We start from the raw sequence: 72,089 nt of genomic DNA on the forward strand, positions 1-72,089 counted from the left end.
TGGTAGATATCTTCCACCTTACGAACATGTTAATTCATGAAGATTTTTCTAAACGCCTTCCAAAAATATTAAGTACATTTGGAGAAAAATGAACAAATCTTGTGATATTCATTGATTTTGAAAGATGCAATTTTGTCCTCTATTATAGAAAGTACAACTTACAGATCAAATACTAACCATTCCTCAAATTGGTGTTTGGGATAATGGTAGTAAACACTGAAGCTATGTTGTACAATGATGTAATACTATAATTGCTTTATAACTGATTCTTAAATGTTATATGGTAAACTCCAAGTGTCTGCATTAAAGTGTTTACACCTATGGGATCTTGTATCATAATTATGTATCAGCTCTGTGGAACTATGGAAGACAACAGAAATTACACCTCTCAAAGGAAGTTGATGCATAAGGTTCCAAAGAACCAAGCTCTGTTGGCTTGCTGCATCTGTTTTATTTGAAAATAAAATGTATCAGTCTTCTCCAGTGTTTTATAAATGTGTTGTCTTCTTTCTCCCAGATGTTCAAAGTAGACATACTTCATGACTCAAAAAACTGGAGATTTATTGAGCACATTTCTGACAGCTCTCCATGTGGCTGATGGAGTGATACATTGTTACTCAGCACCTGTCTACAATGCAGCAGCATATGGTACCTCGGATTTGCCAATTAGTTCCTATAAAACAAAATCATCTGGCTCATGAATGTTCTGGAGGGAATGAAATCTGCCAAACCTACCTGGTGTGGCATACACATGACTCCAGACCCACAGCAACGCAGCTAATTCTTAATTCTTAAAAGTATTCTGAAAATGGCCCAGCAAGCATTACATTGTATCAATACCATGAGAAAGTCTCAAAGGAGTGAAACCAAGTAGACAACTCAGCATCACCCTTGGCATTGGAAATGACAAAGGCAAATGCAGCTCAGTCAAGCCTGCAAAGTACTTTTCCCCAATATCTGTAACCTACTGCCAAAACTGAGGGAGCTGATTCATAGAGTAATCAACCAACAGCCTGACATAATCATACTCATGAAATCCTACCTTACAGATGATGTTCCAGGCACAACCATCACATCCTGGATATGTATTGTCCCACTAGCAGGACAGACTTAGCAGAGGTAGCAGCATTCCCAGGGAATTACTCTGGGAATCCTCAACATTGACTCAGGAAAATCTCATAGCATCAGTTAAACATAGAGAAAGAAATATTTAGATACAAAATGCAACTAATCTGCGTGAATGTTTTATCCTTAGTCCTGTCAGATCTTCAAAGACTGGTGAAGAGTTTTATTGACATGAATGTCATTGTTAATTAGCAACTCATCATGCTACTGCAAATAATAAGTAAATAATATGCATCATCCTTTAAAATTAGATGTTCTAATTGCATGATTAATGGATATTTTCTGTTCAATGTTTTGATTAAAAAGACTTGAATATAACACATTTCATAACATAGGGCATTCTAAAATGGTTTATAGCCAATGAATTACTTTAAAATTGTAGTCACTGATGTAATGTAAAAAATATTGCACATAGCAAGTTTCTCCAAATAACAATTCACCAAGCAACCAAATCTGGACATTAATTGAGGGATGAATATTTGGTGCATTCTCCTCAGAGAGCAAACAATATAACACTTTAAACTACATGAGGCAGATATTCTTTATACCACCACCATAAAGTCCATAAACATGAAGGGAAATTGATTTTAAACTAGGAAACACAGAATTATTGCATAGAATTAAATCTGTGGTTCGCATATTGTCTGGCTCTTCCACTCTCCACAATGCCTCTTTCTGACAAAGACACACTTTAATTCGGAAAGTGTCTGCTTGACTACTTCAGCTCCCCTGTTCAGTGCCAGTCTTCACCATTACCACCTGCTGCTGGAGGTCTCCTTACAGTATCATATATGCTTCCATCTCATTTGTGGTCACATATACATATTTTTCTTTTCTCATTGAAACCTGTGGTTGATGAATAGTTTTAACTTAACACTTGCTGAAGCTAACATGCTTCCTTTATTTAATGGCTTCATCACTCCTAATATGTCTGTTTGATTGGCTTCCAGAATCATAGAGTTATACAGCGCAGAAACAGACCCTTAGGTGCCACTTGTCTGTGCCAACTGGGTATCCTAAACTGATCATTCCATTTGCCAGCACTTGGCCCATATCCCTGTAAACCCTTCCTATTCATGTACCCGTCCGGATGCCTTTCAAATGTTGTAATTGTAGCTGCCCCCACCCTCTTCTGGTAGCACATTACATACACGCACCACTTTCTGCATGAAGACGTTGTCCCTCAGATCCCTTGTAAATCTTTCTCCTTTTCACTTAAACATATGCCCTCGAGTTTTGGATTCTCTTACTTCAGGAAAAGGCTATTCACCTTATTCATACCCCTCATGATTTTATAAACCTCTATAAGGTCAGCCCTCAGCCCTCAATGCTTCAGGGAAAATGACCCCGGTCCATTCAACCTTTCCTTTTAGCTCAAATTCTCCAATACATCCTTATCAATCTTTTCTGAGCCCTTTCAAGTTTAAAACAGCTTTCCTATAGTGACATGCAGCAGCACATCATAACCTCATTTCTTATCAAAATTTTCAATCTACATTTCATCTAATGTGCTTCTGTGGCTACATTTACACCATTAAAGCTTTTGAAGCCAATTTTTATTTATGTTGAAATATTCATGTGGGAAATTGAGTTATATACCATCAAGCTTTTCTTAATATTTCAAAAAATAAATATGGGATATTTGTGTTAAATGTGCTTAGATAAGAAAGACTTTATTTGATCACATAAAGGAACATAGGAACAGGAATAGGCCATTCAATGAAATTATGGTGATCTGCGGCCTAACTCCATATACTTGCCTTTGGCCCATACCCCTTAATACCCCTAATTTATCGATCTCAGATTTGAAATTAAAAACTGACCCAGCATCGCTGCTGTTTGTGGAAGAAAAGTTTCAAATCTCTGCCACCCTTTATGTATAGAAGGCTTCCCAATATCTCTTCTGAATGATCTGGCCCTAATTCTCAGACTACTTCTGAGTTCTAGAATCCCTATCCAGTGGAAATAGTTTATCATTATCTACCCTGTCTTCTCCTGTTAGTACTTTTCACACCCTCAGGATATTTCATAATTATTTGCAACAAATGAAGAGCATACAAATGTAGGAAATAGGAGCTGAGTAAGCAAATTGGCCCTTCAAACCTACTCTACCATCAATATGATTATGGATGATCTTCTATCTGAATTTACTTAACTAATATGGCTTTAAGAGATGTATTTTGTCCTGTTTTTTATGAATAAAGGTTGAAATAGAGGTGAAGAGCAGTCTCCTCAAAGCCAATAAAGTAAACAGCTTGTGAGAACTTGGGTTATTCATGATTATTCATGAATCGTGTTCTCTTAAGAGGCTAAACTTGGGTTATTTATGATCTTGGGTTATTCAAAAATTGAAACAATAGCAGCAGCCTGAATGAGTGGGGTCAAGCTCCCACAAAACCAGGATTTTTAGTTTAGGCTTTCTGCAGGTGCTGGGTTCTTGAAGCTGGATGTGGAAGCTCTTATTCCTTTCTCTATTACAGTTAAAAGCTGGGGTTGTCTTCCTGCTGCTAGAATTGCATGTGAGATAATCTATTTTCCTGGATTTACCTCTGCCAAGAGTGTGTTACTATATTTGAACAGTTAATTAGTAGTTAATATTTTATGGTTTTGCTAAGTATCTCAATAAAGTTACTTATAAGCCAATTCTTTTATTTTTATTTTGTCTGTATTTTGACTGTCATGTAAAAATATAGTTTGTTTTGCTTGAAGTTGAGTGGTTTGACCAATCAAATTGCATCTGGAATGCAACACCTTATACATACCTTTAAAATAAGAAAAGGTTAAGGTCAAGACTATCTTCTTTATATCTATAACACTGTTCTTTATCCATGTCACTCGACTACATAAGACATGAAAAATCTGTAAATTTCTAGCATGAATACATTCAGCAATGAGGCTCACAACTCTCTGGGCAGACAACTCCAAAGTTCCATTTCAGTCCTGAATGGGTGACACCTAATGCTAAGGTTGTGACAATCTGTTCTATATTCCCTGGCCTCAAGAATTAATAGATTCAACCTCATTTATCCTTTTCAGAACCTTATCCATTTCAATCGGCCATCTTTTGGTCTTCTAAATTCCCATAGACCAACTTGAAAATGTTCTTCTTTCCCCTAATCTGCTATCTATTCAGTTTCTACAAACTTTCACAACCTAGCAATTTGATCAAGATAAAAAATTATTCTGATGCTAGAGTAAAGCTATTCTCCTGGATGGAAAACCTTATCCTTCTGCGAGAATAAGTTTCCAACTTAATTCTTCTAAACTACTAGTATCCACCTGACTGCTTGTTTTTGTTCATGCTGTGAACTCAGCATTGTAAATACTTCATCAATTAAATCACATGTATCTGGCAAATTACTAACTTACTATGCTTTGTTGGAAATAATATATATACAACTTTTCCATTTTCTATTGAAATGATCCCCAGATTTCTTCTTTTGACCACTGTCCTAATGACATCTGACAGTAGTAAACATTGAGTACAGATATGGGATCAAACTTGGCTGTGATGTTTCAACGATGAAATCAAAGTTGAGTAGAGTGCTGAACCCGTGCATTTCGTGACTAAATAAGTTAATTTTAAGCATTAGTCTCTTTCATAAAATCTAGTATCACTTGCTTGCAATTAATATTTAATTTAAATTGGCCATTTTAAGTCTCTCCCAGTTTTGGGCAGGGACAAACAAATTTCTGTCAATGAACACCATAGATTAATCATTTAACTATCTGGCCTAAACTGGTTCTCTAGCTGCCAGATAGTAAGCTCATTAGAAGTTCAGTGGCATAAATAAGAGAGGTTGAATACATTGACGCAGAGCACAGTGGAACAGAGTGTAAATCTGAGAGTGAATAAGTTGAATAAGGGAATTTGTTGAGGAAAGAAGGAAGATGCTCCTTTGTTTTCCATTTTCTACCTGTGTCAGCCTTGAAGAGAACGCAATTTGAAAAGCTTTATGAACTGGAGTAAATGCTAGATTTGAGGTGAATCCACTTCATCCCTTTGTAGAAAGAATGCTTTAGTTTCTTAAAGCAGCATGTTCTGGAACAAAAAGTAACAGGTTATATTCAACTTGATATTATGTAATGATGCAGGTTAATTAATGACTTCAAAATAAAGGGGCATTTAGACAGAAGTGGACACAATATGATTGAATTTTACATTTAATTTGAAAGGAAGAATATTGACATATGACTATATTTTTAAACTTAAATAACTTTAAAACACATTTGAAATGCTGTAACATTCGAGGATATGGACCAAGTGCAGGAAAGTGGGATTAGTATAGATAGGTTGACAGTCTCAATTGGCCAAATGGCATCTTCTGTACTGAGTGACTCCATGATTCAATGCACAACTATGTGGGCATGAAAGCTGAGTTAATTCAAGTGAACCTGGAAATTGACTAGAAGTAGTGGCAGATGTTTATGGAAGTATTTCAGAATACTCAGAACAGGTAATTTCCTATTGTAAAGAAACATTCCAAGGAGAGGACCCAACTGTGGTTAACTAAAGAAGTAAAAGCAAGTAGCAAAAGTAAAGAGGAAAATAATTATATATTTCTGCAGAGCTAAGTGGCATGTCAGATGATTGGTCAAAATATAAAGGATGATTAAGATTGACTAAAAGAGTAAGCAGGAGAAAAGACAATAGTGTATGAGAGGAAGGTAGCTGTAAAGGTAAAAGTGAATAGTAGATTTTCTCCAGGTATCTGAAAAGGAAATGAATAAATGAAGTAAGTTTTGGTCTTCTTGGAAGTGAGAATGGGCAGTTAAGAGTTGATAAAGGGGTCCATTGATATATTATACTTGGATTTCCAAAAAACATTCGACAAGGTGCCACATGAAAGGTTATTGTGATTGATAGAAGCTCGTGGTGTTGAGGTAACATACTAGCATGAATAGAAGATTGACAGGCTGGCATAAAACATAGTTTGCATAAATGGGTCATTTTCTGATTAATAGAATGTGACAAGTAGGATCTCACAAAGGTCTGTACTGTGGTCTCAATTTATTACAATTTGTATCAAAATCATAGTGATGGGAGCAGTCTATGGTAGTTAAATTTACAGATGACGCAGAAGAATATGAAGGTCTGTTATGAAAAGGACGTAATGAGGTTGCAATCAATATAGAAATGTTACATAAAGTGGGCAAAAATCTGGAGTTTGAGTATGATGTGCAAATTGTGAAGTCGATCACTTTGACAAGAGGAATTAAAAATCAGGTTATTACTTAAATGAAGAACTACTACAATGGGTTTATGTATTCCGATACATAAATCACAAAATGTTAGTTGTCGGTACAGCAAGCAGTTAAGAAAATTAATTGAATGCTGTGTTTTATTATGAGAACAATTGTGTATTAAAATAAAGATGTTAAACTTCAGCTATACAGAGTGTAGTGGAGATCACACCTTGAATACTGTGCGCAACTTTGGTCTCCTTCTTTAAGGGACTTTGTACACACATTGGAAATGGTTTAGAGGAGGTTTATGAGGTTGATTCCTGAAATGAGTGAGTTGCTTTATAATGAAAGATTGCATTGGATCTGCTTGTTTTCACTGGAGTTTGGAAGAATGAATGGTAGCTTGCTTGAAGTGTATAAGATCTTGAAAAGTCTTTACTAGGGATATCTGGAAAGGATGTTTTCTATTGTGGGTGAGTCCAGAACCATGAGACACTGTTTCAAAATTAGGCATCACTCTTTTAGGACAGAGATGAGAAAAATCTTTTTTCTGACAATGTTCTGTGACTTTGGAACTCTTTGCCTTACAAGGTAGGTAAAGGCAGGGGTCATTAAATATTTTCAGTCAATGATAGATCGATTCTCTTGCCAAACAAGACTCTTCACGCAGTCTCAAATATGTCCACACATTCCCGATGTGAAGCTTGGAAATGCAACATTGTATGATCTGTGCATCCCACTGCTGGAAGAAGGAGATTTACATCTTCAGAGAATTTTTGAATCATTTTCGTGGGCCCCCCTTTTCTGTTTACCAATGGTCCTCTGCACAATTTTGGATAAATGACTTTCATCTTTCTGGACAATATGACCAACTCAATGCTGTTAGCTTTTCAGCAATAAAACACTAGTAGTTTTGAGGACTTCAGTGTTTGTGATGCAGTCCTCCCAGCAGATCATGAGGATGCTACAGAGGCACCATTGTTGGAACCCGAGGGCATACCAAACAGTGGTATATGATTCATGACTCCATGCCATACAGAAGGCCAATGAGAAGTGCAATTTTGTACATTTTGAGTTTGAGTCCAAGATTATGGTTGAATAACCTGCTACAAACTAAATAATTGTTACTTGGTAAGGAACTGGAGGCCATCCATGATTTTTGGCAGAGGGGGATAAATTGTAACATCATGACGTACACAACTGGGGATTAATTTAAGTAAATTTTCATGAGGAGTGTTTAGTCAAGTGTTATACTTTATCCAACATTTGGTTAAAAAGCCCTTTCATACATTTCTACCACTTGCTTGGAAAAATGCAGACTTTTCAGAAATGTAGATTTTCAATACAGGGGTTGCATCAATGTTTTGTTTGAAACACTATGCTCAAATATTTTGTGTGCAGCAGAGATTTCTTTGCTGCCACATAACAAGGAGTACACATTTTCTTCAATCATTTATTTTATAAAATATTGAATGAGTATCCAGTTCTTTATTAATGTCTTTCATGGCAAAACATACTGATGTTTATATTCTGTCACTTTAGGTATAGGGCCTTACAGGGGTCAGAAGGACACTGAGTGTGCTGGCTACATCTACCATTTTAAATCCAGATAAATGCATATTACAGAAAAAGTGCAATTTTTTTTTAAAAGTGTATTTTTGCTAATATTACATTTTTAAAATCAATTTTAGATCTCTAACTTATGTTTAGTGAATGATTAAATCTTAAAATGTTGATCTATGCAAGATCAAAACCTAAACACAGTGATTAAAAATATCTTGAATCTTTATCGCAGAGGACTGAGGATATTTTAATTATAAAGATTAAATTGTTACTTTTGTGCAGATCTGAAATGCTTTATGAAGATTGCATAGGCATGTCTACAACTTCAGTTGTGGATTTGAGCTCTGCCAGCAGCTAGAAATGTAATTCACACCCAACATTATTTACATAATACCGGCAGTCAAAGTTAGTGGAATGGCTGACAACTAGTGCAATATCTATCATACAAAGTAACTAATCTATTTGGCACAACAGTTAATTACTAATTTCAATCAAGCACAGTAATGCTATTTCATATCATAATAAAGTAGCGCATGAAAATAGAATTTTGACTGTTAGCTATGCATTTAAGATAGCAGAATTTTATGTATTGTATTAATTGGATATCTGTTTAGAAGGACCACTTTTGTATTTATTTTAACCAAGGCTTATTTATTATCAGTGTGGTTTTTCCCATTGGTGTGTTTTTCATAGCACAGTACAGTTCAAAACTGATTACAGCCTAAAAAAGATTATCTACATAATTGCCCTTCACTGAGAACAGTCACATTATATAAGTAGCCACAGAAGGCAATAGCACACAATGAACGTATTAATGTAAGTAGATCATTGCTGGGTCTCTGGTGTTCAATTTTGAAGCAGGTTTAGTGCATCATGATATAAAGTTTTAGTGATAAATGTGCTTATAAGATTTACTGAGAACCTTAAATACAGAGACATTTGCAAACAATGTAATTATTGTCCTTTTATCTTTAAAAGTCACTATTAATTAATGTAGCATGATTCAACCTGAACCCACAGGCACAAAGGCAAATATTTATATTTGCATGTTAACAACATTTAATGAAATGGAAGTGATTTCACTATATTTTCTATACATGTTTGAAATCATGAGATTTGATTTTTACAATATATTACAGGCACGAGTGTTTGACTTAGTTAACCCACTTGTGACAAATCCCTATTTTAATGGACAGATTTAGAACATGGCGTCTGAGAACAGTTAAGTCACTCAAAGACAGTGTGTGAAGTTATCTCTTGTCAGTATATACACTTGTGTTTTATTTACAATGAAACTTAATTGATTCATCTCTTTTATACACCAAAGGACTTTCAACCACACTTCTATAACAACTTTTCTCTAACAATAAATCATTCTTAATACTTCAAAAACAAGGACTTTTAGGTTGTCCAACAATAAATACTATTGACCAGAAAAACACTGATAATTAATACAAGCAATTTCTGCATTTTGTTTATGTTGAATAAACAATTACTTATTGCTTGATACATAATTTAAAATATTATCCTTTGCTTTATGATGTAAACACCTGTGTTGCTCAAATGTGGAACAAACGTTTGATGCCACACACCACATGATCAAAATATAACACATATAGCTAAAATTGAGTATCTGTATAAAACATTTACTGTATGTGAAACAAAGAATGTCTATGAGCGCTCCATTATATACATCCATTGATTTTGCATGTACCTATGTTGAGTTGTTACATTGTTTTATACATCTGGAAATAGGGTTATCAGTTAATATAGTGCACTTTCTCCTATGCTCTCGAACCATTTCAATGAACAAAGCAAGTACCACAACCTTAAATTTCTTCTGAAATACAAGTTACATGCCTCTACACTGAAATATTAGGGTGTCCTCAACATCATTCAGTTTTTGGGACCAGAACAATATATTTTTGGATTCAGAAATTTATTCCAATTCTCAACCATTGGTTGATGAATGAGGAAGGGTGGGTGAGGTAAATGGTGGATCTTCCATATTACTGAAATTAAATGTTTTTTTTTAGATAACTTGCATTCCTGCTTTGGTGCTTGATATTACTTTATATAAAAAAAAATTAATCAAATGTTAGTCATACAATATTCCGACTTATGCTTTTAATCACTCAGTATTGCTAAGTGTTAATTCGATGTTACAGGAGACATTGACTTACTTCCCTTCAACACTGTTGTTGTGTGCATAAGACCTCTTCAGGATTGTTTTGTCTGGCATCTATCTTGGAAATATTAAAGCTCTCAATGTAGCAAAAAGTTACTATACTTAACAAAGTGTAATGTTCTAATCAGTAGTCCCACAAACATTTTATTTGATGTACCTCACCATAAATCTTATTAGCAACACTTCAAAATAGTTATTAAAGAAATATCATGGTAACTACCCAGAAGAACTGAGGAAACCAATTTCTTTCATTCGGGGATAGCTGTAAGAATGCAGGTGTCAGCATGAAGAAATCCTTCAATGCTCATTACTCCACATTCATACCTCTTCACGTTTACAGTATGAATTTATGGTAAGAACAAAATGGAAAGAGAAAATTGGCACAACATGGGGAAATTTATGATGAACTGTATACATATTACTGATTATTCTGTTTGTCCAACAAAAAGCTTGCAACTTTCTGAAGAATATGGACCACATAACGCAGAGAAACATCCACCAGATGGAACTCTTCACATTTGTTTAACGCTAATAACCAATTTCAATTTCATTCAGATAAATAGTGGGTGGAGTGGGCAATGAAGAATAAATCAAATATATGTCATTATATAAAGTTTTATCATTAAAATGTACAGTCAGGTTTGGTATTTTTAAATATTGCTTGAAACAATGTCCAACTTCAACAAATACAAACATTCATGTATGTCAGATCAATGGAGAATTCTTTGAATTAGCTGTTTTCAGTCCATTCAGGCACTATGCCCACTCCAGGTACTGAATGGTATTGATGTGGTGAGAGGGTTCTTGACATACCATGTGGATACAAGTAGTCAGCAGGTTGAAGGTTGCTTGCAGACTGGATCCCAGCTTGAGGGGCACATGGCCGAACTATGGGCTGATGCGAGCTCTGATGTTGAAACATGTTGTGAGTGTCCCCTATCTGTGGAGACGTATGGTTGGCAACTCCAGAGATGCGAGGCATTAATGGACCTGAGGTGAAATGCGCTGAAAAGTGTTGGTATGGCAGTCTGTCCATGGGTTGCATTGTCGTAACTGTGCAGCTGCTGTATGAGGGAACAGTAGCCCAAGCATTACAATGAATGTCTTCAAGGCTGGAGCCGGGGTCTGTGTCTGCTGTTGAGCCAGCATACATGCATGCTTGTCGCTGTGCTGAGTCAGTCCTATAAGAGGGAGCAAGGCTTTGCTGTTGGGAATAACTTGAGGACCTGTAGAATGGGTCATCCTCTGGAGGAGAGGTTTCGATATATGACTTCTTGTATGGGTGTTCTGTCGAGTTGCAATCTTCATCCACTGCTTTCAAAAATAAGTCAGTACAGAATAAGATTTCAATTAATGAGCAATCATCGTATAAAACAGCATGAATATTATTTACTTATGAGAAACATTGCCTTTGTTCAATCAATGAATTTGTAAAAGTATATGAATTAGGAGCAGGAGTAGGCCACTTAGCCCCTTGAGCTGGCTCCACCATTCAGTAAAACTATGGATGATCTGATTCTCCACATTCAACCTCTTGCTTATCAAGAATCAATGGACTGTTCCCTTAAAAATATCTGAGGACTTCCATTGCCTTTTGAGGAAGAGAGATTCAAAGATTCACAACCTTCTGACAAAATAATTCTCCTTATCTCTGTCTTTAAAAAGGAGCCTTTATTTTTAGCAGTGACCCCTAGCTATAGATTCTTCCACAAGAGCAGACATCTCTCTCACAGCCACCCTGTCAAGATTCCACAGGATCTTATATGTTTCAATCAAGTCACCAGTTATTGTTGTAAACTGCAGTAGCCTAGCCTGTCCCACACTTTCGCCATAAAACCGTGCACCCATTCCAGACATTAGTTTAGTAAATCTTCTTTGAACTACTTTTAATGCATTGACATCCTTCCTTAACGAAAGAGACCAAAATATACATTGTACTTCAGAAATTGTCTCACAATGTATTTTATAACTAAAGCACAATTTCCTTGCTTTTGTATTAAATTTCCCTTGTGATTAATAATTACATTCTATTAAATCTTCCTCATTAATTACTATACCTGCATGTTAACCTTTAGTAGTCGATGCAAGTGTCCTTATAAACTGTTTAACAGTAATGTTATGGGTGGACATTGCAAGGTCACATAAGACTTAATGACCCATTTCCCTTTAGGCATTTCTGAGTTAGAAGATAATGGGTTCAAGTCCACTCCACAGATCTGATCATAAACTACAGTATCTTTGCAGGACAGGGTAAAACAATTTGAAGCAAATGGAGTCAACAGCAAACTAAATGACTTTCTTCTGCTCTATACACATATAAATGAATAGCCACAAAAAATTATTCTAGTCCTTCCTCCTTAAAGGATATGTTACATGTTTAAAATTCAATGCAATTTATTTTTCATTTATTCATAAATCTAATGTACACACTGGTTTGCTTTAGCTAAGAAGATAGCTAATTTCTTGACTCAAAAATTCAGAACTTGAGAAAGGACTTTAACTCATCTTGACCCAAAACTGAAAAACTTTCTTTCACCAGGACTGATTTTATCATTGATCTAAAACTGAATTTTCTCCTCTCTCAGGCATAACTGGTTGACTCTGAGTCGAATCAGAATTAGTTTCAGGTACAACTTGTTTAAGAGTTACTTATTCAAATACAAATGCAGCAAGACCAGAACAATATCCAGGCTTGAGCTGACAAGTGGCAAAGAATATTCATATCATACAAGTGCCTGACAAGAACCATCTCCACAAGAGATGATATAACCATCATTCTTATATTTAATGACATTATTGTCACTGTCAAAATCCTATGGGTTACTATTAACCTGAAATTAACTGGTCTAGCCATAAAAGTACTGTGTATAAAAGAACAGGTCAGAACCTTGGAATCTTGCAGGATGTAATTCACCTCCTGACCTATAAGGCACAACTCAGGAGTTTGAAGGAATCCTCCTAATTACCTGGATGAGTGCAGCTCCAACAACACCCAAGAAACTTGAAACCACCTTGGATAAAGCAACCTGCTGGATTAGCACCACGTCAGCACTATTTGTTCCATTCACCACGAACACTCAGTAGCAGCAGTGTGCACCATCTACAGATTACACCAAGAACCTTTAGACAGCACCTTCCAAACCCACAACCACTACAATCTAGAGGAACAAAAGAAGCAGATATATTGGAACACCATGATCTGCCAGTTTCCCTGCAAGCCAATCACCAGCCTTTGATGCGTATTGCCATTCTTCAGTGTTACGAGGTCAAAATCCTTGAACACCCTCCCTATTGCCATTGTGAGTTTACCCTACATCAAACTGCAACAATTCAATGGCAGCTTATCATCACCTTCTCAAGGGCAACAAGGGATGGGAAATAAATGCTGACCCAGCCAGCTATGCCCAGTTTAAAAAGTAAGAATTGGTAGTCATGTTCTGACTATCCAATCCATCAGTCTCAATTTATTCTTCCCAGTTCCCTTCATCATGAATCTCTTTAGGTAAAACTTAATCTACATGTAGAAACTAAACCAAGAATTTTGGTCTTTTTTTAAAAACCAAGTATATACCAGAATAAAATAGTTCACTGTTCACTCTCATTGTGCTGCATATTGTTTTAGTCTGTCCTGTAAAGATATTATAAAAGTCTACACTGACAGTCCCGCATAATATGGAGTTTGTGCTGCACTCACATTTCCCACAATCTTTAAAAATGAGCTGTTAAACCATCAGGTGGATAGAATGGATACCACAGCACTTTTCAAAGAAAGGCTGGGAGGTTCATCCCAATGAAAACAGATAGGGCTAGATACACTCAACAGGTCTGGCAGTATCTGTGGAGAGAGAGTTGACACTTTGAATCTGACTCTTGAACAATGAAAGTTCTGAAGAAGAGTCATATCAGATTTGAAATATTAATTATTTCTTTCTTCACAAATGCCATCCGACCAGTTGAGTTTCCCAAGGATTTTCTGTTTTTGTTTCAGATTTCCATTTTTATTTGACTTCTCTCCAGTGCCTAAAAGAATGTTTACCCCTCAACACTAATATCATTGAAAAAATAAAATGAACATGAGAATAAGAGTAGGCCATTCAGCCTTCGAGCCTCTTCCACTATTCATTGAGATCATAGCTAATCTGTGGCCTAACTCCATATACCTGCTTTTGGCCCATATCCCTTAATAGTTCTGCTCATTAAAACTTTATCTGTCTCAGATTTAAAATTACCAACTGACCCAGCATCCACTGCTGTGACATGACTCCAGAATAGTCTGACCCAAATTCTCAGTCTATGCCCCTAGTTCTAGAATCCCCAACCAGTGGAAATAATATCTTTGTCTACCCTGTCTGGTGAATATTACCACTGCTTTATTAGTTCCTGCATTTTCTATCATCTAGCTGTGACTAAAGGTTTAAAATTTCTTCATCATTTGCAAGATATTTTGTAGCATCCTGAAGTTCTGAAGTGTGCCATCTAAAGACACATGTTCCTTTTACTGATGTAAATAGGATCATCTATGATCCTATTGAATGTCAGACCAGACTTGAGGGATCAAACAGCCTTCTCCTGTTCCTACTTCTTATGAGATGATGCTGCCTGACCTGCTGCGCTTTTCCAGCAACACATGGGATCAAACAGCCTTCTCCTGTTCCCTAGATGCTGCCTGACCTGCTGCGCTTTTCCAGCAACACATTTCCATCTCTGATCTCCAGCATCTGCAGACCTCACTTTCTCCTACTTCTTATGGTCTAGCCTATTGCTTCCACCTCACCCTGCTCCCCTGACACCTATCTCTACCACATGTGCTGGTACTGATATTTCATCAGCTCCAGATTAGCAATCAATGTAGCTCTCCAATTTTTTTTACCATTTTGAATGTGCATTTGTTTTACCAACCTTGTACAGTTGGCAAATACACCACATGTGCAGAATGGCTTTGTATCTTTGTTAGGGAATTCTGGGTCTTTTCCTGAAACCTACTCCTACCACAGAATCCCTACAGTGTGGAACCTGGCCATTTAGCCTAGCACGTCCACACCGACGCTCCAAAGAGCATCCCACCCAACCCATCTCCCTACCCTTTCCCTGTAACCCTGCATTTCCCATGGCTAAAGCACCTAATCTACACATCCCTGAATACTATGGGATGCCCCGTAGGGCACTATGGGAACACAATTTAGCATGGCCAATCCACCTAACCTGCACATTTTTGGACTGTGGGAGGAAACCTGAGCACCCGGAGGAAGCCCATGTAGACACTGGGAGAATGTGTAAACAGTTGCCCGAGGATGGAATCGAACTGTGTCCCTGGAGCTGTGAGGCAGCAGTGCTAACCCTGTGCCGCCCCAGTAGACGTCACAGAAACTTCCAGCCTCCATGCAATGAATTATCACTAAAATGCACCTCAGAGGTAAAACGAAACATTGACAAGGCCAGCCTGTGTGAGGTGAAACTAGAGCTGGGAAGATCACATGCCTTTCTCACGTCACAGCATTCCAACTTGCCAGTGAACCCCCGAGAATTGTTTATTTGTTTGACACGCGAGAGGATCAGATAACTGGTTACTGAGAGAAACCACCCACAGAAGAGACGGTTTAGATCTCCCAGTGGGAAGTCTTGAGGCAGAAGACAACCTGTCAGTTTATTCTTTAAATCTGTTGTTTCCTCCTGTAATGAGATGTTGGTGCTTATTACGGTCACCAGAACCAGAAAGTCGTTTCTGATGCTCTTGATGATGCAACATTTGTGGGTGACACGGAGAGGAAATTGACATTGAAAGTAACAGAAAGTTTGAAGGAAGTTCCGCACAATACAGTATCTCACCTTTCCTCTTGGTGCAGTGGTAAAGAGGGCCCTGCTCCTGGCAGACTGAGTACGGGTTGGGAGGCAACAGCTCCTGTGTCGAACTGGAAACCCCGTTCTCGCATTGATATTGTGAGTTCAGGCTGTTGGACACAGGCAGCACACGCACTTCTCCACTGAAGTGATTCGCTGTCGAGCCCACGCGTTGTCTGACCGTGCTCCTGGGAACCACAGGGTATTCTTTACTGTAACCAGATTACAAAATATAAAGACGTTGAAAACCAAGTGGAAAGAAACATAATACGTCTGCTGGTACTTCCTAAGCATTGCATACGCTGCTTCGAAAGATTCTCTGAAAAATCACAATGAATCTTTGGGATTTTTTTTGTTTAAATAATTCTGCCTGTTCTAAATTAGAGAAAAAATAATTTTGAATATTTTATGTCACATGAAAATAAAATACTTTTTGTCGGAAAGCGAGTACATCCTCCGTACGTTCCCAAGTATTATAGGAAAAAAAGGAGAGGGTGTGGAATCAATTGGAAAACTCATTCACGGAACTAGAACTTGTATAATCGGCCGAATGGACTCCTCTGCGTTCCAGGATTCTTACAATTTCAAATAAAGATCCTGTCATTTTCAGCGCATGCAATAAACTGCATCTAAACTCTATTTGGGCACGGGCTCACATACAAAGACATCGGACGTCCGATCTGTATATTTGAATGACAGTAGACAGGACTTGGGTCGGGACTCGGCTTCCGAGAGCGTGGCCTCCATAGTGCAGACGGAAGGCCAAGTTTGGCTACCGTTAATTGTCTGCAATAGTATTTTCACGCATTGGAAAGAGCATTTGACCTTCCAAGATTTTGACTTGACTGTTAATTTCTAACAGGATACGATTAAAAGGTCGGTGAGCGGTTCAAAGGAAATCACATCTTAATCTTTACTTAAATCGCCACATTGCAATAGTGACCACTTTTCATTGTTTGAAGTTAAAAATCATACAACACCAGGTTATAGTCCAACAGGTTTAATTGGAAGCACACTAGCTTTCAGAGCGACGCTCCTTCATGCGTTTCGGGATATTTAGAGCTCGTAAAAGGTGCTACATAAATGCAAGTCTCTATTTTTCATTCCTTGCAAGGTTAGCGCCTATCTAATCACATTTACACAGTCGCAATGTGACAATGAACCTTATCCTGCATCTAATTGATCCAACAATTGCACCTCCCCCCCCCCGCCCCCATTTATCTTTCCACCCTGGAGGCTCCCTGCCTCCATTCCTGATGAAGGGCTTTTGCCTGAAACATCGATTTTCCTGCTCCTCGGATGTTGCCTGACCTGCTGTGCTTTTCCAGCACCACTCTAATCTAAGTTGTGTCTGTGTCTGTATACAAAACGCCAATCCTCACAGCGCCTAATGCAGCAAGTGTGTGCAGCATTGTCATGAAAGTGATGGGATTAACGAAATTGATGCAAATTCGTTTATATCTCATCCCAGGCAAAATGGTTTCAGCTCGACTTCTCTCCATCGCTTCACTCGTGTTTATGTGTGTCTCACCTTTGCATGCGGGACATTCTGTGCAGCTCCATGTCATCACTTCCTCGAAATCCCTTTGCAAAAGGGTTATTCTCGATTTTGAGCTGCGTAATCTAAATTAGAGAAAAAATAATTTTGAATATTTTATGCCACATGAAAAGAAAATACTTTTTGTCGGAAAGCGAGTACATCCTCCGTACGTTCTTAATATTGAACCAGATGCCAGCTGAAACAGGATTTCAAAGTGCAGTCAGCCTCGTCTGATTCGGTTTAAAGAGGTGTAAAAACCGACAGAACTGCGAATGCTGGAAATCAGAAACACTAACAGAAATTGCTGAAAAAGCTCAACAGGTTTGGCAGCATCTGTGGAGAGAAATCAGAGTTAATGTTTCCGGTCCAGTGACCCTTTCTCAGAAAATGAAGAGCTGTGTAAGGCAAGAGTGGAATCCAAGCCTTGTAACCGTGTTTGTGCACGTAGGATGTGGTTTGCTGTGTGCTCCGATGGAGCTAGGAGAGCGTGGCTTCGCTAGGTCTGACTTCAGCAAGGCAGAGAAGCCAGATTACCAATAGGAAATTGGAGCTCGACTTTTGAGCAATATTGTTATCAGCTTAGCTCAAAGATCTATTACAAAGCTGGATAGAACGAATGATTTGGAGATGCCGGTGTTGGACTGGGGTGGACAAAGTTAAAAATCACACAACACCAGGTTATAGTCCAAGAGGTTTAATTGCAAGCACTAGCTTTCGGAGCACTGCTCCTTCATCAGGTGGTTGTGGATAGAACGAACACATACACACAAACCTATATATATATATATACACACACACTCGTTCATATTAAAATCAGTGTCGGAGAAGCTCGTCAGATCTGATAGCACCTGTGGAGAGGAAACCAGGTAACGTTTCCAGTCCGTTATGTTTTTTCTTGCTTGAACAAGTCCCATACTGGACTCGAAATGGTAACTATGTTCCTCTTTCCACTAAAACTGCCAAAGCTGCTGAGTTTCTGGAGCACTATCTGTTCTTATTTTCGATCTCCAACTTCCGCAGTATTTGCTTTTAGATATACTTTATATTTGCTTCTCCCACGTGCTCTACAAGCTGAAATGCTCAAAGGTCCTTTGTTTGAATTGTTTGAAAGTTGGCCTGAATAGGCAGCATTGGCTCTATCAAGTGATGGGGTCAAACACCAAACACACGTCTGAACGAGGTATTGCCAATATAACTTCCGCCCTAGTCAGCACTTAACTCAATTCTCATTCCTGATGAAAGGCTTTTGCCCAAAATGTCGACTCTCCTGCTCCTCGGATGCTGCCTGACCTGCTGTGCTTTTCCAGCACCACACTCTCGACTCTCATCTCCAGCATCTGCAGGCCTCACTTTCGCCTACTTAACTCAATTAGTCCTTTCCCATTGAAATTTAATATAGAACCTGATTTGGAGATGCCGGTGTTGGACTGGTGTGTACAAAGTTAAAAATCACACAACACCATGTTATAGTCCAACAGGTTTAACAGGAAGCACTAGCTTCCGGAGCGCTGCTCCTTCATCAGGTTGTGACAACCACCTATGAAGGAGCAGCACTCCGAAAGCTAGTGCTTCCAATTAAACCTGTTGGACTATAACCTGGTGCTGTGTGATTTTTAACAATATAGAACCTGGCGTTTAGCACCCTGTACAAGTAGCATATCTATGGCAAATTAATAAAACCGCAACGACGCAAGGTGTAATGCTTGTGGATAGTCATTATTTAAGTTGACAAACTGCTAGGTAAAGTCTAAAGGCAGTATTTCACGCAACTGAAATGCACGGAATGAGTGAATTGACACGCCTAATGAAGACGCGCATGTTTAATTCTACCATTAAATCTTCCCTTATTTAAGGCATACACCACATGCAAATTTCGTGGAGGTTTCTACAACGTCGGCTGTTTTATTCGTTTCTAACCGGATCGAATGTTGGCTAACATTTTCCGTATCAACAGATTCTCCATATGCAATATGCATTTTCGTCCTCCCTACTTCCAAACCTCTAAACTTTCTGCTTGAAGTGAATTTAAATTAACAAGAAATTAACAAGACACACCTCGAGGACTCGGCGTTTAGAGAAATGTGGTCAACTGAAGGAAATTCAACTGAGATGACATTATGATCCTAAAAGCCATCCTACATTGCGTTAAAAAAAGACAATACGTTCCAAACTTATAGTTAATAGTGAGCGATCAGTTCGGATTTCATGTTCTAAATAAAATACGCTATTTGTGTTTTAAAAAATTGTATGTTGGAAAAGGCGCCGTCTGGAACAACATGAATAAAATATTTATCATGGCTGTTTTCTTGCTAATTTCACCGACCGCCTTTTATTCAACACTTCAAAGTATTAAAGAAACACAACTGGAGCCAAAACTTAACGTTATACATTTGAAACATGAATAGTTTATAATTTTAACATGGTTAACAAATTACAAATGTAATATGCTCAATGTTTGAACATTTTCGAAACAATTGTAAGGGTGAGCGATGAGTTGCAATGTTTGGGGCCGACAGTGTCACATAAAGACGAAGGTTTATTGGTTCAGTTTGACTCATTTTCTCGGGAAACTGGGCGAACAGGAATCCATGAAAGATTAAAACTGATTTGGGTTACAAACGGTTTGCTTTTGAGAGCTTCTTTGTTAAAGTTAATTCCGTTCTGTAATTATCCTAACATTCCCCGGGGCGCTAGAGTTTCTATCTCGTTTCCAGATCGTTGTGAGCGTGTACTTGAAGAAACGAATACAGTTAATCTGCAATAGTACTTCACCCAAAACTTCACCCAAAACTTTGGGACTTCAGAATCGCATAATTTATGTTATTTTTCTCATTAAGTTTGTACTTCGTAGTTCCGTTTCACCTTTAAGTTCGACTGTTAAGGGAAACAGTCTTTACCTTAACCGGTACCGAGCCTCTGGCCGATTTCTTTTACCGGAGGAAGCGCTTGCTAACCACCGACAGATTCTCACTTGCAATTGAACAGGGGTCTTTGACGGAAACGGCTAGGATCCCTCAAATGACATAAACCTTTAAGTGATGGTTGATCAAGGAAACTGTAACTCTCAGCTAATTCTGACGTTATTACAATGGAGGCGGAAATTAACATTTCGGCTGGACATTTCACATAAGAGGAATGATAAACGTATCCCCTTAAAGCGCCCCATTCCAAACACAAGGAGGGGCGTGAAATATATAGATAGACCAAATAAAGAGCAAAGGCTGAACGTTGTGAAACAAAAACATACGTAACAGAGCCACTGGCATCAGAGAAGAGGCGAGACTGTTGAACTTATGGGACTAGTTAATTATGAGGCTGAACCCTTTTTTTTTGTTCTTTGCAGGCTTTCTATCCCGGTGTCAGTCTATTTTATTTTTTCCAGATGCTGCCGGCTATATTGCTTTATACTGTGCAGTAAAATGCAAACGTGATCTTTAAACCATCGACTAGGTGGATGATCCCGAGTCAAATTAACGGTTCAAGTTCAGTGCTGAAGCTACACGTTAAAGTTTACATTGAGGCCCAAATATACCTGCAGGTTGCTCATGAGAGGCAGCCACTGTCGTTATTTTAAACGAAGTCCCTGATAGCCCTGTTCTTAGCAAGGACAGCATTTCAAACAGCAGAGCTGTGACTGGGCCAGTGCAGGTCGAGCTGGCTCTGTAAAAGTGTAAACCAAAAGAGAAAATGCTGGAAAATCTCAGCAGGTCTGGCAGCATCTGTAAGGCGAGAAAAGAGCTGACGTTTCGAGTCGAACTGACCCTTTGTCAAAGCTGCTTTTATCTGTAAAAGCTTACCTTGTGGTTCTGGTAGGACGTGACCGCAATAAAGGAGGTTTCCGGGAAAGCGTGCGTACAGAAAGCGGTGTTCTTGGAACCGAACCCGTTATTTTCGTCAGCTTTTACAATGTGCAGCCTGGGCTGGTATTTGTGCATCGAGTTTAGAATAATCTACGAACGAAAGTGGAAACAAATGCAGTCTGTTTTAAAAAAAAATCAGCCACCACATCAAACTGGCTCACATTGGTGTTAGTGGTTTAGCCAACACTATAATGGGGGGTGGGGGGGAGTATTCGCTGGAACGGTGTTTCAAAGCTCATTGAGAGCGAGGAGGAGGGGGTCATGCACAGGCTTGAAGAAAGGACATGAGGTCTTTACAATGGCCCAACCGATACTCCACTTGAAAGCCAAAAAGATATTGAACAGGTGCCTTCTCTGTCACTCCCTCCCCTGCCCCATGCTGTTCTTCAACTGAACGGTAACAAATCTCTGTCACCATCGACAGATCTTGATAGCAGGTATCTCCCTGGTGTTCTAGTGGTTAGAATTCGGCGCTCTCGCCGCCGCAGCCCGGGTTCGATTCCCAGTCAGCAAAGTAATTTTACAACATTTAAAAGGATGGTGTTTATGAATAGAAAGGTTTTGGAGGGATATGGGCGGGTGCTGGCAGGTGGGACTAGATCGGGTTGGGATATCTGGTCGGCATGGACGGGTTGGACCGAAGGGTCTGTTTCCATGCTGTACATCTCTAGGACTCTATGCTTACAGATTTCTTCAAGGTGTCGGTGACGTGTTTATTTTAGTACTCGGTGGGAGAACTGAGGGGGAGGGTGTACAATTCTAGTTGCAAGATTGTGATGATATCAAAGTGGTGTTCTGAAGACTTTCTTCCTCCAATTATTCCAAGATCGTACAGATTGTTGGTGAAGGGAGGTAGGGGGGCGGTTAGAATTTGGGAGGGAATCTGGCGACACAAAGACGCTGCCTGTCCCGCCATTGCAGACCCTGCAAGTCATCTCCACTCGGAGTCGCTCTCATCCCCCAGGCTTAGTTAAATTGCTCTGACAGCCCCATAAGCCCTAGACATCAGTGGTGAACGATCTAATGATTTTTAATTTCATTACATCCCGCTTAATTGAGAGGCTACCAGTGCTGGTTTCATCTCGCAATTTGTTGAATGAATTTCTCATTGTTTCCCCCTCCATCCATTTGTTTAGAGATTTTTGAGTGTGTGTTCGCCGCCTTTTCACAGTAGGGAAGGCTGGCCTTCACAGAGCTTCCATTTTTGCAAGGCAGTTTCCAAGGCTACCGTTGTCAAACGCAGTGCATCTTGTCTCGCACGGCTCCCTATTATGAACGTTAACTCGTCAACGTCGACCTGAATCCTACTGGCGCAATGCTTCGGATTTAGAACCGCACTCTTAGCTCTAAATAACCTAGGCAGTTTATACCCTCCCGTCGCCTTTGCTGACCCAGCTAACAATATGTGCTCTACCTTGGTTTTGCAGTTAGGTGGTTCAGTGGTTAGCACTGCTACCTCACAGTGCCAGGGACCCGAGTTCGGTTCCACCCAAGGGCGACTGTCCGTGTGGAGTTTGCGCATTCTCCCTTTATCTGCTTCGGTTTCCTCCCAGGGTCCAAAGATGTGGAGGTGAGGTGGACTGGCCATGCTAAGCTGCCCATTGTGTCCAGGGATGTGCATGCTAAGTGCGTTAGCCGTGGGAATTGCAGGTGTGGGCCTAGGTGGGATGCTCTGCAGAGGATCGTGGTGGACTCGATGGGCCGAATGGCCTACTTCCACACAGTAGGGTCAAATGGAGGAATTGAGCGCATTTTTGTAACACCAAAGTACTGGAATTCTGTCAGATTTCAGTCAGCTGCCAAGATTGAAAATGCAGAAGAGTGCTTGGGTGTCTGTAATGCAATGACACTCGCACAGTATGTTGTGCAGCATCCCAAGACTAGCTAAACCAATCGACCTTCTCCAATAACGCTCTTATTGTTTAGGTGATGGCAATCCTCCACATCCCACAGTGCACAGCATCACATTGAGGCAGGAAGCCGTCAATTTCAGGTGTGGAGAAAGAGTCGATTCTCAGAAGCGATTTGCTAACCCTCGTTTGCGTGAAAGGGTCTCGGACCCCCTCCCCCACCCCCGACCTTTCACCGCTGCAACTGAAATCGAACCTCCGCCAATGTCCATTCTTTCCAAGTGACCCAACATCAACCACTAGTCACGTTAGGCTACAGCGTTCATGCAAAGCATAACGACCTGTTCACACCATCTCTCTAATGAACCCTTAGTAGACCATCACGCCGTTACATTAATCACTGGAAAAAGCAGACGCAGTAGTTCATTTCAAATAACTAGGGATGTTTTTAAATTTAGGACCAGCAAGTTTCAATCCTACTTTGTATCATTATGTTTTCCTAAGACTGCCTGATTTAAACGCTCTGCAGGCTACTGAAGGTTTTAGACATTTGATGGAAAGAAAGAGAATTTAAAACACAAGTAATGACGCACTTACGTGCCCGAAGGGGTCGAGGTGGTTATTGGTAAGCTTGAGTTTTTGGAAGGAGACTAATTGTCTCATCCAGTGGGCTCCGGTAGCGGGCGAATCTGGGTGAACGTACAACCTGCCTGGCATTGCAGGCTCTGCTTTCCCAGTCACAGACCTTGGGAAAAAAAAAGTAATGGAAACGAGTCAGATTTCTCAAAGTAACACTTTGGCCATCACTCTAGAACACAGATTCAGAGCTGCCTTCGCGAATCAGTTTAGTAAATTGCAATACCATTGACAGAACAGGTCTTTCTGCACTTTACGCAAACTGAAATCAAACTCGGAATCTATTTTATACAATACTCGCTATAAATGGAATGCTTCAGATATTTCACATAGCATAATTAACTGCGTTAAAAAAAAGCTTGGCGTACTCTAAAACTTCAGTTTTCATCTCTCTTGGAAACAAACTTTTGTACAACATAGTATTGAAAAATACAATCAACGCATGCTGTGTAGGAGCGGCCATTCACTGTGCAACACAAAGTCCCTTTTACACATCCAGAACATCCACCTCCATATTTCACCGATTAAGCATCCAAATCGCAGCAAAGGCTGAAAGCCTAATACTATGACAATTTGAACCAATTCAGGCCAACTGCCATGCACTGTTTCCTATTTGTCCTGAAAGTGACGAACCAGACGCAAATAAGGCAGACCGCCTACCATTTGTTATCAGCGAACTTGTAACGGTGGTCGTCTGCTGGCACAATGTCCATTAGCAGGATGTATTTTGTCTTCGGATTTAACCCGGTCACCTTCACTTTGTAACTAGGAAACATGCGCCTGAAGAGAGAGAGGGGGAGACTAATCCAGTTTTGTGTACATGAATAACAAGTTGGCAAAATGTTCATTCTGAAAAGTATCAATATCGCGCACTTGCAAAAGACAATGGTTCCAGAGAAAAGCTGACTCGCTGTACATGGTATGGTTTTGTTTTAAATACACCCGGTAACGTTGGGAAGACAAATTAAGTAACAGGAATTATTCAATCAGAAGGAGACATAAGACGACCTGAAATGCATTTGTAGAGTAAACACGAATTGTAACAGGCGGCGTTAATGCATCGAGGTAACACACAAACATGGCTTCGATCATGGCCTAATTTGTAACATGCGTACAAAACCTAATGTTTCGCCTCCTCGCATCTACAATTGACTAGTGGTTCCAAATGCTAGACGTGTTTACAAAATATTTAAGGCAAATAGTCTGAATGCGATTTAAATCGGTGAGAAGTCGCACTAGGAGTGAACTAAAGAGCTTTTTAAATGGAAACGCTGTACTTATTGTCTCGTTGAATTATCAAAGAACAGCTTGAATATATGTAGATCTTTATAAATATTTATCACCCGTTCAGCGTAAATGGGATGAAAATGAAAGCCCACGAGGGAACATATCTGCTTGCGAAACTAAATCTTATAACATAGAATGAAAGTAGATAGAAGTCTCATAAGAAATGTCACAATGTAGTCATTTCAATCAATAAGTAAAGACCTGTTTGAATATTAAATGCTCTTAAATAGTATAAACACAAATAATAGGACATTTGTCATATTTATGATATCGAATTAAATACAGACATAATGGCTATGTGCAGATGGTTTCATGTAAATAATATATTTTCTTATTTCAAGAATCTGTGTACATTAAAGACATGTTTGTGCAATGTTGTAAACTGTTTCCTGATAACCCTTTGCATCATCGTTACCACAATGTAAAGAGTCACTGTTAGGTCAAAATTTGCGTTTTCGATGCAATTTCTGGAAGCTGCTATTTACATTTAGTAAAGTGCCTGGCTATTCCATCATGGCTGACAGCCTTTGCTCTTACCAGTCACTTTAAATATTTCTTATTAAAAATTGATCACTCTGAATCTGTTTAATGTTGAACAGCCCTGTTATTATCTATTATTTTCCCCTCTTTAGAAACACTTAGAAATTTCCCTTTGGGACTAGGCAATTTTTGAATGGACTAAGGTAGTTATATCCGATGAGGTCTAGACAGAGCAAAATTTATAAGTCGGTTTTAGACCAAGGTTGTGCGGTGAAAGCGATCGCGATCATTGTAAACAGTACCGACTATGACGAGATCCTCGCGTTCTGATATATTGATAGGCCCTTACCTTCCTGCTTTAGTAATTATCATTTCGGTTCCGACTTCGTGAAATTTCAACCATAACTCGCGTTCATGCAAATACACCTTGATTCCTTCCATGCCCTATAATAAGTGGAGATATCAGTTAATATGTAACTATTGTTAAGTCATACATTACTGCCAAATAATGCAATCTAATGTGCTGAAGCAAGATTTGTAATGGTCCATGTATGTGCCCAGAGATATCGGAAATAATAGGCCATAATTCTGCAACAAGCAACAACATCAACTAATCAGATCCCTGCGTACACCAGCAGTAATAAAGGTGTCGGAGATACATTCCTAGACATTTATATGGAACATCTAGTTGTTATTCATGTTAAGCAATAACATGCACTTAGTGTGCTCTACTGCATATGCACAGGGGTGTCTAAGACCAACCTGTTGAGTATATGTAGCTTGTTGTGAGGGGGGAGATTTGCTGGCGGCTCCAAGTTGGCTGTCCTGCTTACTTTCAGATGAATGCTCATTGGGCTCAGACTCGCTATGAGGTGCTGCTGGCAGTCCGAAGCCTTCCTCCGTCTCCGCCATATCGCCACACAATCCTTGCAATAGAGGCACCGCAACCCAAGCACTGTGAGCTAAATTTGTCAACGTATAGCGAGCATCACACAGCAGAGCTCCCTCCTGACAAATAGAAAAAATAAAACTCTCTTAGAGAACTCCAGAAGAAAAGAGAGGGCTGAAACGCTCTCTGCAAGAACACGTTTCCCAACCACAACTACTAATCGAGAATGCAGGCCTTTTATATTAAGTTATGGAAAATTGAAGGAGGATAAAAAGAGATAGTGTCAATCTTAGCTGACTCCAAAAGATAAATGAGGTATTCACGAAATTCGTCTGGACTTCTGGAAAGAGTAATAAAGATAAGATTCCAGGCAGCTTTTGAGCAACCGTTTGATTGGAGTGTAAGCAGCAATTACATTTCCTCTACCATATAGACTCGTGTTTTGTGCGGTATACCAATTTCTTCCATTAGTTTTATTGCCTTGTTAAAGTGTCGGTAGTTTCGACATTAGCCCGAGCTTGAGGCCGTGCTATTACAATGCTTGTTGTTTCCTTGGCAAGGCTGAGTACGTTGAACCATTCACGGTGCATACACTCAGGGTGAGCAAACAACCGAGTGTGTGACTGTCCTCATAAAACAAGCAGTTTGCAGAAGCGTGGCTGATCCACTGAAAATCAAAATACTCAAGAGTGTGCTTTTCGAAATAGCATGCAGTTTTAAGAATAGCCAAACGTAGCTCAATTTAACGACACCACCAAATGTAAAGTTGCACCAATATTTTCTTTTTCCACCTTAATTTAATCCTTGCTCTGGTGTGCAATTTAGATTCAATTCTTGTATGAGTTAAACACTGTCAGCTACTTTAATTTGGGGCTTTTAACTGATTTGCTCTTTCTCAGCACCTCTTTGTCCCATTTGCTTTAGTCAAAAGATTAATCACTATAACAATAATACAATAGTACAACAATAATAATTGGGTAATAGCACAAATGAAACGCAACACAGACAATTTGATCTCGTTTATTTCCTCAAAGTTGCTATAAAGGTGTTCCAATAAACTATCAGTTACACGAAACAATTTAGATATACACTAACGTGTAATGCTCACAGATCAGCGCCAAATAAACTAGGCCTCGGTGAAAATACATGCGAATAATCAGTGATGTGGAGGATTGTAATGTGAAGTTATATGGGTCGGATTTACCCTGGATATGATAAATCTATTGTGTTCAGAACAGTGGAGTTAATTAAAATTATATGCCAATGGCTCATAGCGGCTATTTAATGAATAATTGTTTAGATAGAGATTAAGTATCTGAAACATATTGAACGTAGACTCGTTTTACACAACTCTAAGTGTTTTGAACGTTCCTTAGTTGATAAATTATAAATGACGCCTCATTTTGAATGTTAAACTTTTGTTTTATGTTTAAATAAGAAGGGCCATAATGCTGAGGAGTCTTCAAACTGAGCACTTAGTCATGCATGTGAAGCATTGGAAATACTGTTATAAATAATTCACAGTAATCATGAAACAAGGCGTTCGTATCTCTAATCGACAGCATTAACTTGTAAAATGTAACCATACTGAAAGGGAAGTGCTATTGATGCATGGCATGTTTGAAAAAAAAACAATGCAATAGGTATTTGAGAATGTACGTATTTCTTTTTTTAAAGTTGAACTTTCTTTTGGTAAATTTCCTTTCTAATTAAGCTTATAATTTAGTCTGTGTATCTTAAAGTGCTTTTTAAAACAAATACAAAAAACAATGATAAGCGACACTGCTCTGTAGGAAAGATGACACTGAGCTGTCACACGATTCTGTAGTTTCGCTAAGTTAAATTTATGGTTGAGAAGATATTATAAATTGTCCCGATATCTAATGAACACTAATCACTAGTCAATGCTTTAGTTCGCGTTCCAGAAGAATCAGTTACTGAATCCGGGAAATAATAGGTTACAAAGTCTCTCAGCTGGAAGGGGGAAGTATTTCTGAAAATATTAATCTGACATTTAAATACGAAAGTAATTAGGAATTTTCAGTGCCGATTACAGGTTTACTTGAAAAGGTTGAAATTTCATGTTTAACGTTCACAATGTTATTTGCATTAGTAACACTGAATTCAGGGATAAAACAGAGATACAATCTCAGCAATGAGCTTTCTGTGTGAATCAGTATCTCTCTGTATAGATAGGCCGCAACACCGTGTTTGTAAATATACACTGCTCGCTGGTCAGTGCCCAGCGTTAGCATTCGAGTTTATTTTTCTGCACATGCTGAACTTTCTTGCGATAAATCAATAAATGACAAGCTCTTTACATTTCGAGAAGTCTCGCCTACTGTCATTTGCAGCAACACGAAATGCGCCCTTTTGTTTTCTTTTCCACGTAGGCCCCGTTATTCGCTGATCAACACCGATCAGCCCTGCCTCGCAGACAACATAGAATTGAATCACACGCACGAAAACAAAACACAAATGCAAAACGCAAAGGACCTAAGCTTAACCGGAATAGAGAGTAGCAATATACCTTCCGGTCTCTCCACAGTGCAAAAGGGGATTTACAGAGCCCTTCCTAATCGTTGTTTTCTCTGGTTAGACACAGAACACATCGCAGGCTGAACAATCCATAGTTCTCCAAATGCAGCCCGCTTCTCCAAACACTTCCAGGTTGCCAGACGCGCAAGAGAGATCCTGAGAAAAAAAGATAAGGCCTTATCGCGCTGTTTGGGGGCATTTATAGCCTCGGGGAAAAAAAACCCAGAACTTGCCGTTCAGAGTGCTAGTGAGGAAGGAGTTCCCTCCCTCGGAAGGTGGATTTGGTGGGTGCTGAGTGTGTGGATTATAGGAAAGGCGTGCACTTCCACAGAAGCGCGCTGACTTGCAGTGACGTGCTGGGGAGCCTCTCGTGCTCTCGAAGTGCTGAGCGTTTGTCCAACCAGCGCTCATCCTCAACAGAGTGCCTCATCCGAGACCCCCCAGCAGCTCAAACACAGCACAAAGACACTGTGAGACTCAGCAGCACCCCACCATCCATCTTGGCCCAATCTGCTAACCAAAAGGTGACCCCACCCCCACCCGCAACCACTATTCAAACCCCTCAACAACGAGGAAAAATAACCTTGCAGAACAGGAGATCACTTCAAATAAAACTTCACGGACACCAGTGCAATACTAATACGACTCCCCTTTCAGGCTACAGATAAGTTTAGCATGGCATTATCCAGATGGGGAAGACAGAAATCAACAAAGTAGCAAGGCTGAGTGAAGGAGCGAGTATTGAGATACAGTACCGACTGCTTGTGTGCGTTCGCGGGTGTGTGTTTGTATTTGTCAGGGGAAGAATTGTATACAGTAAAGAGGTTATTTCTTGCGATTTGAATATCAAGAGACAATGCTCGATGTTAGCGGATTCTGGACGAGATTACCCGCGGCGCTCCGATTGAAATACTTGCACACGACTTTGATTAAAACAAGCCAACGCCACTCGAGTCTGCACTATTATTTTCGCTTTATTTTTAAAAGATCATGTTTAGAGTGTCGTCGAGAGTCTGCTAAACGGCGCGCTGTCGAATTCTGCACTCTGAAGCGAACCAGATTAGGCATTGCATTTTGATAAGGCACACTGTCCTTTCAGTGAAGGCTGATCATTCCCAATCCCTACCAAATCGATTTCACTTCTAAATATCTTACACAGACCTCGGTGGCATTTGGAAATACATTTGTTTTGAGTCGTAGTCATTCATATCTCTGTAAAATGTACGGAATGATGCACTTTTAATTTCTAAACCTTAATCCTGATCAGTGATCCTCATCAGTAATCCTCATCAGATCAAAACACACATCACTCTAGGACAGAATCATTGTTGTATGCATTACACATTATGTCATATTGCTGTGAAGTTGATAGCAGTTGACTACCAGTAAAAATGCCGAACATCCCCTCTAATAATTAAAACTCGCCTCTTTGAATGCAAGCAGAGCAAATGGAAACTACCCCACGTTTTGTTCAGGCAGACTTGGTATAAGTAAAATATGCATAAATAATGATCAATAATTGTCATTATTCAAACAGTGCTATTTAAGTTGCCTTTTCTTATCCCGAGTTTTTATCTCATTAGTACCTTTAACGTTGAGGCAATCAAGGTATTATTCTAGCCGAAGGCAGAAATTCTGCCTATTCACCAAACATTGTATGGTTTAGGGTAGTTATGGTTCAAATATATCAGTATAGGATAGGTATGATATCCAATTTCAGCAGGTCTAACTAAATGCCAATGCTTCTTTTTTTACAGTGAAAACAAGTAGGTATTCATAGCAGATGGATTTTAAACTGGACCTGAAAATCCTGGAGTATAACAAATGAAAACCCATGTTTAAAATTCGTTAAACCGATTTTAAAATTCCTGATTACATCAGTAACGAAGTAATTAAGATCTGTTGTACCTACCGACAAGGTGCAGGGTTTCTGAATGGTATGAAATAAAGCAACCGAATTTCCTCCTGTTGGACTCAAGCTTGTAGATCTCTTTTTTAAAAGGGTTAATTTAATTTCGAGGAAATCTCGGCCCAGTTGTACCGACGACGCCAAGTAACTCTCCTATTGAACCGGTTCAACGTCTTCAACGAACCCACAGACAGAGTTGATGACTGGTCACACGCCAATACCGCAGATAAAGAATACCGCGAGAATATCCGCGTTATCCATCAGCTATTCACCTATAGTACTCGCCAACGTCACCGTCACGCAACTCGGCTCCTTGGGTTGACCGCAACCGAAGTGGAAGATGAACCTGAATCCAGTTCATTCCTGCTAATGTGAATGAAATACCTACAAAACTGCTGGGGTTCAACCGTTGTATTTTAGAGCAAGTTTTCCAATCCCAGAATGCTTAGAGTGCCTCCAGAATTGTAACAATTCAAGGTTAGCCACAGTTAAAGTGACCAATCTGCATTTTGTATTTAATCGCCTGTTAGATTTCTGCTCTTAGTCGAAATCTTGTCAAATGAATGTCCAGACACTTCGGTGACAAGCATTAGTTATACTTTAGGAATTGATAACCTTTTGGTTCACTGGCATCAAACGGTAAAGGCGAGGGACCAATTATTGCGAGTGATAACAACAATCTAATCCTCTCCAACACAACCCAATTCTTGAGTCAAATTGTTTTTAAAAAAGTTAAGACGTTTTCTAATGACGTCGTGCTCCTGGCACATATAACAATAATACTATAATACAAACGCAAAGCAAGTGTGTAGATTACAGAGAGGATGATAAAGAGCATGAGAGGCCTAAAGGTTCCACATTTAAGGAAATAATATTGTCGTGTTTGGCAAGTATTTGAGGTGAGTGAAGCCGAACTGGTGTGTAATGCTTATGTTTCCAAACAAAATGTAGTTACTTCTTGTTAACGTAAACCTCATAATAGTGCCTTTTTGAGAAGACTTATTTTTGGTATTGTTCCACAATTAGTTAATTACATTTAAAAGCCACAACGATTTAGAGAGTGAGAGAAAGATATGCGTGCCAGGATTGTGTGAATATGAATAAGAATCGGTCTCTGTAACTGAGGTAAAATAGTGTTTTATTATTCAAATTACATGATTGCATCTGCGGCTAAATTAATATTTGCCACATGATATCTGTTAAACACGTCCAGACGTCGGATAAACTTAACAATTCTGAAAGTGGAAATTAAGTATAATTTACATTCACGAGCTATGCAAAATAGCGTGAGACTGCAGGTTTTTTTTCATCTCATGCCAATAATTTTTCAGAAACAGGCGGAGTTATAGTTTACTAGCGTGTTGTTTTGACTACAAATAGCACCACGGGATGCCGATCCGGTTATTATTGACAACAACGCGCAGTCACCCATTTCAATCCAATACAGGTAGAGTTTGTGTCGCTAGTCATGTCTCTGTGTATGTTTTAAAAACAAGGATGAATCGTGTAAAAACGGGAGTACATGAGTATTTATTCTTCAATAATTTTGTACGTTTCCCCGGCCCCTTTAACTTGGATGTTCCTTTAATAAAATTGTTTGTTCTGACACATTTGTTATCGAAATAACATTCCGAAACTGGAACAAAACAGAACGAATTTGAAAGATCTCTCATTTCATATCAAACGCAGTTTCAATAACGACTTCATGAAGTGCAATAAACTCAAAGTACTGTTACATTATTGTACAGTCAAGTGGTTTTATTCTTTAAGAGCATCACACGATGAATAATGCAAAACTATCAATTGTACTTTTGCATCAATGCCTCTTGGAACACTTGTCACTGTAATGCAGGTTATAGCAGGTCAATGTGAGGTGGAGTGAAAATCTAAAAACCATCATTCACACGATTTTAATAGCAGTGGGGAAATAGGTAAAATTTCTGGGGTTCAAAAGCTCCATAAATTGTATTGTAATCCGGGCATCCTAGTTCACAATAAAACTAACAAGAAACTCTCAGAAATCAGCCAATTCAGTTGATTATTACTTTTATGTAGGATTTCTCGACTGTTTAGAAATGCATAAGTTTACACAAACTGTTTAGAAGTGCATCTGTAAATGACCAAATGCAATGTTATCACCCCTTGCTATAAATGAGCGTTTCTTAAATATTCACCAGGTATTTTATTATCAGCCTGGCTACCGACATGATTAAAATTGCAACATACAAGTATCCAAATTAACATTGTTTTATCTTCTAAGTAGCTTATTATTTGAAGGGATACTCGCGTAGATAAATCTGGAACTTTGCTTATGTTACATTAAGTTGAACACGTTTTTATAAGAATAGTTCAATCTCTGCCGTCACACCAAGTCTATAATAGACATTGCATGATGAGCCGTGTATGGTGACAGAAATGTGAAATGAATTTGACGATATTTTAATTTTGACTGTTAAAGTATTTTACTGCGACTTTCGGAAGGGAAATTGCTGATTGCATCAATACGCTATTTACTTATTATATCGAGCTTTCCGTAAATATTAATGCAGTATGTTATTTGAGTCTTTATTCAATGTCTAATTGATACGGTACAATAGATGTTAACGAGTCAACTGTTGACATCAGTAGTAAAGTGGATGCTATGTCATTAAATGGCAATGCACTTTACAAAGCAAAAAAAACCATAATACGTTACATTAATTCATTCATCGCTTCCAAAGATGCTTGTGGCCAATTTAAATGAATCTGCGTAGACATGAACATTTCAGAGATTTTGTTTGTAGATTGGTGGCAACACTGCAAATAAGAAATAATCCTTGATATACGACGAATAACATCTCAGACCTTACAAATATAACTATCACAGCAAGTTGGGCCAGGAATCTGGAAGGCAGTGTACTTATGCTCAAAGTTTAAGTGAATGGCTGCACCATTTCTCAGCACAGGGCCAAGACAACGCGATTAAAAAGCATTGAACGCCATTTATTTGGATGCAGTTGTTCAATTATAACACTCCCACTTCAGGATTACGTAGACATAAACACGCTTCCAGCGGATTAGGTTGGCAGACTGGGGTTATTTAAATAAAATTAATATTATATAGTCAATACGACCACCTAACAGAGAAACAAATAAGAAGCATTTATAGATAGAGAGGGAACCAATTATAAATCATTTGCGTGGAGAACACCGTGGAATCAATGAAGTAGAAAATCCTTGTTTAATATCGTTTACCGCAGAAAATACTGAGGTTTAATAACTTCGAACTTCTAAAATTAGAAATAACCTCAAGAAATTAGTCCCTCAATAACCGGAAAAATCACGTTTCTGTAAATGTATCTTTCTATTGTTTGAAACGTATTCGGAATTTTTGCATAGAAAATAACCAAAGACCCAAACAAATATCCTGCTAAAACCTTCCTTTTGTTTTATAGATCACTTGTACAGCAGGTATACATGTGTAACCCCAGGCAGGTTAATCAGTTCCCTATCAATCAAAGGTTTACGAGTTAACAGGAAACGCTGCAAAGATGAAAAGTACTGCAAAACTGTTGGAGACATCAGGCGAAGGAACATTTCGCTTAGCCTTTGCGATCTCTGTTCTCTCTCAATAGAGGATTAAAGGCATGTATCTTTAACACGGCCTGTTGTTGGCGCCAAGTGGTGTGTTATTAATCATGACTTTTAGCTCCATTTTACGGAACGGCTATGTCGCTACAATTCTTCAGCCCCGAGTTAAGACAGAGAAGCAAACACATGTTTTACCCATTCTATCCAGTTCTGCATCTTAACGCTGGCCGCTCGCTAAAGTCAGAGGTCGTTCTAATAACGTGCAACTCTAAGTCTGCAATTTGAATGACGAAGTGATTATATCGGTGAAAAAGATGCAAGTACTCTCTGGGAAAGTTAATCTGTTCCTGTTGAACACAAATATATTATACACACTTGCAAATCCGAACTCAAAGGAGGCAATATAATCTATGGGGAATCTGCGATGTTATTTTTAAAAATGAATTAATATAACCTTGTAACCTAGTATTATCTTGCTTTAGTACTACATTGATCAAATGCAACATACAATTGCAACATACAAGTGATGATTTTGCAAAACTGTTGAGAGGTACATTTTCAATACGTACTACCCAATCGATGCATTTGGCATCGCGGTGAAAATTGAAGTTTAGTGGTCAAACTTAACAACATTCAATGATTCCTAACAATATAACAAATTACGGATTTAGCTGGTGGCAGAAATGGTTTAAATATTTTGTTAGCAGCGCATGTATGCACCAAAAATGCGAATAATCTGAAGCATTCGCAGAATATAGAACTTTTGCAAAGAAGGGATGAAACACTTTCCAAATGTCTGCTAAGATTCTCAAATAGAACTGAATACATTGCGCTCATTTGCTTTCAGTGTATTCTTCGCCCCCGTGAATGTTGGTGCAAATACATTTACTAGCGTATCACAGAGTTACAGACCAACTGTAAGGGTCTGAACTGACCAATGTACAAACAAAAGCAGCCCTTTTCTCTTTTAAATTTATTCAGTTTAATCACATTCTTTCATCTTCGTGAAAAAAAATCAGAAGAAAATTTGCTGCGTTCCGTGTTCCATCAAGTGGTGGTTTCGACCGAAATACGTTCTTTTATTAAATTGGGAAAGATCTTTGATTAATTCGCGACCACTTAACAAATTTTGAAGTTATAGTATTGGCCATTGAGTGGTAAATAAGAATATTCACAACTTTCTCGATTCGAAATAGCAAGGCCTAATTGCAGAATTTCTGCAATTCTGTGAAAGTGTATACTTCAAGAATGAACATCTCAACTATAGTTAAAGGATGGAAAGCTAGAGACCTGCCAATACTCGGTTCAGGTTTGAAACGTCAATTCTTAATGATAAGTATGTGTGTGTGTGTTTGAGAGAGAGGACTGCATCATTATTGTTCTCAGCAAATACTATAAGTGGAGCTGATTCGTGATGTTAATAAGCAATGGATTTATAAACGAAAATGAATTAAAATTAACAACATTTTCTGCTTTGTGATTGATGGCTTTGACTATTGTTTCAGTGATGTATCTCAACATTAGTCGGTAGAGTGTACAACTAAGTTTTTTTTAGATACTGAGAATTCATTGCGTCTCTGGTGCTTAGTTCTCTTTAAAGTTTGAAAGAAAGCATTCGTAAGATTCTTTTTTCATTGTGAATGGAAACACTACCTGTCACTGGCATTGCAGCAATATAAAATCAACCATCAATGTAACATTTTTAGCTGCATCAATTAAACTCCTTCTCTTTCCAAATGGGACCTTTCCTTCTACAAGTGGCAATTCAACAAGTTGGTGTTGCAATGACAATTACAAACCGAAAGAGATGTAGTTAAATTTCTACAAACAATTCGGTAAATCTATATCATTGTAAGGATGTCTGACTCATACAATACTGCTTTTCGATGGGACCTTGTGCAGTAATTACATTTCGGAAGTACTTCATTGACCGTAGAAATGTGCTGGGACGTCCTGAGATCGTGATGGGAGCTATTTCAATGATTGTTTATAAACCGCGGGACTGAGATTTTAATGAGGTAAGGTCACCATAAGGTGAACGTTAATATTTTGGATATTAGATTTGCTCTGGATGTATTGTGACCCTGACTGGACCGCATTGGATATTTACTGGAGATTAATTTCACTGCACATCCTGACTTGCTTTCTTTTCTACGAATCCACAATTATTATCGAAAAAAAAAACAGATTGAATCACATGGGTAATTTGAGTCAATGTAGCTTTGGGGAACTGGGCAAACGCCAACATACTAACCTGCACGGCAAACAAATAATTTAGCGCGGAATTTGACATGTTTGACTTGTGTTGTTCGAGACAAGTTAGCCATATCGGTCGAGTCTTGGTCTTACATTCTGACGTTGTCCAAATATTTATTTGTGAAAGCAATTATAACCAACCCAGCTATCGATTCTATAACCGCACAATGCAAAATTAATTGAACGATGTATTTCGACAAATCGCCTTCACAATCGCCCAATTTATCGACACTGGGAGTTCGGAGCAATCTGTTTCCCCGTTTTTTTGTGTGTGAAAACGAGAGTTTGCAGTCATAAAATTGCTTAAGATTGTATTTCGTGCCAGTTTTATGAATTGCGAATTATAGTAATCGTGGGCACCATTTGATTTAGAAATGACAAATGGTATACCTTTTTGGCAGTTAGCGCATAAAATTATGCACAGAACAACACTTCCCAAAGATTATTGATCAATATCTCCTGTTGGAGGGGTCAGTGCCAATTATGCTGCTAATCCTATGTCGAAGCCTTGCAATCGCGGGCAGCGATTTGTGGTTCATTCTACGGAAAGGAATAGATGTTGTCTCCGTCAGAACAAAGCTGTGTGAAAGGCTTCTACGACATTAAAACAACTTCTGCTGATTCTCTGCAAAACTATTAAGGTCCCATTCCTGTGTTTAGCTAATATGGGCGGTAGTCAATGTGGGTATCTATCTATGAGGTGAAAGTGCAGATGCTGGAGATTAGAGTCAAGATTAGAGTGGTGCTCGAGAAGCACAGCAGGTCAGGCAGCATCAGAGGAGCAGGAAAATCGACCTTTCGGGCAAAAGCCCTTCATTAGAAATATCTATCTATGAGACTATCTATGCGGCCATCCTTCCGCTGCTCAAACACTTGAAGCCAGAATCACGTCACCGCAACAAGGTTCCCGGTTCAACAAACATTTCTCATTAAACTACTTAAATAAAGTCGAGCATCTCCGTACAAACCAAAGGACAAAACCGGCCGATTACTTAATAGATGAAAATTTCGAGACAATTTTGTGCAGACATTTAAATTACGTCACTGGTCTCGTCACCTCTGCATCCACCCCATCCCTCTCTAAACACCTGGAAATTGAGCAACACTGCCCGCTCTGAAGAAAGTCATGCAAGATCCACAGATGCTGTCAGACCCGCTGAGTTTCTCGAGCGCTTTCTGCTTTTGTTTCAGACCTGGTTCATTTGAAATCACGCTGCTTTTAACAAACCAGTTTTCACGTTACTGGCGTCAGTTGTTTGGATCTGTTCCCTGGAATAACACGAGAAACAGCGGTAAATTCACAGGTGATTCCAGGTCAACAGGAAACCTGTTCAAAGCATTCCTGCGCCCAAAGATTTGAAATTCCAATCTCTGCAGATTCAGGGGTAGCAAACTCTGTCGGGCAAAATAATACAATTGTACAGGAAGTTTTAATTTCGCTATAGTAGCGATCTGGGAAATTCAATGGGCAAAAAAAAAGACAATGGGAAGGAGGCCGAAAGCAAATAAAAATGCTGCAGATCACTGCGGGTCAGCCAGCATCCACGGAGAGAACATGATTGTTTTCAGTACAGATTGCAGCAGCTGCAGCAATTGTCCCTAAAGGGGAAGGAGACGGTTTGCCAGCTCAACAGCAAAGATTCCATGAAGACCGACTTAAGTTCGTTTTCTTTTTGCTGTCGGTGACTTCACAAACAGCAAAAGAAAGCGATTATTACCCACCTTGTGCCCTTTCCAAATCCAGCTTTGAAAAAAAAAGATTCAAATGCGACAGAGTGGATCAAAAGTTGCTTCTGACAAATAAAACGTTCTCACTTGGGGGTTTAACACCTTTCCATCAGCCGAGCCTCTTCCTGGAAGTTTATCAAATCAAATGTGCCCGAATGAAAAGACGCACCATTAACATGTATCAGGGGCTGGTAAAGAGATGGACAGAAGTGTGCAATCCGCTTTCCCATGAGACACAGAAAGATATTCATAACTGTAGTTCGCCATAAACATGCTGTTGCCATTTGTAAGAAGGTCAGTTTTGTTCTTACTTCTTATTTGCCAAGGCTCAGACGTTAGCTCCGTTTCTTACATCCCTCTCCGCTCTTCCCACATCCCCTCTCCTCTATACACCCACAGACACACCCCCAGCTTTTACCTCGCAAAAATAATTCAACTGGCAAGGTATGAAATTCCTACATTCATAGATGACTGATGAACAGTAAATAATTGGTCATTGTCACGGTACACCAGTAGAGAGACACACCACATGGCTCGGGGGGCATTACTCAATAACAACAGGGCAAGAGGAGGCGACTGGCTCCCATGAACTACCGCAGCAATGGCAGAACTTGCGCCATTGGCATCATCCTGCTCCCCACTCCCGCTATTTCATGCCCACCTCCATGATTATAGACTCAACTAAACCGGTTCTTGTGAAAGAAATGTTAGCTGAGTTCAAAGTTTCATGTAAATGGTATAGATGGAGCAGCGTAACATTAAGGTTACAATAATATCCTTACATTTTGTTGTACTTACAGCACAGAAATTGTCGATTCGACCCACTTAACAATGCCCTTCATGATGTGCACAGTGGCCGCTTTCTGCTTAACTTCACGTTGCCTCAGCCAACATATCTATACTTCATTTTATGTAAAGATTAATTCCATTGTATTTTGCAAATCATGGAACACTATTTACTGGATGACACAATGGGTTACATACTTAGCCTGTTTGCGCTGAGAGCTGCGTTTGAATCCCCAGTTCAAAACATAAACATCCCATTGTTCCACATAACTAGTGCTACTTTACTAATCTCACTCAGAGAAGCTTTGTGAACTAAAAAAAAGTCACCTTAGATTTTGCATATCTGACTATAGACTATATACTTCTTCAGAGACATTATTTACCTTCTAGAAATGCCTTGATAAACTAATCCAATGTGTTTCATTCGTATTTCAATTCAATTAGCCCTTTAAAATTGGTCATTTTATATAAAAGCTTATTGGTTATTATAGTCTCTCCTAAGAAACTGTGCATCACATAAATTTCCATGTACAAGTAACCTCAGGCAAAAGAGTGATTCAGCACAACCAATCTGTATTGCTGTTTCTTTGTGAATAGCTCGCTTTCATTTGTAATTCCCAACAAATTCTGGTGCTGCTTTAGCTTCATCAAACTATGCAGTCTAATCAGGAATATTGAAATTGATTCTGCAATGCCTGTGAATCCTTTAAATGAATTCATGTGTTTAATGTTCAGCCCAACATATTCCCACTTCATTTATAGAAATAAACTGTACATTGTGCATTTTTTATGGTATTGGTATATGTATATTTTCTCAGTGTCATGTTCAGATCAGCTACACATAACACAGGAGCAAATTATTGGAAACCAGTCAGATTGCTTATTAACAGCAAGAAAATCCAAACTGAGAATGCAAATTTGCCAACCAATCAAAATTTCCTGATATGAATGACCTCACAGCAATTCTCAAACTATAATTATAATCATTATTCATCCTATGGAGCTGCCCCAGGAGCATGCAACATGTCTGATGACATACATGAATGGGGCAAATAAATGTGTTTTAATGTGCTTTAAATTTAAAACATTGACTGTTGGAAGAAAATTGGATGCAATATTTCAAACATTTAGCAGAAACAGCTAAATCTGAAGTGAGAAAAATTCTAGAGGCTGCACGTAAACATAATACGTGATATGTCATTTAGAGAGAAGCAAGAGTTAAAAACGGAGTGCCAAACTACGTACCTAAGTCAGCAAGACACATATCAGAAGGCTCCATCTTGAAAACATAGATTTTCAGGGTCATGTATTGATTACTCATGCGTTGGATTGACATTGAGGATGTTACAGAAAATAAAACCTTCATGTCACTGGTCTGAACTGGGAGGACAGACTGGAAAAATACTTTTTTTCCATCTTCAAAACAAGATGTAATGATAGTGTGCAGGACAGGAAAGATAAATCTGGAAGACTATTCCAACTAAACGGCAACATTTGGCGAAATAAAAGAGCACAGGTTCAACCAAGAGATACGTACATTTAGCTTGACATGAAGTTCTTCACACAAATGGTTATCAATACAAGACACTGGAGGCAATTAGTTGAAAAATGAAATAAAACAGAGAACTGTAGGTGCTGGAAATATGAAACAAATACAGAATTTGCTGGAGAAACTCAGCAGGTCTGGCAGCATCAATTGAGAGAAAACAGAGTTACACTTTGAATCCAGTGACTCTTCTTCAGAACTGATAGCATCGAGCAGAAAGAAATATTTATGCTGATGACAGTGGGTGGGATAGGAAAAGAGTGAGTGGATAGATGGACAGGAAGCCCAGATTTGGAGAGCCGGTGTTAGACTCGGGGGGGTACAAAGTTAAAAATCACACAACACCAGGTTATAGTCCAACAGGTTTATTTGGAAGCACTAGCTTTCGGAGCGCTGCTCCTTTATCAGGTGGTTCCTGATGAAGAAGCAGCACTCCGAAATCTAGGACTTCCAAATAAACCTGTTGGACTATAACCTGGTGTTGTGTGATTTTTAACTAGGAAGCCCAGAGACAGAGAGAGAAAAAAGGTTAGACGAAGTTGTCTGCCTAGCCTGTTTCTGTCTCTGGAATAATTTAGATGCTCAAGACAGGTTTGCACTTGGCAAAGTTACAAAGGTGAAAAATGGCAGCATTAGAGAGGTGGGTGCGTGGTTTAAAGTTCATCTCAGTGTAAAAGACAATACCAAGATTATGAATAGTCTGACTCAGCTTCAGACAGTTCCCGTTGATGGAAACAGTGGCCAGGGGATGGAGATTGCAGCATGAACTGAAGGCAATGTCTTCAGTCTTCGCAGTTATTAAGTATTTCTCCTCATCCTGTATTAGAGGTCAAGATTAGTAAAGTGTCAAATCAGATATGAGAGAAAAATCTAGCGAGGCCATTTTAAGTACACAGTATTGTTCGTGTAGAACTTTGTGCATTTTTGGATGATGTTATTGAAGTGCAGCGTGCAAATGAGAAATTGAACAATCTAAGGATTGTTCTTTTGGAGATGCAATGCTGTGGGAGTAATAAAATAAGTGCTCCCACTCCACCCCGCCTCCCCCCCCCCACCCCACCTCTCCGCACCCCCGAATTTTGATTGAACAACTAAATTGGGAATCAGACATTGGGTATTGCCTGGATAATGGAGGACAGGTTTTGAAGAAGGATAATGAGGTCAGGTGGATTAAAGTCTGTACATAGACTGAGAAGGACAAGGAAAAATAGTTTATTAAGGTCAATAATTTTAAATGCCATTTGTGACATTTTCAAAAACGTCATGTCTGTATTGTAGCATAAGTGCAAATGTAATGGAGAGTTTATAATGAGGAATTTGAAGAAAGTGAGCTCCAATTTGGAAGACTACAGTGTATTCAAGGACTGTGAAGTATGTATGGAGGGTGTAGCCGGAACAGCAGTTTACAAGAGCACAGCAGTCAGATACCCTTTCTTTGAGAAGGATAACTATGGAGAATTTGAAAAGGAGAGGGTAAAAGTCTAGTGAGGATGCATCATTTATAATATAGCTGGCATGGGCCAATGACAGTAACCTGGGTGACCAACAGCTTGGACAGAATAGGTTTGAAGAAGCAGGAAGCAGATCTTGTGGTGAAGTGGTAGCACCTTTATCAATAAGTTAGAAGTTTCAGGCTTGAGTTCCAGTCCAGAATTTGACAGGCATGGAAGTTGCATTCACAACATAGTCAAACAGATTATCCACAACAATACCTTTCAATGTCTGTATGGCTTAAAAATGTGTTGCTGGAAAAACGCAGCAGTTCAGGCAGCATCAAAGGAACAGGAAAATCAACGTTTCGGGCATAAGCCCTTCTTCAGGAACATCGATTCTCCTGTTCCTTTGATGCTGCTTGACCTGCTGTGCTTTTCCAGCAACACATTTTAAGCTCTGATCTCCAGCATCTGCAGTCGTCACTTTCTCCCAAAGTCTGTATGGCAGCTGGTAGTGACAGGAAAATCACCCGCTCAACCATTACATGTGCAATAGCCTTCTTATGTAAAAAGACTCCATGTTGTTTGCCATAGGGTGCATTCCATGCTTCAAGTGACTACCAGGTAGGAGCATAAAGACCTCATAAACAATGTTAACTCAAAAAGAGCAAGGTATAGAATCAGATCAAATCTGGAACAAAGTAGTGTTATGTATTAAGAACATTTGGCTGGGTGGATATTGTACATTGGAATATAGGAGCGGGCAAAGGCCATTCAGCTCATCACATTATTCGTAGCTTTGAAAAGAGCTGTTTCTGTAAAGTGGCAGGGATGCAAAGCTAAATGGAGGGTTTTAAATATAGAATTGCATGAAAAAAGAATATTCAAGTGGTACATGGGAATACAAGAGAAGGTAAAGGCCATTCAGCTCATCATGTAATTTATAACTTTGAAAATAGATGTTTCTGGACAGTGGAAATTGTGCAATCCTAAATGCAGGGTTTTAAATATAAAATTGCATGGAAAAAGAATTCAAACATTCAAGTGGATCACGGCTGACCATCTCCTTCAACAGTACTTTCCAATGTTATAGATATCATTAATATCCAGAAATATATCGATTTCCAACTTGAACATTCCCATCAATTGGGCTTCTATGATTGTTTCAGGTAGAGAATTCCAAAGAAACTCCACCTTCTGCATGAAGAAATTCCTTCTCATGTCAGTTTTAATTAGCTTACCATTTATTCTGAGACTGTTCCATTTTGCAAGTGAGGACGTTGTCTCATGAGGTCAGCTAATTCTGTACACAGGAGCACAGAGCACAGCATATTTTCTCCTGAATGTCACAGCTCTTACTGGAATACAGATTTCTTGACTCAAAACAGATCACTCAGGTATTCTAGTGGACCTATACATGCAACATCAGTCCAGTTCAAACAGCAATAGTTTAGACTGTTCCAGATTCACCATTTAGGAAAATAATCCTATCTATGACCATCATGTCACACTTGTAACAATTTTCATCAATTCTCATTCTTCAAAACTGAGAAGAACTAAGGTCTAGTTTTCTCAGTGTCACCTCATAAGACAAGCCTGCCATCCCAGGGTCTAAACTGAACACACTTTGTTGCACTCCTTATATGACAAATGTATCTCTCTTAGATAAGGAAGCCAAAACTATCCACAATACTCAGGCTGCCACCTCACCAAGGTTGCATCACTCAACTTTACCTCTGTATCCAAAATCCCCTCACAACGAAGGCCAACATATCATTTGCCTTCCTAATTTCTTGCTAAACCTGCATACTAGCTATAGTATGCTAGCTAGTATGAACAAGGAAACTCAAGTCACTTTGGATATCAACTCATCTCATCCTTTCAACCATATTTGTCTCTTTTTTCTGCAAAGTGGATAATTTCACACTTATTCACATTATGTTCCTTTATTATGTTTTTGCCCATGCACTTTGTCCATCCAAGTCCCCTGAAGCTTCCTTGCATCCTCTTCACAATTTATATTCCCACCACATTTAGTGTCATTAGCAAATTTGGAAATATTACATTTGATCTCCACTTCCAAATCATTTGTCAACAACTGTGGCCCCAGCATTTATCCTTGCAATGCCCCACTAGTAATAGCTTGCCATTCTGAGAAACATTATGACACAAAAGTACATGACCTCCTTCTATTAATTGTTGGGTATAAGGATGAAAGTTGTTTACTCAGTTGATTTGTGATGAAAAAAAGCAAGGGGTTACCTCTGTATGCCAGGATGATCCTTTATAGTTAGCAGTCCTCATAATGGAAAACAGCAGGTGATATTATTTAACTAGTCAGGCCAGATCTGTGATGAATAGTTAACCAGTTGTCTGCTATTGCTTTTCAAATCTGTATCACTTGGATTAGCCAGGCAGTAACTAGAATGAAAGAAAATAGTTACTGAGGTCAGGGGCACTAAATAGGGAAAATAGGGTGTGATTTAGCATAATTTACTAGCACCAGAAATGTTAAATTGATTTGTGAGCCAAAGGTAAATTGGTTGGGAATTTTGCAGTGCAGTGACAAATGACTTGAAGCTTAATCTTCTTTATTGGTGGATGCAGAAGAAATAAAGCTGGGGATGAAAAGAAATGTAGGAATAAAAGAACAGCAAGCTACATAATCACCATTTTTCTGTACATTTCTATTATCTTATGGAGCAATTAAATACCATAATTAACTTACAGTAACTTGTTGATGATAAAGATCAATGTTTATTATTGTAAAACAGCCTACTTGTACTATAATATTAAATATCATGTAATGTCTAAATTGGGAAGCCACTTTAGACATCTACACAATTTAGAAATCATAAAGCATAACAATATTATATCATCATCTGTAACAGGTAACTTACATTCAGACACCAGTCTTAATTTGCAAATCTTCCAACCTGACACTTTGACAAATCTCCTCTATCAAAAGGCAGTGTGTGCACACTGTCTCTCATTAGCCATTCAGAATTGCATCAGGGTGCTATGTAGTGCAGGACACACAGTTACTTCTTGCAAATAGGATCCTGTCTGAAAGAGGTGCCAGATAAACGTCCCAGCCATGGAGGTGATGACTGGCAATGGATATTGAAGCGGGATGTATATATAGATACAAAGTTTTAAAATATGATTTAGGGCTAAATTCAATTGTTAAATGTTACATTGGCATATTGAATAGTTCCATGAGGCCTCATACAGAGATGGAGACAATGAAAATATCCAGAGGAAGACCCATGCTAAATAGAGAAAACACCCAATGTCTTAAGTCTGACATCCATCAACATTTGTCTCCCAATGAACTTATTACATAGTGGCATAGTCATAATGCCACTGGACCAGAAATCCAGAGAATCAAATCAATGTTCTCGGGCTTAGATTTAAATTCCATCAGGACAGATGGTGAAATTTAAACTTTGAAAAACCTGGAATCAAAAGCTAGAATAGGAGCAACTATGCAATCATTTTTGATTGTTCTCAATATCCATCTAGTTCTTTAATACCTTTAAGGAAAGCAAATCTGTTGTCTTTATTTGATCTGGCCGACATGTGAGTCCAGATGCATAGCATTGTGGCTGACTCTTAATTGTCCCTCTGAAATGTGCCGAGAAAGCCTGTCTGTTAAAGGGCAATTAGGGATGAAGAATAAATTCTGGCCTAGCCATTAATTAAAAAAATACAGAATACAGAAATAATCTGAACAACACCAGTCCTCAATATTTAAGATATGAAAATTAGTAACAATTCCTAACATTTGCTTGACTGGTCATTTTATTTCACCTTTCAAGTAAATGTGAATACAAACACTGGAAAGAAGATGAGACTGTCACTGATTTAAAACTCTCTGGACATGGGAAAGGTTCCAATGGATTGGAAGAAATGCTAACATAATTTTCTTTTTCAAAAAGGGTGGGAGGCAATGTGTGGGAAATTACAGACCAGTTAGTTTAACATCTGTTGTTGGGAAATTGTTAGAATCAATTATCAAGGAAGCAATATCAGGACATTTGGAAATTCAAAATGCTATCCATCAAAGTCAGCATGGTTTTATGAAGAGCAAATCATGCTTGATTACTTTGTGAGAGTTCTTTGAGAATGTAACAAGCAAAATGGGTAATGGGGATGCTGTAAATGTAACTTATCTGGACTTCTGGAAGGTGTTTGATAAGGTGATACACAAAAGGTTAATTCACATGGTACCAAGAATAATTTATTAGCTTGGATAGGTGACTAACTGATGGACAGAAGACAGACAGTGGGGATAAATGGGTATTTTTCTAATGGCAAGAAGTAACTAGTGGGGTATCACAAGCTTTGGTCCTTGGACCCCAACTATTTACAATCTACATTAATGACTTGAATACAGGGATAAAGTCTCTACAGCCAAATTTATGGATGACACAAAAATAGGACAGGAGGAAATAAGAACCTTACAAATGGATAGGTTAGGAGAGTGGGCCAAAATGTGGCAGATGGAGTTTAATGTGGATAAGTGTGAGATCATGCATTTTGGTTAAAAAAATGGGAAGGCCACCTATTATCTAAATGGGAGAGACTTCAGAGTGCTCCAGCAGAGGGATCTTGGTGTACTTGATCTTGAGTCACAGAAAATGAGCATGCAGGCACAGCAGATAGTAAAGAAAGTGTTGGCTTTTATAGTTAAAGAAATAGAATATAAAGGTAAGGATGTATTGTTGCAACTATACAAGGTATTGGTGAGACCGCACCTGGAGTATTGTACACAGTTTTGGTCCCCTTATTTGAGGAAAGGTGAAGTGGCATTGGAGGCAGTTCAGAAGAGGTTCACGAGACTGATCCCAGAGATAAGGGGTTTGTCATACGAAGAGAGATTGAACAGTTTAGGCCTATACTTTCTGGAATTTAGAAGAATGAGGGGAAATCAGGTTAAGGTATTCAAGACGATAAAAGGTATGGATAGATTGGTCATGCAGTGGACGCCTCCTCTTGTGGGGCAATCTAGGATGAGAGGTCGAGTCTTAGGATAAGGGGTAGCAAATTTAAAACAGAGTTGAGGAGAAACTACTTTTCCCAAAGGGTTGTGGATCTGTGGAATTCACTGCCGCAAAGTGCAATGGATGCTGGGACAGTGAGTAAATTTAAGGAGGATTTAATTGAGAATGGGTTGAAGGGTTGAAGGATTATGGGGAAAAGGCAGGAAAAGGGGGGGGGGGGGTGAGGAGCATATCAGCCACGATTGAATGGCAGAGCAGACTCAATGGGGCTGAATGGCCTAATTCTGGTCCTATATCTTGTAACATTATGAACTTATGAAATGATATCACTGGCACTAATTTTCAAATCTCATCCTTACATATATATGTGAACTGTCATGTCTATCAAGCTGCTTTCCTAGCAGTTTAGTGTTCTCGTTACATACACTCATTGAAGTCCCTTTGTTGAGGAATAGTTCTATTTGTCCTGGTCATCCAACAGAATTTAGTACAATAACCATTTCCATGCATTTTCTGAATGGTAAGATAATAGTCATGGCAGGAATAATAACTGCATTGAGACAGGGCATATCCAGGCTCAATCTATTCCCACCTGATATCCAGGCTTATATATCTCCAAAATGCATCTTAGATGCCATTCAGGAGTAAAAAGCTGGTTCATTTCACTGCATTGACCCACAGATCCTAAAATCACTCTGCATGTCTCTCAAGTTGTTTCAGTAAAGCTACAACAGTGGGCATTTACTTGACAATATGGAAAATTGTCCAGGTATGTCATGTATTCAAGACTAATATAAATCCAACCCAGTAATTACTGCCCCATTAGTCTTTCCTCATTCCTGAAGAAGGGCTCATGCCGAAAAGTCGATTCTCCTGCTCCTGGGATGCTGCCTGACCTGCTGCGCTTTTCCAGCAACACATTTTCAGCGCGAATATGGAAAATTGCCCAGGTATGTCATGTATTCAAGACTAATATAAATCCAACCCAGTAATTACTGCCCCATTAGTCTACTTTCAACCATCAGTAAAGTGTTGAAATGTGTCAGCAATGCAGCTGTAAAGCAACGTTGGCTTAGCAAAAACCTTCTCATGGATGCTCAGTTTGGATTCCACCAGGACCAAACATTTTCTACAGTCTGGGTGAAACAAAACAAAGCTGAACTCTTCAGATGAGGTGACCAAGAATGGCATCAAGGTATCCGAGCAAGACTTGAGTCAATAGGAATCATGGGAAATCATGAGTTATACCTAACCTAATGGTAAATGGTTGTGATTATTGAAGGTCAGTCATCTCAGCTCCAGAGTTCCTTATGTGTGCTAGGCCCAAACATGATTTGGAAAGGCCGGTGTTGGACTGGGGATTACAAAGTTAAAAATCACCAGATTATAGTTCAACAGCACTAGCTTTCGGAGCGCTGCGCCTTCATCAGGTGATTATGGAGTAGAAGATTGTAAGACACAGATATTTATAACAAAAGTTTACAGTGTGACATAACTGATATTATGTATTGAAAAAGACCTGGATTGTTTGTAAGTCTCTCATCTTTTAGAATGACCATGTTGGTTTCAGTTCTTTCATAAGTAAATCGCAAACCTTTTTTTAAAGTTGCATTCTCAAGTGAACTTTAACAATTGGTGTCAAGTTGGCCCAGATAATGCATTGAGGGTGTGAGGTGCCCTGTGTGAGGCTATCTGTGCCACAATGATCAGACTGATTCTAATCTAAGAAATGGATTTACAGAATCTTAGATGGATTTATGCAGTTCTTGAGCAAAATAAAATGTAATTCTGCCAATACAAATTCACCCCACAAACTTATATGTGTATGTGTGCATGTGTATGTGTATATGTGTGTTTTTGAGACCAAGCAGAGGCTATGGCAATGGATGAATGGACACTGCATGGCAATCAACAGACAAGAGTGTTCCCTCCCAGTCGGAGGACACTTCAACGGTCCTGGACATTCGACCTCGGACCTTCGGGTGACCATCTTCCAAGGCGACAGGCAACGACAAAATTGGCTGAGCAGAGGCTGATGGCCATGTTTGGTACCCTTGTGGATGGCCTCAATTGGGACCTTGGGTTCGTGTCACACTACAGGTGACCGATTGCACTACACACACACACACACACACCTATAAGTTTGTGGGATGAATTTGAATTTGTAGATGCAGAATTACATTTACTTTTTTCATAAGCTGCATGAATCCATGTAAGATTCTGTAAATTTTTTAGATTAGAATCAGTCTGATCATTGTGGCACAGACAGTCTCACACAGGGCAGCTTACACGTTAAATGCGTTATCTGGGCTGACATGACACTAATTGTTAAACTTCACTTGAGAATGTAACTTTTAAAAATGGTTTGTGATTTACATGTGAAAGAACTGAAACAACATGGTCATTTTAAAAAGTGAGAGACCTAACAAACAATTCAGGTCTTTTTCAATACATAATATCAGTTACATCACCCTGTAAACTTTTGCTATAAATTCTGTGTCTTATGATCTTCTACTCCACAACCACCTGATGAAGGAGCAGTTCTCCGAAAGCTAGTGCTTCCAAATAAACCTGTTGGACAATAACCTGGTGTTGTGTGATTTTTAACTTTGTAGGCCCAAACATCTTCAGCTGATTTATCTATGACCTCCCTTACATAATAAGTTCAGAATGTTTGATAATGATTGCTCACAACTCTCAGATACTGAAGCAATCCATTTTCAAATTCAGCAAAATCTGGACCATATCCAGATTTAAGCTGACAAGTGGCAAGGAACATTTGCACCACACAGGTGTCATACAATGACTATCTTCAGCAAGAGAGAATCTAATCACTACCCCTTGAAGTTCAATGGCATTAGTAATGCTGAATTAGCATTGCTCCACTATTAATATCTTGGTGTTATCATTGACCAGAAACTGAGCTGAATCACCTTATGTCATGGCTACATGTGGAAATCAGATACTAGGCATCTGGCAGTGACTAATTCACCTATTGTCTCACCAAAGCCAGTCCACCACGTACAAGGTAAAAGTCAGGATGCAATACTCTCCATTTGCCTGGATGAATGTAACAGTAACGGTATTGTGCATTTACATATACCAAATGGACTGCAGCAGTTCAAGAAGTCAACTTACTCATATTTTCTCAAGGGCAACTAGGGAAGGGCAATTAAAGCTACATAACCAGCAATGAATACATGCACTGAGTGAATAAAATACATTTTAAAAGATTTATTAAATTATAGGATTTGGCCAGCCCTGGCTGGGCCATCGGTTATGCTGATTCCTAAGTTGCTCTTGAGAGTGTGGTAGCACGTTGCCTTCTTGAGCCATTGCTTTGGTAAGTAGCTGGAGAAGGTGGATGAGGTAGACCTAGGAAGCTGTTACAGTAGGAGTTCCAGGACTTTTACCCAGCAACATTGTAGAAATAGTAACATATTTCCAAGATATCAATACACTAATTTTAATTAATTCATTTGTCAAAGGCGAGACAACAAATCGAAGAGCTCCTGATTTATCTGATTGAACTATTCTCTGGACAAGATAAATTAACCATAAAGCATGCCAGCAAACACAACTTCAATGAAAGTGAATCTAAAATGAGTGGTCTTATTTCAATTTACAGATTTACTTTTCATTTATTTCAATTGACCTAAATTTCTGTGGAAACTGAGCAAGCTCCATCCAGGAAAAGCATATAATGGTATATCCCATTGATCAGTTAAAATGTATTCCCTTAACAGTTATAAAACTGGGCAAAGACAAGTACTGATCATCAAAATGCTTTAAGTACGGCACGGTGGCACAGTGGCACAGTGGTTAGCACTGCTGCCTCACAGCGCCAGAGACCCGGGTTCAATTCCTGCCTCAGGTGACTGACTGTGTGGAGTTTGCATATTCTCCCCGTGTCTGCGTGGGTTTCCTCCGGGTGCTCCGGTTTCCTCCCACAGTCCAAAGATGTGCAGGTCAGGTGAATTGGCCATGCTAAAATTGTCCGTAGTGTTAGGTAAGGGGTAAATGTAGGGTTATGGGTGGGTTGCGCTTCGGCGGGTCTGTGTGGACTTGTTGGGCCGAAGGGCCTGTTTCCACACTGTAAAGTAATCTAATCTAATCTACAGAAGCCAATGAAAAGCCTTGGTAGACAAGCAGGAGGCTGGAAGAACACAACAAGGCAGGCAGCATTAGGGGTGGAGAAGTCAACGTTTTAGGTATAACTCTTCTTCCTGATGCTGCCTGGCTTGCTGTGTTCTTCCAGCTTCCTGCTTGTCTCCCTTGGATTCCAGCAGCTGCAGCTTTGTTTTAAATCTCCAATGAAAAGGCTTGGGCATTTGTATTTCATGTTATGATTTAAAAAGTTGTTGTTACAATCTCTTTTGAGATTGATAACTTTTAAAAATAGATATTATTTTCCAGTGACCAATTCAAAGGATCACAGTAAGTTTTAATGTTTTAGGAATTTTACTGTACCAAACGCAGTGCAATCAGCACTGACTAAAAATTATTTAGTAGCGATCTAATACACTATAATAGAGACATTCTCTAGTAGTTTACGTCTCACATTCTCAGCAGAAATGTTGTCTTGTTTTAAGGTTCAAGTTCCTTTTCCCCATTTCACCTTGGTTTTGATATATTCTTATCTTTCTGCTCCACAAAGGTGAATTTTCTAGTGTCCTTTGGTAAGTTGTTCCTTCACTTATAATTGAATTGAATAGACTTCCATTACTGAGATGTGGAGGTGCTGGTGTTGGTGGAAAAATCACACTATACCAGGTTATAGTCCAACAGGTTTATTTGGAAGTGCTAGCTTTCAGAATGCTGCCCCTTCATCAGGTAGCTGTGGAGCAGGATCCTAAGACACAGAATTGTTCCATTACCAATGTATCCTTTGGAGATTTTTAAATCTTCAGAAGCTTCATTTTGTTGAACTGGGAATTCATCCTCACTTACATTTTGCTTGGTGTTTAACGTGAAAAACGTATTCATTCCCCGTTGGGCTCAGCAGGCCTGTTTGAGGGCCTTGTTCCCAAAAGTCCTTTGGTCTGACTGGCTGTGAGTACTTAAATTCAGGAAGCAGCGAGCCTCTTTTGTATTAAGGTGTACAAACGTGTACCTTGCTTTGAATAAGTATTCACCTAAGTTCCTGTCTCAAAACAGGCAGGTCACATGATTTGTCCCGAGGAAGATTTTGCATTAAGTCACATGAGCTTGTCTCTGTGTGGATTTTCTCAGAGATCACATCTCTCTCGTGACAACAGGACAGAAGGAGCACAAAAGTAAGGAGAAAGGCAGGAAATCTAAAATAAATAAGTGAAGGCCTGGAATTTTCAATATTAGAAAATTGGATATGGGGAAACTATAAGCTGAATTCATGATACCAGGAAATTAAATAATATAGAAATGACAAAGCGTACAAGTCAGGGAAGTCATTTCTTCCATTTTAATTCATCCAGTCAGATAAATAAAATTCCGCAGTTCCCTCCTTCTCACAGCATCAAAATGGCTCTCGAATGACTCAAGAAAATGTTCCCTCTACTCAGTTGATGGTTGACGTGTTCATTACACTGACCAAAAAAACAAAATTCCTGCCCTTTGTCTTAATTCATCTTTCACCAGTTTACTATTTTTGACATTTGCCATAATTTATCTGCAAGTACAGCTCTCGATTTACCTTTCTCAAACGTTAATATCATGCATATCTAAAAATATTTAAAGCTGCTTAAACCAAATTTCTTCCGTTTTTGCCTCAAGACGGAATTGTCTGTCTTTCAGGAACAGCCCTCTTGGCTTTCTCTGTATAGTAGCTACACAATCTAACACTAGTTGGTTGCTACGTATAAAATACAACTTAGTGAAAGCTCAACTCTAATCGTTCAATTACATCTCTGTATACAGGTTCCCTTAAACCAATAGGGCAAAAATCAGAGTTTTGAACGAGTCATCCAAACAAGCAGATAGACAGCAGAATTCTGATATCCTCTCCAAAGCAATCCAGGACTCTTGCTTCAACCTTGTGCTCAACGAGGGAGAACAGGAACAGCATTGGGCCGGAGTCCCGACTTGGAACAAAGGTGACCCCAAATGCTTCCCTTATTTGATCACGTGAGTTAAAGAACGGATTTGTATCGCTTCTAGTTTTCTGTCGGCATGGAGGGCAACTTGCATTAGCTTTAGCAAATTCTTGAATGTTTTGATTTTAAATCAGAGGCAATTTAACATTCATACGATGGTGTAGTATTTGCCTTTAAGTCAACTTCTGAATCTCAACAGCATCTGTCCTGAGTACATTCAGTGCCCTCATTTACGAATCCCTATGTGCGCGTCAACTCCTGCAGGACACTGCAAGATTCATTCTTCCTGGGACGTGAAATCCCAAATATTCCAAGGTGGCCTCCTCTCATTTTCTTCTCTACTGGAATCTTTCCATTTGCAAACTAGAATATTATCCCGGAGGGAGAAACTAATTCCATAAACCGGACGGTAGGCGTCGTGGTAATTTTGAGACTTGACAAATAAGAGTTTTATCTAAACTCAACATCACCCTCAATAGCTGAATTTCCGCAAAGATTCTGTCTATTGTCTGTCAGAAATCTCTGGGAGAGATTACAGCGCAGAAAGTAAAAGATATAAATTAATTGAGCCGAGATGCGCACAGCAACGTGATTATCCAGAGGACGATACATGTTTTGCTAAACCTCTGTCCACGATCGTCAAACAAAAACTGACACACTGATAGCAAGGGCCAAGGCGCCCGTCAGTCTAAAGGTTACTCTGTATCACTGGCATACAAGCAGGCTCGGGCTGCTTTAGGAGAAAATACATAATCGAAATATCACCAGCGAACACGAACTGAACACCAAACTACATAAGTTCCGAAGAAGAATCATACTGGACTCGAACCATTAACTTTGATTCTCTCTCCACTGATGCTGTTAGAGATAATGAGTTTCTCCAGCTCTTTCTGTTTTTACAACTGCTCTTGACCAAATGGAGATACAAAGCGCACGCCAACCAAAGTAGAGAAGCTACATTCCGGAATGTAGTCATTTGTGATTACTTATCTGTGCCTAAATACTCTACCATTAAGTTCTCAATATCTCAGAGATGCCCCATACTTTAGATATGCACATTTAACCTCATTGCAGGTCCATTGCGATTTCATTTTCCCCTTTGTGTCCACTTCTAATTAAATGTGGGCATCCGTTCATAACCAACAGGTTCTACCTCAGATGTCAGCGACTATTTAATGAGGGAACAGTCCCTGGCATTTAAATACTGCTGCGATTCACAGATCAGGCAAACACTGGCAAATGTATTCTCCCCCATTTCATCTTTTTTTAACGAAGAAAAGTATATTTTGAAAGTCTCTCGGTATGCAGTGGAATGTCTCTCCCTATTGTCAATGGGCATGCTCAAATTGACCTGATGGTCAAATACAGTTGGTTTGTTGTCTGGTACTAATATTGGATTCGACTGAGCGGAATCCAGATTTCTGGAGATTTAACAATATCTTCGAACCACGTTTTGGGAACGCGCTCTAACGGGAGTCTTATGCTGAGTCTATTTAAAGGTGCAGATGCTACAGCAAGTCACTGTGATACTCCAGCTCGTCACTGGTAGGAGCGAAAATATTTCCAGAAAGGTACCTCTACAAATAACGAGCCAGTCAATGGTTTCACTCGGCCCCCGGTTAGAGGTCGAGGGCAGTTGTATTATTCACTCTCTAGGTATTATAGGAGTAACTTTGGTTCCCCACTCTGACCCTGAGTGGCATCCGGGCAACTCCAGACTATTTGAGGAACAATAAGCAAATACAGTTGTGCCAAGACGACTGCCCTTTTCCCGCGAAGTTGAAAGAAATGTGCAAAGGTCGCGCCGAATGGTTTCATTTAAAAAAAACAGTATAACACCGAGCATGGGGTCTAAATTCGCCCAAATGAGGTATCAGGAAACAGATTCCCAGAAACACAAAGGGGGGCATGCAGACAGGTGAACAACACTGCAACAAGAAAGCGTTCTGAATTTCCCAAATGCATCGCTTTGCTTCTAAATGACCGCTCGATCCTTATGTTCCAAGCAGCCACGCATTTATTACAGAGGGCGCGGAACATCTGGTGAAAATAGTTGGTCAAAAACTGGGGGACTAGGACCATAATCAACTCAGTTTCTCCAATGGTGAGGTATACAGAGTTCTTGGGAATGTTCACTTACATCAACGCACTTGTAGAGAAATTACCTTCAAAAAGGGTTCAAGGGAGGGATTGTACTGATGAAAGCGTTAGACAAAGGGGAGGAAGGAGCATTGGGGGCACTGAGGCAGCTCGTAGCCTCTGTGCTGCCCAGAATCTCGCAGCATTATTCAACTAATAGTACGACAACAAATTCCAAAGGCAATAAATGCAAAACCCTGAAGCCTCAGTGAAGTCCCATTGCTCATGCATTAGGTTTACGAGGGCTTTTGCTGTATTCACTTTATGTCCAGACGTGGGAGCACCGTGGCTCCGCCGGTTTTCTGACCGTCCCCGCCGACTCAGCGACTATTTAATGACGGAACAGTCCCTGGCATTTAAGTACTGCTGCGATTCACAAATCAGGCAAACACTGGCAAATGTATTCTACATTTCATCTTTTTTTAACGAAGAAAAGTATATTTTGAAAGTCTCTCGGTATGCAGTGGAATGTCTCTCCCTATTGTCAATGGGCATGCTCAAATTGACCTGATGGTCAAATACAGTCGATTTGTTATCTGGTACTAATATTGGATTCGACTGAGCGGAATCCAGATTTCTGGAGATTTAACAATATCTTCGAACCAAGCAGCCTTCATTCGCCCCACAAGGTGAGGGCGGTAATGACTGCAACAGGATCACAGAAGCACAGATTTTCTAAAGCAGGTCGTCGCAGTCATTTGCAAAACAGCAACCAAGTTTCAAGGGAAGAATTAGACTACAGGATACACTGGTGGGAACAGGCATTTCCAATGAAATTGTAAAAGTTACTGTGTTTTAGTCACTGTATGCAATAGTCATGTCAATTTGACAGTGTGTCACAGGCAAACATTTTCGATTTAAATACGGGCCAGTGTTAGATCTACCTGCATTCTATACGACCACTTGTCTCCGCTGCTCAACGAGAAAACTAAACTCATTCTTAGTGTTTTAACCTCGCACTCACGGGCTGGAACGAGGTGAAGATACCTTATTTTAGCGGACGTTTGACAGAAGGAGGTCCTGGGAGGTAGCGGCTCAAGTCCGGCGGTCTGGGGCAGCCCCACCCGGGTCCGTTCCCACATCGAGCACGGGGCTCGTAGCTTCACTCTCCGAACGAGACAGGCCGTTTGCTCTCCCTCAACATCAGCCAGCGCTCTGCCGTCAACTCCGGGAGAGAAGAGACCACCCACCCCCCCCCCCCCCTCCCCGAGACGCAATGACAACTGTTCGCCCTGAAGCTAACCGGGCAGTTTGGGAGAGGCGGCTGGTCAGGAATGGCCTCACCAGTGCTCTTTGCAGCAATCTGCGTTGGTTGCAGTCACACCTCGGCAGTTTGGACGGGTGTCAAGTGTGGTGGAATTTCGTTTGGTTAAAAAAAAACAACTCAAGTCAGATGCCAGTCTCACAGCAAGTAATAGGCGTGTCAAGATGTCCGATTACAATGTTTAAGAGTTTTGCTGCAAAACTCTACAGTCAAATAAAATTGTGGCAAAATCAACCTCTCGGACTCCACCATCTTGACTTTAAACATACCCCTGATGAATTAGGAAGCATTACAAAGTTCAAAGGTCGCTCTTACCGCTTTCATTCAGGGACAACGGAAGATTAAGGGAGAGAGAAAGCCTCTTAGTCCCTGGGGCCTGTTCAAACATTCAATTCAATTGTAAATGATTTGCAATTAAGCTGGTATATCACCAGAAAGAGTCGGTGGGCTCTTTTAATTCGGATGCACATTTCTCAAACTTCGTTTTACCAGGGTTGCTTTTGGATTATTTTTTTTTATAAAGGCATCCTGCTTTGTAAATACAAGTGTGTTGTTGGGAGAAGTGCAATTCAAAAAAGTGAGTTCTCTAAGGTACAAGTCCATTCCGTTGCAGGCTCGAAGAAATGCACCGTATCGGGGGAGATGAAGCTACACACTAGATTTACTATTTTTGATTTGTATTTTACACTCTATATATGATCGTGAGAAATAAAGGAATGCCTCTAACTGGAAAGGAGCGCCATTTGTTCTCTGTAGATGTGAACATGGAAGAAGCAAGTCAAGTAAACTCAGACTCTAACTCCCCTAAAGTGGTTAGACCTCTTTCTGCATATCGTGAGATCGCACCCACCCAACTATTGCTTCTTGGTTAAATAAGGACAGACTTGGAGCTCATTGATCGCCACTTCCCCCTCTCAATTTCCGCCATCTGGCTTACAGAAACTTCGCAGTAACTATTAGGGATTCGTAAAATTTATTACAGCGCTCCCCTTCTGAATTTAAAAGAACCACTACGATTTATCCTAACCTGGCAGGGACCTGGCACTACTGTGAAACACATATTCCGAGCAGTAAAAATTAATTAAGTGTAGCATGATTCTAGTCAAAGCTCCATTTACAATTGTCAGTAAATCATTCCAATTTAACTGCAAATAAAATCAAATTGTTGCGCATTCTGGAAATCTGAAACAAACACGGAGAATGCTAGAGAAACCCAGAAGGTCTGGCAGCATCTGTGGAGAGAGCAGCAGAGTTAGCATTTTGAGTATTTTGTATGACTCTTCCACATTCTTCGATCTTCTGTGAAGTCATAGCGAACTCTAAATGTTAACTCTGTTTCGCTCTCCAGCAAGTCTGTCAGATCTGTTAAGTGTCTTTGTGTTTGTTTCGAATTAATATCCAGCTCTGACTTTATCTTTTTACATTTTCAATCTATGGCTCCTTGCTCGGCATCTTTGATGGTTTATAGATGTGTGGTAAGATCAGCGAATCGTCAACAGCTAGTTTGAAGCGTATTTTCATGGCTTGAATAAATTATGCTGTGAAAAATATTAAAATGATTACATTTTACTAATTAGACTGCAAAATTACTTAGAGAATTGACAATACTGCTAATTATGCTTTTTTTTGCTGTAGTTATTAATATAAATTACTCCTTGGGGATTTTATGCTCTCACTTTACCTGATCACAGGTTTCAACCTCTCCTCTAACGTGTAATAATTCAAAACATTTGTTTAATCGCTGCAGTTTATGCACATCGCTTTCTTGAGGTTTCACCTCCGATTCCGGTAAATGAACCGTTTATTCAACAAGCAGCCAGTTTGGAGCTTGCGTATCTATGATGATTTGTTTGGCATTTCCCATGTGTGGTTTGAGGCGGTGGGAGGGGAGGGGCAGTAGAAGGAGGAGCAAAATCCTCTCAACGCCACCAACTTTCAGACAACCAATGTCTTCTGGAGATTCCTGTCCCGAGGATTGGCGGCACCCCATTACTTGTACAAATAATGCCTAATCGGAAACCAAATCTTAAATAAAACAAAATCAATAGCTCAATTCCTAAACCCTCTCCAGATGTTAAATTCATACAAATGGTCAATCGATGTCACAATACAATGGCTGATTGCTTAGCAGCCACTCAATTGCTGACGATATTAGTAGTGGATCTAACCACAGCGCGGTAGATTTGTAAACCTGTATAAGGTCCATTTTTTTTAGAAACGTCTGTGTGTGTGGACGGAGGATTTCTACATGCCACTTTTGCAGCTTGATCATTATTTCCACAGATATAATGGGCCTCGGTGCATTTGAATGTGTAATTTTCTTTCGATAAAAAAGAAGCTTAAAATGTTATTTTATGTTATTCGTGGAATTCAATAACTAGAAGCAAATGTTCACATAGTTCTTGTGAGAGATTTATGGTAGAAGGTAAAACTGATATTGAGCCAATTGAAGCTTGAAACTGCCTCCAAACAGACATTAAATTTCACAGCAATCCATTTATGGAATGATCAGTTTTATTGCACTGAGACTAGCTGCCGGAGTTCTGAGTGTTTGTTCGATTGGTAATCCAAAACGCCTCTTACGAACCGGTTTAAATTCAAAAACGCGAAGTACTGTGGGATCTGGAAATTTGAAATAAACAGAAAATCCTGGAGAGACTCAATGTCTGTTTCTCCAAAATGTTGTTTATTTCAGGCTGATCGAATACACTCAGAGCCTAGGCTGGTAGCCAGCAATGTGGAATTTCTGTAAATTTAGTGGACATTTTAAATTTCTTAAGAATCCAGAAGTCAGACAATAAAGGAATGATGCGGGATACTGTCCTACTTAAAACAGAATGCTATCCAAACAACGTGCATACTTGCAACAACATGGAATGAAATGTTAACACGATTGGAGCAATGTAAACCCAAGATATTAACTACTGAGAGTACACTTTGAAAGCTTTGTGTTTTATTCTGAATTTCAGCATATGAAGAATTTCAGAAGATAATATATCGCGAAGATATTCATGTCTGTACTAATAGAGCCACTGTTACAATTGCCAGTGAACAGATTCATGGTTAATGGTTGATTTTTTCTAAGACTGAAGGAATGTTTATAGTTAAGTTTGCTTGGAGTTGGTGTTAGGATGCTTGTTTCCTAACAAGCTGTGCAGGGCTTATTTTCAGAATGCGTGAATAATACAAAATGTGGAAGCATTGTGAGCTATGACAAGGAAAGCACAGTGGTTCTGAAGGCTATTGACTGGATGATGAAATGAGGGAACAATTGACAGATGAAATGTAATATAGTTTTGTGAAGTGACTCATTTTGCTAGAAAGCACAGAGGGAGGCAATATAAATCAAAGTATATAATTCTAGCAAGAGCATGGAGCAGGGAGACTTGAATGTACTGTATATGGATACACAAATTATTAAAGGTGGCAGCACCGACTGAGAGTGTGGTTAATAAAGTACTCAATATCCAATACCGTGTCAATGGCAGCATAAAATGCAAAAGCAAAGGTGGTTATATGAACCACTGAGACTCCAATCTCAATTAGAATATTTAGTCTCACACTGGCACCATACTTCTGAAAAAAATGTGCAGACATTAAAGAGGGTGCAGATAAATTTCACAATGTTGTGAGGATGGGGAATTTCAGTTGTGGTCAAGAGGTTGGAGAAATTGGAACTGTGTTTCTCAGAGAAGAGAAGGCTGACTAGGCAAGGTATTATACATCTTGAGGAATGTAGATAGAGTAGATTGGGAGAAACTGTTCTTAATGATTGCAAAATCAAAAACCTAAGGGTATGGCAAAAGAAGCAATGCTAACATGGCTAAAGTCAAAAAGTGTGCCACTGGAAAAGCACAGGAAGTATCTGAGGAGCAGCAGAATGGATGTTTTCAGCATCAGCCCTTCATCAAGAATGTGGAGGGAGGGGAAGGGGGCTGAAAGATAAGTGGAGGGTGGGGGTGGGGCTGGGGGACAAGGTAGGTGGATGATATTAGGTGGATGCAGGTAGGAGATGATTGTGATAGGTTGGTGGGAAGGGTGGAGTCGATAGGTGGGAAGGAAGAGTTGAAGTGGTTGGCCACAGGCTGGTGGGGCTTGGCATGTGTGTCCCAGAGATGTTCTCTGAACTGGTCCACAAGTTGGCGCTTGGCCTCCCCGATGTAGAGGAGAAAAGCTTTGCTTTATGGGGGAACTGCTTCCAGTAAGATGGTGGTGGTGTAGGACTTCTGATCCCAGATCTCTTCTGCTCTGCCTGCTTTTCTTTTAGTTTATTTTCTTTATTTTCTCTCTCACTTTTTTTCTTGTTTTCTTTTTTCTTAATTTCTCTTTTCTTGTTACCTATCTCTTGCTGAAGTGCTCAGTCTCAGCAATGGCATTGGCAGCAGCGAGTGGACTCACCAGTGTGGACTCATGGCAATGGCATATTTGGATTCCTGGAGGTTTCTGCATTGATGAAGTGGTCCCAGCACCAACTCATGGAGGCAGCGATGGAGGCAAGTTTGGGTCCAGTAAGAGGACTGCTGGCATGAGCAATGGCTGCAATCGATGAGGTGGGCCTGAAGCGGACTCATGGCAACAGCAGGATCAAGTTTGGGCCAGTGCAATACCTGGTGTTATCAGTGGCATCTGCATTGGCATAGTCATCAAGGATACATAGTGGCAACAGTATCGATGGTGGTGCTGAAGAATGGTGACTTTCATTCTAGTGGCAAGGCGCAGTGAAGGGGTCTTGTGCCTGGCCACCAGGTCCATGGCCATTGCAGACCACTCAACAAGAAGGATTGTAAAGTTGAACATGTTTTCTTTATTTCTTCATTTTTATGCCTTTATAGTTTATCTTTTGGTTTATTTTTCTGTGTTTAAGATGGAGCCGGAGAGTGACAACATGAAATGGTACCTTTCACATGTATTTTATAACAAAATACATGTGACAATAAACCAAACCAAATCAAATCAAATCTAGCTTGTTTAATATTATAACTGCTTTCGATCTGAAGTATGCTGTCTGGAAGTGTGGTGGAACAAGTTCAGTCAAGACATTCAGGAGGAAATTAGATTGTTATCTGAAATGGAAGGGTAAGCAAGGCCATGGGATGAGAAGATGGAGTAATGGCACATGGTAAATTGCTCTTTCAGCTTGACAGCACAAAATGATGAGCTAATATCCTTAATAGCTTTCTTTTGTATTGAAATTACTCGATGATTCTAGGTATGCAATGGTGCTAAATTGATAGTATCACTTGAACAGCCCCAAACTTGAAATCCATAAAAGAAAAGGAATTATTAACTATGATGAACCCCATTATGATGTATGCTGTAATCCCACAGGCAATACTTGCATAAAATAATCAAGACTGTACAATGTGAAGAAAGGTGCACTTTATTTACAACAGCACTGTGACCACATGCACTACAGTGGTTCAAATTCACCACCACTTTCTCAAGAGCAACATTAAATGCTGACATTGTCACCAATACTGACATTCTATAAATGCATTAGATTAAAAGAAGCAACTTATGATGCTGAAAATATTAATCACAAACTGTAATTTGCCTTAGATTGGTTTCAAAGTATGCCAAACCATATGTTTGCCTTCATGTGTTGGCTGTAGTGCTTTCTCTAGAATGATGCTCTACAATGAGAAAGTTTGCAAAGCTCTCTTTTAGAATGCACTGATCATCTTAACGTTGGTTTCCCTGAGATACTTCCTACCAAAGGTCTGCATGGGGGTTCATTTGTACAGAAGTCATCTTGCACTTCTAAGTGGAGTTTTCTGGAGAGTGATCTCTGTGCTGTTGAGCCCAGAATGATAAAGGATACCACTAAGCATTTCTAAGTATTCAAAAGGGGAGTAACCAATGCAAACGCTGGCCCCTTTTAAGGCAAAGACAGGGGAAATTTTCATTGGAAATGTGGAAATGGAAGAGTTTTTGGAAACATATTTTGTGTCTGTAATCACAGTAGAACGTGAGTTACATATCATGAATAGCGATTAAACTAGGCTGTGTTAAGATAAAGGGACATAAGGTAAGTAAAATTAGCAGCAAAACAGTAATGGGGAAACTTAAAGAACTGGATTCCAACAAATCATGATAATGTGATGGCTGAAATCCCAGGGTTCTGAAAAGTAACTAAAGATAATGAATGTATTGCTAATGATTTTTCAAAATGGCAACGAAAATCTTTTTTTTTAAATCTGTTTTTCTTTGAAAATATGGAGACAATTAAAAAATTCCATGGGTTTCCCAGATATAAGGGCTATAGAGGAAGGTTGGCAGAAATGTCAGAGAAATAGTGCCATCAATACATTTTTTTTAGGAATTCCACAAATATCTGTAAGTGTCACAAAAGGCTCTGGGATTAGAACCTCTGTTCATGTGGAATATAGATAGCATCATTGACTGATTGGAATGTTTATGTGTTGTTGTTTAAAATGTTTTTATTTATTACCATTAAATTAATTTTACTGTATTTGTCATTACTCCTGGTCAGTTGCTGAAGAAAATGCTGATTTATATATAAAATTGTGATCTGTTTGGGAGAGAGAGATAGCGGTCTATATTTTTAACTCGTGGATGGTAAGTATTGTCCTTTTGTGGTTGTCAAAGCTGACATCCAGATATTCCAGACATATTTTGTCTATGACTGTCTTCCATATTCACTCACCTGGTATCCACAATGGACAGACGTTAGGATGTCTGTGAAATGGACATTAAGACTAAAGCCCTTACAATTATTTAAAGCTGTCAGTCACATACACTTCATACTAAAAAAAATTGTCGTTCATAACAAACCCCTCAAAAGCAATTAAATCCCTTCAAGTGATCACTCAGCTGTAATAACAAAAAAGAACAATTACTCATTTACTATATTACAGGCAGAAAATCCTTTAATAATCTCTTAAAACTGATAACCAATGTGCAGAGATATTTGGTTCACAGTTTTTGAAACTTAGTCGTGCAGTCATCATCAGCTCGGCTGTAATAACAAACCCTGATAAACAGAGCTAAAAAACAAATAAACTTTATTTTTTCTGAGCCATGCCAGATAGCTTGACAATGAAAGCGTTCCATAAGCAGGTATGTTCTGTTTCTTGCTCTCTAATGTGGAAGTTGCTGAAGGTGCTCTTTCAATTTAAATGAATCCTGAGCATTTAAATCACTTCAAATTATTACACTTGAGATCACAAACTGTATTTTCTTCGGTTTTGAATGCATTACAACATGCATTCACTCGAATACATCTCAACACTTAAACAGTGCTAGTCAAATGTAATTATCAACTTTCATTTTCAGCAAAGAACTACATAATGAATCACTTCAGTTAAAACATATCTGCATTACAAACAAAACATAATAGTGAATTGAAATGTGTCAGAATATTTAAAACTTACTTGTCAGAATGTTCCCAACCCATCAACAGGCTTCCTCCAGTTTGTATGAACTCTTCAAAGATGCAGATTGATTAATGGTTTCCAACATTTGTACTTCCACTTGAAAATAGGGGAGGGTGGGAAGTGTGAAAAATAGCATTACGCCAGGAAGATGCTGCCAATGTGAAATTTGTGCAAATAATTCAGTGCTGACTCCATTCCCACGTACATTATTAGACAAAAATCTGACTGAATTTTGTACATCCGGGCTAATTAGTGATCAGACGCTACAATTCATTTGAAAAAAAAATTGAATGAAAGATATTGATCGAAATTTGCAGTGGCAAAAAGTGACATAAAATGAATTATGAAACATTATGCCAACAGGTAATAATGCTGTGCATGTGAAGTGCACATCAGTTGCAAAATCTTCAATATCATGTTAACATTTTTTGCAGAATGAAGCTTCTAGCACTATTTAAACTATGAGAAAGTATTAACAAATATGTGATAGATTTTACTGCAACATAAAATGAATTTTCTATGGTAAAGGAAGCAAATTAGATTTATTTCAGTTCTGGTTGAGAAATTAGAGGCTTTAGCTGCATTGCCTGAATCTAAATAAGTCTACTGGAGTGCTGCATTTTTAAATATTTCAAGCCATATTCTGATGGTTCAGGCTACTGCTTGCTAACTTATTACCCACTAACTGAGAAGAAAAAGGAGTTCAACAGGTGTGCCCCGCAACATTTTACCTTATACCGTTGCAGCAAAGTAAGTAGGATTTAAAGGTATGCTTGTGGGAAGAAAATGCCTACAAAAGTCACCATTCTTAAAAAATCAATTAACTATAAAGATACCCGAATATGCTTAATTCAATTATGATTAGCAACGTTGTTTTATTAACACAAAACATTTCAACTTCTTGGTACTACCAGTACAGTGGTGACCTCACTTAGAACCTGAAATCCATTTCAAAGTGCAATAGAGATCCGTGTGCTCAATTAAAACAAATTAAAACAGAATTTCTTACCTCAATGTTTGCAGTAGCTGTGTTATCCACACAACAGAATTTTCATTGTGTTTATGGTGTTGAAATGAAGGAAAGCATTGCCTGTCTTTACCCCAGAAAGGCAGCATTATGTCCTAAATTGTGCTTGCAATGTTACAATTCATTTTAAAATTGAATATAGGAAGCATAAAACAGACATAACATTCAACTAAGAGCTATAATTGCCACATTAAAGTGCTTACAAAAATTCCCATGAGTGCTATTTCAGCAAGTTTGTTAATTAGTTTAAAATTAAGTATTGTGTTAAAATAGCACTCTGTGGGCTTTAAATCCCTGTGGTTTGTTATGAGTTTCATTATGAGGCAATAACTGTGGATATTTTCATTCAAGGACACATTACAATAATTACAGGTTTCCAAAGCAATTTGTTATGATGATTAGCATAAAATATTACAGATATGTGTTAGTAATTTAACACTTAGTTGTGTGGTCCAAACACTATTGGCTGTTCAAGATGCATTTAGTTTATTTGTGTCCTTCAGGAAATGGACCTTGGCAGCTGTATTCATTCTGACCAATACATGACTTCAGTCCTAACCAACACAGTCCTTTTATAATCTCTTCTGAAGAGGCCTAGCAAACTACTCAGTTGTATATACATACTTCAAGATTAAAGCCTACAATCTCAGAGATAAGAAATAAGTGAAAATGGGTGGCACGGTGGTTAGCACTGCTGCCTCACAGCACCAGGCACCCGGGTTTGATTCCAGTCTCGGATGATTGCCGATGTGGAGTTTGCACATTTTCCACGAGTCTACATGAGTTTCCTCCCACAGTCCAAAATATGCAGGTTAGGTGGATTGACCATGCTAAATGGCCCCGTAGTGTTCAGGAATGTGTAGGTTAGCTGCATAAGTCAGGCTAAATATGGGATGGGTGTGTGAGTCTGGGTGGGTTGCTCTTCAGAGGATTGTTGGGCCAAAGAGCCTGTTTCCACACCGTGGGAATTCTTTGAGAAAGCCTGCTGCTATTATTCACATCTGAATAATTAATAATGAAAATGGAATAGAAAGCATTTATTTTTATACAAATAAGTTTTGGACTGGAAATAAAGGAAAGAAAATTCTGAAGAGCATCAAAACTCAAAATACGTTCACCTTGGTAATGTGACATTAATTTCTGCTGAAAATGTGTTGCTGGAAAAGCGCAGCAGGTCAGGCAGCATCCAGGGAATTTTCTTTCCTTTATTTCCAGTCCAAAACTTATTTGTATAAAAATAAATGCTTTCTATTCCATTTTCATTATTAATTATTCAGATGTGAATAATAGCAGCAGGAAGAAGGGCTTATACCCGAAACGTCGATTCTCCTGTTCCCTGGATGCTGCCTGACCTGCTGTGCTTTTCCAGCAACACATTTTCAGCTCTGATCTCCAGCATCTGCAGACCTCACTTTCTCCTCAATGACATTAATTTCTGCCTTGTCTATGGGGATTGAGTAAGCACATATCTCTCTATATCCACAGAAGTTTTATTAGAACATGGATGTTGATTTCAAAATTCATAAGGGAACTAAACTTTTGCTCCTTCCAATATGAACTATATATCAAAGTATCTAAACAAGTAATTCTCAGAACAAAATGGTAGAATTCCTCTGAGAAACTGGGGAACTTCCATAGCATTTTTTGCTGAATGAGAAATATTGTTGCTTTTCTGTTTTGTGTTTTGTGTTCTGAAGGGCAATATTTGTTGTTACTGAGCTTAACTCAGAGGATATCTAAAAAGCTGTTGATTCATGCACCCTCTTCCATCATAGGTGCCTGTGCCTTCAACTGACCAGTTCCTCTTGGAATTTCCTCACTAAATCTGAGGAAAAGCGGAAACGGGTGGCACAGTGGCTCAGTGGTTAGCACTGCTGCCTCACAGCACCAGGGTCCCAGGTTTGATTCCAGCCTCGGGTTACTGTCTGTGTGGAGTTTGCACATTCTCCCCGTGTCTGCGTGGGTTTCCTCTGGATATTCTGGTTTCCTCCTAAAGATGTGCAGGTCAGGTGAATTGGCCATTCTAAATTGCCCATAGTGCTAGGTGCATTAGTCAGACGGGAATGGGTCTGGGTGGGTTACTCTTTGGAGTGTCGGGTGGACTTGTTGGGCCGAAGGGCCTGTTTCCACACTGTAGGGAATCTAATCTTCACTGAACAGTAGAGGTCATGTTTGCTTCAAATCAGCTTTTTTGCTGTTCAGTTTGGAGCCTGCTTATGTTTTGCAAAAGTGGCCAACTTAATTACATTTAAAATCATCATATGAATTTCAAGGAATCAAACTTTTGCGTGGTGACATTAACTTGCTGTTTTTCATTACTGAGAATGGAGTAAATTCAATCCACTAAAGTCACCTTGTTGGTGAAATAATTAGCAACAACAATAACTTGTATTCATACAATGTCTCAACTGTAGAAATAAAAGCTCAAAACATTTCACAGAAGCACATTCAAAAACAGACACTCTGCCAAAAAAAGGAACTATCAGTAGAAGTGAGCAAATGTGTGTTCAAAGATTGGAAGTTTAGGCAGGATGATAAAGGAGGGGAGGGGAAATGAGGAAACTGGAGAAATCTGAGTTCATCCCTTGTGGTTGGAGGGTTCCCAGGCAGAAGATGAGGCGCTCTTCCTCCAACCGTCGTTGGAGGAAGAGCGCCTCATCTTCTGCCTGGGGACCATGGCAACACGACGGTTGGAGGAAGAGCGCCTCATCTTCTGCCTGGGAATCCTCCAACCACAAGGGATGAACTCAGATTTCTCCAGTTTCCTCATTTCCCCTCCCCCCACCTTGTCTCAGTCAAATCCCTCGAACTCAGCACCGCCTTCCTAACCTGCAAACATCTTCCTGACCTCTCCGCCCCCACCCCACTCCGGCCTATCACCCTCACCTTGACCTCCCTCTACCTATTGCATTTCCAAAGCCCCTCCCCCAAGTCCCTTCTCCCTACCTTTTATCTTAGCCTGCCGGACACACTTTCCTCATTCCTGAAGAAAGGCTTATGCCCGAAACGCGATTCTCCTGTTCCTTGGATGCTGCCTGACCTGCTGCGCTTTTCCAGCAACACATTTTCAGCTCTGATCTCCAGCATCTGCAGCCCACACTTTCTCTTCCTAGGAGCAGGATCCACTTCACCCATGTGGAAGATCAAGGAGAAAGGTATGACTCCTGTCACTAGCAACTGCCTCGGACACCAGCTTAAAGAGCAGCATCACATGTAACAAAGAGATTAGGTTACAACTTGAAACCCAGCAGTGACATGGACCGGATATGAGACAGCAGCAACCATGCCAGGCGCAAGGGATACCATGTATGCTACATTGCCAAGGTGCATGATCACACGCTAGTTTTGCCGAGAAGGAATCAGGCAAGGAATTTGACAAGGCAACATTCAGAAGAAGGCTGATGGTTTTGACAAACCAAATTCTTATTTCAATGAACAATCTGCTGAAAATAACCTATTGGTTGTGGCTCGGTGGATGGAGAAGTTCCTCTCCAGCATGGTGCATGGCTTGATGCTAAGCCTGGTTAATCCCATTTTGCAAGCCTGTTAACATATGCATAATAATAAAACAAAGAACTGTTGATGTTGGAAATCTGAAACAAAAACAGAAATTGCGAGCAAAATTCAGGAGGTACGGCAGTGTCTGTGGGAAGAAAGCAGGGTTAACATTTTGAGTCCGGTTACTCCTCAGAGCTCTGATGAACAGCCATCGGACATGAAACATAATGTCGCTTTTTTCACATCGATTTTGCCAGACATGATTAGTTTTGCTAGCAATTCTTTCTTCCTCTGTGCAATTCTGGCCTCCCTCCTATTGGAAGGAGGTTGTGACACTTGAAAGGGTTCAGAAAAGATTTATAAGGAGATTGCCAGAGTTGGAGGGCTTGAGCTACAGGGAGAGGCTGAATAGGCTGGGGCTGTTTTCCCTGGAGCATCGGAGGCTGAGGGGTGACCTCATAAAGGTTTCTAAAATCATGAGGGGCATGGATCGAGTAAATAAACAAGGTCTTTTCCCTGGGGTGGAGGAGCCCAGAACTAGAGAGCATAGGTTTAGGGTAAGAGGGGAAATATTTAAAAGGGATCTAAGGGGCAACATTCTCACACAGAGGGTGGTGTGTGTATAGAATGAGCTACCAGAGGAAGTGGTGGAGGCTGGTAAAACATTTAAAAGGCATCTGGATGGGCTGAATGTCCTGAAGGGTTTAGAGGTATATGGGCCAAGTGCTGGCAAATGGGACTCGATTAATTTATGATATCTGGTCAGCATGGACGAGTTGGACCGAAGGGTCTGTTTCCATGCTGTACATCCCTATGACTCTAACTTGCACATTTTGATGCCTGAAGTTGCAACTTCTCTCCAGCCACAGCAGCTTTCATATTATATCTGCATGGTTCTTCGTGTACACCAAAAGACCAAGGAACTTCCACTGCATTACGAACATCTACTCTGGAATGGCAAAAATCTATGGTTCAAAGGGACTTGCAGAGTGTTTCCATTTTCTCCAGCAGTTCAATAAGCAAAAAGAAGAGATGCCTTGAGGAAGTGAGATGAAATTATGGAGCAGATCTGACCTTTCTCCAGATGCCAGCATTTCTTCCCACTCCTACACCATTACACCCTTGTCCTTGCATTTGTTTGACAGCCTAGATGGTAGAGATGGTATAATCAGAGGCAGGACATCATGGCCTGGAGCTTGTAGGAAGATAGCTAAATGCCATTCTTCAGATTCTTTACAACCATCAACACTACCTGGTGTTGCCAGTCAGGTGCCACTGAATGAGGCAAGAGCATTCATAGAGCAGTCACTAAGGTCACACAGCAGGGTGAACAGTTTAATATCTGTATATGCTATTTTGTCATATTGTCATGGTGTTTGCTCGGGATGGAGTGTAACTGTAGGTAATTAAGCATTGATGGAATTAATAGTTTCTTGTGTTCTTCATGAGAAGGACAGTGGAAGACTTGAGTGCTGATTTTAAATCCTCAGACATGGAAGGTAAAACATGTAACAGTGCAGCGACATTTGAAGGAGAACATCTCTCAAAATAGTTCTTAGATTAGATGATGCAGGGGTCTTTTTCTCTGGTCTCCTCTGGTCCATCTTACCTGCCTCCCACTCTTTCTCTTCCTCTTCCACCTTTTGTGGTTCCTGAATTTGATCTTTTGGCACAACTGATGACGGTGACCATCAATCTCTCATGCTTGACCAGATAGTAGAAATTGCAACAGTCACCATGCATCTGATGTCCTCCTCACTCACTGTCCCTCTATTCTTTCTCTTACAGCAATTAGAGTTGCACTGTCTGATCTCAGCTACTCAACCCATTCTTTCTCCACACCCAAGAGAACCACTAGTTAGTTCCGCTTTCTTCTGCTGAATCCTCTAAGGTGGGATAGCACAACATTCATTCTATATAGCATTCCCATAAGAAATGTTGATGGGGTGTTGGCAAAGTATTGACATTGTGTCCTCGGAAGTCTACACTGTGTATTAAAAATCCTCTTCAAATGCAATACAATCCATTGTTCTCAAGAAGCTACTGAAGAATAAAGATAAATGTGGCTTTGAACAATACTCATAATCTTCACTGATGCACTTTTCTTTGCACCAGTTTCATTGGCCATCCAGAAAACATCATTAATTGTAAAGAGAGTAGTACCATCATTAAAGAGAGTAGTACCATCTCTTTAATAAGCTTTGAAACCACTCTAATTGGTCACTTGAGCCTTCAATCACTTTTGGTCGACAGTGCCTAGTTTGAACTTAAACGCCTTTTACCAAAATGGCAGCTTGCATGAAAAGCAGGCTAATCAGGCATTACAGATTCAGAACAAACTGGACCACCATGGGGATTGATCAGCACCTAAATGTTTTCAGTGAAAGTGGCTCCCTGTGAGTTGTTCAATGCTTACTTGTACGAACAGAATTTAGAATACTGAAGTTCCTTCACGGCTCAATAGATCATCACACAGTGTGGTCTGTGTGACTTTAAACAACTTAGTACAGTTCTAAGCATGATTCTTGACATATTTATGGTTTAACTTCAGTTAGATGACATGATCGCACAACCGATTTTAATATACTTTACTTAAGGAGGTTAGAACATATCAGCTGGTGTTCTTATTCCTACCAAGTGGGCCATGATGGACATTATGTAAATGAATACAACACCAAGTTCTGCTATGATGGTTGCAACAGATCAGTATCTTTTCAACATCATGTCTCAGTATCTTACATGAGCAGTTATTTAAATATGGACTATGGAGGCCTGTGAAGATGAAACAATGTAGTATCATGATTACTGCTTTAACATAGGAAGTACAAGGAAAATGTAAATTATTAAGCAAACTGCATTCACAAAAGAGCAGACTATAAAAATTGCTTTCTTCAAGACTAAATTTACACATTGTGCATTTAAGAATAGCATAGTATGTTTTGCAATTAATAATATCCATAGAGAGATATTAAACTGCTTTTCTGCCAGCTCTTTACACAGAATCCATATATTACTGAACAGTCAGGTTTTAATTAGGAGATAGCAAAATAAATCATGCCTTATCATTGATAATTTAGCTATATTGAAGCTAGTTTACAGCTTATCATTGTGCTATTTATAGAAGTTAAATCAGATTTTGTTCTTAAGAAGATTCTTTCCAGTGGTGGTGACGGGTAGCTCTGCTTGATAATATAGGCACTTTACTATTTAACTTGATCAGATATCGGTATACCATGATGTATGCTCCAATAGTTATCATATGGCAGTGAATTCACACTACATTTCCTCAATTCAGATATTTTACATTTTAAAATACAGGCAAAACGCTCAGAGTACAGATACCTGCTTTTTACGCCAATGAAGAAACTTATGTTGCTCTATATTTCCCTTTGCATTTCTCGATAATTTTAATTTAATCCTAACAAAAATATTATTTCTGAACCAAGTTGTATTCTAATAATTCTTTTCTGTGTGAGAT

The 72,089-nt window shown here is 39.4% G+C and overlaps 1 protein-coding gene across 4 annotated transcripts; it reads right to left on the reverse strand.

The window, feature by feature from the left end:
- Positions 1 to 9,959: 9,959 nt before the first annotated feature.
- Positions 9,960 to 56,628, reverse strand: tbx5b (T-box transcription factor 5b). 4 transcript variants are annotated; one of them, XM_043715853.1, is made up of 9 exons: positions 56,413 to 56,628; positions 26,317 to 26,562; positions 25,904 to 25,998; positions 24,448 to 24,567; positions 23,749 to 23,896; positions 21,239 to 21,391; positions 17,433 to 17,524; positions 15,890 to 16,113; positions 9,960 to 11,377 (listed from the first exon to the last, which is right to left on the reverse strand). In XM_043715853.1, exons 2-9 carry the CDS (start codon positions 26,464 to 26,466, stop codon positions 10,794 to 10,796), a joined length of 1,566 nt encoding a protein of 521 aa, XP_043571788.1. In that variant the 5' UTR covers positions 26,467 to 26,562; positions 56,413 to 56,628; the 3' UTR covers positions 9,960 to 10,793. The 4 variants fall into 4 exon arrangements, with proteins under 4 accessions (XP_043571788.1, XP_043571789.1, XP_043571787.1 ...); XM_043715854.1 differs by lacking the exon at positions 56,413 to 56,628 and adding an exon at positions 30,894 to 31,112; XM_043715852.1 differs by lacking the exon at positions 56,413 to 56,628 and adding an exon at positions 28,974 to 29,293.
- Positions 56,629 to 72,089: the final 15,461 nt, after the last annotated feature.

Source organism: Chiloscyllium plagiosum, chromosome 25 (genome assembly GCF_004010195.1).
Source record: "Chiloscyllium plagiosum isolate BGI_BamShark_2017 chromosome 25, ASM401019v2, whole genome shotgun sequence".
Taxonomy (NCBI): Eukaryota; Metazoa; Chordata; class Chondrichthyes; order Orectolobiformes; family Hemiscylliidae; genus Chiloscyllium; species Chiloscyllium plagiosum.

Bases quoted from the DNA above. Each gene is read 5' to 3' on its own strand.
- tbx5b (XM_043715853.1), bottom strand. From the start codon at position 26,466: ATGGCGGAGACGGAGGAAGGCTTCGGACTGCCAGCAGCACCTCATAGC. The intron at 24,568-25,903 runs GTAAGGGCCTAT...CTCTCTCTTCAG, and splicing joins ATAATTACTAAAGCAGGAAG to GCGCATGTTTCCTAGTTACA. The intron at 21,392-23,748 runs GTAAGTGCGTCA...TTTCGTTCGTAG, and splicing joins ACCTCGACCCCTTCGGGCAC to ATTATTCTAAACTCGATGCA.